Source organism: Trichosurus vulpecula, chromosome 5 (genome assembly GCF_011100635.1).
Source record: "Trichosurus vulpecula isolate mTriVul1 chromosome 5, mTriVul1.pri, whole genome shotgun sequence".
NCBI classification, from domain to species: Eukaryota; Metazoa; Chordata; class Mammalia; order Diprotodontia; family Phalangeridae; genus Trichosurus; species Trichosurus vulpecula.
Window position 1 is genome coordinate 105,498,507 of NC_050577.1, and position 60,948 is coordinate 105,559,454.

Genomic DNA, 60,948 nt, shown 5'->3' on the forward strand with positions numbered 1-60,948 from the left:
GATTCCTATTGCTACTAATACTTAACTACTAGTAGTACTTGATTAATACGAATTAAGTATCTTAAGAGTTGCCTTGATATCTGACACTGATGTGACAAGTAACCCCTTCTGAGTGACATTTATCCACCTCATGATGCTCTTAGTATCCCTCCACTTTATCTGTGTGACACTAATCTTTACTCTCTGGGTAACAAAGAACACCAGTGTTTCTCATACACCCCTAGGTTGTTCAGTCTAAAAGGGATCTCAGATCATCTACTCCAACCCTCTTGTCTTATAGATGAGGAACCTGTGGTGTAGAGATGTTACCTGGCTTAACAAGGATCTCACAGCCAATGAATGACAGAATTGAGACTCAAATCCTGCCCTTGTCATTCCAAGTCCAGTTATCTGTACAACTGTGTGACTCTCACCTTTCCTTCCCTTGTCTGAAATAAGGAAACCTACTCTTTAGGCGGAATTGGATCCTCCTCTCTTTGGGGCACAAACCATTCTCCTTCATGTGACTCTCACCCCTCCTTTCTCAGTGTGACACAGAATCCTGCATCCATTTGCATCTTAGCAAAAACCTGTTTGGTCTTTCATCCATTAATTTAAAGTGACAACCCAAGTTGCTGACTGACTCAAAGGCTGGTTTATAATACAACAACAGATCTTCTTGGAAGGAAACCATGAAGGTCTCCTGATGACAGCTCTTCAGCTTAGATACCCTTTGCTCTCTCCTCCCAGGGCAAGATCACAACCATTGGAGAAAAGAGATTACTACCAGAGAGGAGCAACAAGTATCTCCCTCTTCTGAACCCAGGTCAGAGAAACTCTGAATAGCAGGAAGGTAGCCAAGCAGAGATCCAGAATCAAGGCTTACAGTCCTTCTGCAAACATGACCAAAATGGCCCAAAGCATGTTTCTGATTGTGACAACCAGTGAGACAATTCTGGGCATTTGCTGTAATGGCTTTATCTGGTTAGTGAATTGCATCAGTTTGGCCAAGAGCAAGAAAATGTCTTTGTCTGAATTTGTCATTACCAGCCTGGCCATCTCCAGGATTTGTTTGCTTTGCATACTCATAGCTGATGTTTTCCTGCTCTTCTATACCGATTTCAATGAAACAAGCACAGTAATGCAAATAATTTCTATATTGTGGACTTTTGCTAACTTCTTAAGCATCTCCTTGGCCACCTGCCTCAGTATCTTCTACTGCCTGAAGATTGCCAATTTCTCCCACCGTGCCTTCCTTTGGCTCAAGTGGAGGGTTTCCCATGTGGTTAGATGGATTCTGATGGCCTCTGTGCTCTTCTCTTTCTTTGGTACATTCATATTGATTAAAGAATTTGATGTTACTCATAGTTACAGACAAATGACACCCACAGCAAATTGCACTGAAGACATTAGGGAAAAGAAGAGTGTTAATTTTGTCACGTATATCTTTACTGCCCTCTGGATGATCATGCCCTTTATTGCATCCTTGATTTCTTATGTTCTCAGCATCCTCTCCCTGAGAAGACACACCCAGCAGATGCAGAACAATGGCACTGGCTCCAGAGACCCAAGCACTGAGGCTCATGTGAGAGCAACCAAAATCATCCTCTCTTTCCTCTTCCTCTTCATTGTGTATTTGGTTGCCTTTTTTATCATTCTGTTAGGTGTTTTTATGCCAGACGCTAATTTGGCTTGGATAACTGGGGAGATGATTTTAGCTGCCCACCCTTCCATACACTCAATCCTCCTCATTGTGAGCAATAACAAGTTGAAACAGGCATTCCTGAGGATGTTCCAGATAAAGAAGTAGGGCATGAAGGTTAGAACTAGGTGACCCTGCCCCCCCCAAAAAAGAAAACAAACAGGCTTAAGCATCTGCTATGTGTTAACTGCTTTACAAATACTTCATTTGATCCCCATCTTATGGCTGAGGAAACTGTGGGCAGACAAATGTTAAGTTAACTTGCCCAAAATTATCTACCTGGTAAGAGTCTGAGGATGTCTTCTTAACTACAGGCCCAGAGCTCTATCCACTGTGCCAACAAAGTTGAACAACAGAGATGGGATTCAGAATCCTTCAATCTGCTTCAAAACTAGGTTCCTTTGTCTTCCCACCCTCTTCTGACTGTCCCCATCCTACAATTCTAGGTTCCATTTAACACCAATTAAGAAAGAGACTCATTTGTTCCACTGTACCAATATTATCAACAAGGGGCTCTGTCAATAGGGAAACCTACATTTGGCACTGTCTCTCTGCATTTGCTTTCAGGACACAAGTTCATATTTTCTGGAAAAAGTCATTAAAACTAGAAAACACTTTCTAGGAGGTTAAGCCAAGACATTGGAGAAAAGATAAGCAGTTGCCTGAGCTCTCCCCAATTCCTCTCAAAACCATTTTAAATCACACCTCAAAACAAATTCTAGAATGACAGAAACCACAAAATGATGGGATGAAACAATTTTCCAACCCAAAAAACTTAGATGAACTGCAGAAAAGGTCTGTCTCACTTAGAAAAAAGTTAATTGCAGCCCAGCGTATACATGTGCAGGCAAGCCAGTGGGAGGCCCCTAGATTCAGCATAGATCAGCAGCCCACACCACTCACCCACTTCAACAGGTCAGTGGCACAGCATTTCTGCTGGAAGACCTCCAGGCCCTAAGCATCAGGAGAACTGCCAGACCCAGAGGCCTCAGTGCAACAAGCCAGTGGCCAGGCCCAAGTACAAGAAACTTGGGACAGTGCCCACCAAAACCCAAGAGCAGAACTCAACTTTAAAAGTCATGAAATAGGCTGGAAATGACCTCCAAAAAAGTCCTGACCATAGAAAGCTACTAAAGGGACAGGAAAGATCAAAAAACAAACTCGGAAGAGGACAACAATGTCAAGCCACCTACATGCTAAGTTTCAAAGAAAAATATGAGTTAGTCTCAGGCCCAAAAAGACCTCCTGGAAGATCTTAAAAGGGAATTTAAAAATCAAATATGCGAGGTAAAAGAAAAATTCAGAAAAGAATGAGAGTTACGCAAGAGAACTATGAAAAAAGAGTCAACAGCCTGGTAAAAGCACAAAAAAAAAATTAAAAAAAAAAGATGCACAAAAATTGTCTGAAGAAAACAAGTACTTAAAAAATAGAAATGGCCAAATGGAAAAGGAAGTGCAAAAGCTAACTGAAGAAAATAATTCTTTAAAAAATTAGAACTGGGCAAGTGGAAGCTAAGAATTCTATGAGACATCAATAATCAGTCGAATATAATTTTAAAAATGAAATAAGAGAAAAAAATGAAAAAAAAGTCTCATTGGAAAAACAACTGACCTGAAAAAATTGATTCAGGAGAGATCATGTAAGAACTATTGGACTACCTGAAAGCTATAATAAAAAAAAAAAAACCAGCCTGGACAGCAACTTTCAAGAAATTATCAAGGAAAACTTCCCTGATATTCTAGAAACAGAGGGTTAAATAGTCATTGAAAGACTCTACCAATCACCTTCTAAAAGAGATTCCAAAATGAAAACTCCCAGGAACATTGTAGTCAAATTCCAGAACTCTGAGGTCAAGGAGAAGATACTGCAAGCACCCAGAAAGAAACAATTCATATATCAAGGAGCCACAGGCAGGATTCATCGGATTTAGCAGCTTCTAAATTAAAGAACTGGAGGGCTTGGAATACGATATTTCAGAAAGCAAAGGAGCTAGGATCAAGAATCACCTACCTAACAAACTGAGCATAATCTATCGAGGAGAAAAATGAACATTCAGTGACATAAGGGACTTTCAAATATTCCTCATGAAAAGTCCAGAGCTAAACAGAAAATTCTATTTTCACATACAAGACTTGGGAGAAGCATAAAAAGGCAAACAGGAAAGAAAAAAGCATAAGTTATTTAATAAAATTAAACTGTTTACATCCCTGTAATGAAAGATGATACTTGTAACTCTTAAGAATTGTATCTCAGTGGAGCCAAGGTGGTGGCTGGAAAGCAGTGAGCGCTCCGGCAAGTCCCTCCAAAAACCTATAAAAAATGGCTCTGAATCAATTCTAGAATGGCAGGACCCACAAAACAGCAGAGGGAAGCAGGGCTTCAGCCCAGGACAGCCTGGATGGTCTCTGGGTGAGGCCTATCCCACACGGAGCTGGGAGCTGGGAGCGGAGCAGAGCAGAGCCCAGCGTGAGCTGCTTGGACCAACCAGACCAGGAGCCGGACAGAGCAGGCCCTAGCGCCCTGAATCAGTGAGCTGTGGCAGTTACCAGACTTCTCAACCCACAAACACCAAAGACAGCAGAGAAGGTTAGTGGGAAAAGCTGCGGGAGTGGAAGGAGTTCACAGTTCGGCCACTGCCCCCAGGGCAGCGGAGGTGGGGCAGCTACAGCTGCTGTTCCTTCCGGCTCCAGGCCCACCTGGTGGGAGGAATTAAGTGGCGGATCAGAGCAGGAGTGCACAGCCTGCTGAAGATCTAAGCCCAGTCTGGACTGGGGGTTCTTGGGGAAGGAGCAGTGCTGGTGTGATAGAGCTGGTACCTCCTCCCCAAACGTGGAACATAGAACTCGTTAGTCTACAAGCAGTCATACCCCACTGAAAAACTCAAGGGTCAAGTTAGTTGGTTGGGAATATGGCCAGGCAGCAAAAACACACCCAGATTCAGTCTCAGACTTTGGATTCTTTTTTGGTGACAAAGAAGACCAAAACATACAGCGTAAAGAAGTCAACAAAGTCAAAGAGCCTACATCAAAAGCCTCCAAGAAAAACATGAATTGGTCCCAGGCCATGGAAGAGCTCAAAAAGGATTTGGAAAAGCAAGTTAGAGAAGTAGAGGAAAAATTGGGAAGAGAAATGAGAAGGATGCGAGAAAACCATGAAAAACAAGTCAATGACTTGCTAAAGGAGAACCAAAAAAATACTGAAAAATACACTGAAGAAAACAACACCTTAAAAAACAGACTAACTCAAATGGCAAAAGAGCTCCAAAAAGCCAATGAGGAGAAGAATGCCTCGAAAGGCAGAATTAGCCAAATGGAAAAGGAGATCCAACAGACCACTGAAGAAAATACTACCTTAAAAATTAGATTGGAGCAAGTGGAAGCTAGTGACTTTATGAGAAATCAAGATATTATAAAACAGAAACAAAGGAATGAAAAAATGGAAGACGATGTGAAATATCTCACTGGAAAAACCACTGACCTGGAAAATAGATCCAGGAGAGATCATTTAAAAATTATTGGACTACCTTAAAGCCATGATCAAAAAAAAGGCCTAGATATCATCTTTCAAGAAATTATCAAGGAGAACTACCCTGATATTCTAGAGCCACAGGGCAAAATAGAAATTGAAAGAATCCACCAATCGCCTCCTCAAATAGATTCCAAAAAGAAATCTCCTAGGAATATTGTCACCAAATTCCAGAGCTCCCAGATCAAGGAGAAAATACTGCAAGCAGCCAGAAAGAAACAATTTGAGTACTGTGGAAACCCAATCAGAATAACCCAAGATCTGGCAGCTTCTGATATTCCAGAGGTCAATGGAGCTAGGATTAAAACCTAGAATCACTGACCCAGCAAAACTGAGTATCATGCTCCAAGGTAAAATATGGACTTTCAATAAAATAGAGGACTTTCAAGCTTTCTCAGTGAAAAGACCAGAGCTGAATAGAAAATTTGACTTTCAAACACTAGAATCAAGAGAAGCATGAAAAGGTAAACAAGAAACAGAAATCATAAGGTACTTACTAAAGTTGAACTGTTTTGTTTACATTCTTACATAGAAAGATGATGTGTATGATTTATGAGACCTCGATATCATAGTAGCTGAAAGGAATATGCATATATATATATATATGTTTTATATGTGTATATATATAAGTGAATGTGCATGTATGTATATAGGTATGTGTATATATCTATAAAGAGAGAGAGAGAGAGAGGACACAGGGTGAGTTGAAGATGAAGGGAAGATATCTAAAAGAAATAATATCAAATTAAGGGATGAGAGAGGAATATATTGAGAGAGGGAGATAGGGAGAGATAGAATGGAGTGGATTATCTCGCATAAAGGTGGCAAGAGGAAGTAGTTCTGTGGGAAGAGGGGAGAGGGCAGGTGAGTGGGGAATGAGTGAATCTTGCTCTCATCAAATGTGGCCTGAGGAGGGAATACCATATATACTCAATTGGGTATCTTACCCCACAGGAAAGAAGAGGGAAGAAGATAAAAAAAAGGGGGCGATGATGGAGGGGAGGGCAGATGGGGGTGGAAGTAATCAAAAACAAACACTTTGCAAAGGGGACAGGGTCAAGGGAGAAAATTCAATAAAGGGTGAGGGGTTGGGAAGGAGCAAAATATAGTTATTCTTTCACAACATGAGTATTGTGGAAGGGTTATACATAATGATACACATGTGGCCTATGTTGAATTGCTTGACTTCTTAGGGAGGGTGGGTGGGAAGGGAAGAGGGGAGAGAATTTGGAACTCAAAGTTTTAAAAACAAATGTTCAAAAACAAAAAAAAATAGTTTTGCATGCAACTAGAAAATAAGATACACAGGCAATGGGGCACAGAAATTTATCTTGCCCTACAAGAAAGGAAGGGAAAAGGGGATGGGAGGGGAGTGGGGTGACAGAGGGGAGGGCTGAATGGGGAACAGGGCAACCAGAATATACATCATCTTGGAGTGGGGGGGAAGGTAGAAATGGGGAGAAATTTTGTAATTCAAACTCTTGTGAAAATCAATGCTGAAAACTAAATATGTCAAATAAATAAATTTTTAAAAAAAGAATTATATTTCTATAACAGAAGTTAGAAGGAGTATTCATAGAGACAGGGTGAAGGTATAAGTTGGCTTTGATGAGATGAGATAAAAAAATTAAGGGGTGAGGAGAACTGAATGGGAAGAAGAGGGAAGGGAGAGATAGAATGGAGTAAATTCTATCACATGAAGTGGTACAAAAGACCTATTACAATGCAGAGGGAGAAGTGGGGCACGGTGAGCGTGTTTTGAATCTTACTCTCATCAGATTTGGCTCAAAAACGGAATAACATACACACTCAGTTGGGAAGTAGGAGGGGAGGGTGACAAAATGGGAGACTGATAGGAGGGAAGGCAGACTGAGGGAGGTGAAGCTCAGAAGGCAAAACACTGGTGAGGAGGGACAAGGTGAAAAGAAAGAGAGAGAAAAGTATAAAGAGGAAAAAAATAGGATGGAGGGAAATACACAATAAGTAATCATAACTGTGAATGTGAATGGGAAGAACTCACCCATAAAACAGAAGTAGAATAAAAACCAGAATCCTACAATATGTTGTTTACAAGAAACACATTTAAAGCAGAGTTATACATACAGAATCAAGGTAAAAGCCTGGAGCAAAATATATTATGCTTCAGCTGAAGCTAAAAAAAAACAGGAGTAGCAATCATGATTTCAAACAAGGGAAAAGCAAAAAGAGATCTAACTTAAAGAGACAAAGAAGGAAACTACATCTTGCTAAAAGGTACTATAGACAATGAAGTGATATCAATACTAAATATGTATGCATTAAATGGTATAGCATCCAGATTTCTAAAGGAGTAGTTAAATGAGTTACAGGAACAAATGGATAGTAAAACTATACTAGTGGGAGACCCTCGACTTTCCACTCTCAGAACTAGATAAATCAAACCACAAAATAAGCAAGAAAGAAATTAAGGAGGTAAACAGAATTTTAGAAAATTTAGATAAGATAGAGCTCTGGAGAAAACTGAATGGGGACAGAAAGGTACTTTTTCTCAGCAGTACAAGGCCCCTACACAAAAACTGACCACACACTAGGGCATAAAAACCCCACAATCAAATGCAGAAGGGCAGAAATATTAAATGCATCCTTTTCATTGCTTTTAATTATTTTTGTCAGTTTGATGGCTGTGAGACAGTGACTCAAAGTTGCTTTATTTTGAACCATTCAAATCACATAATTTTATATCTGTAAAGGATGGCCATCATTTAGTCCAAAATACTCACTTTACAAAAGAGGAAACTGATATCCAGAAAGACGAAGTTTTGTTTTTGCATTCTAGATCACATAGCTAATTTGGGGTAGGGCCAGAACTAGAACTTAAGTTTCATTACTCACTCTTCTCACTTGGTATAGTAAGAATAGTATGGGTCACAGACTCAGGACACCTAGGTTCAGCTCTAAGTCTGTTTCCTCAATCAAAGTGGAATAATAATACTCATACCATATCAACTTTACAGCTCTATTTTGAAAGTGCTTCTTACATCTTAAAGTACCAAATAAACATGAGGATTCAGTATCACTGCTAAAGAACAATTAAATGAATAGATTATTGCTGTAAATTACTTGAGACAAAAACTAAGACTTAATTGCAACTCCGAGACATATTTTTAAAACTCCAAGAATTGAAAAAGCTCTTCTAAGGACACTTCTAGGAGTCACAAATATTGGCAATGCGGTAATCCTTCTACCAATACAGACAGCAATGCCCTTTGCTCTTCACCAAATAATCTTTGAAAGTTGCTGTTGCTGAAAAACCTCAAACTCCCCAATACGCCCCTATGAATGCAGTTAAGCTAGAAGAGAATAGATTTAAGTACGTAAACAGGCCGTATTCAAAGTCTTTCAGACTTGGTAGAATTCGGACAAAGGTATATGTTGTATGTTGACACACAGCCTTCAAGAATCCTGGGTCACCTTCACATCACAATGAAGCATAAAGTAGAGCTGATGTTGAGGTCCAAAAAGTTTTCTCAAAAATGTGTGAAACAATAAAAATTCTACTGTTTCTTCCCGATTTCAGATTCTTTTCCTCTTCAAAATTCCCAAAAGCTAAAATATCCTGACTCTAAATGGTACAGAAGCCAGTACAAGGAAGAATTACAGAAACTGAACACATCATGAAATTTAGGGAACCTATACACAGTTCCTTTGAAAAGACTTTGCTTATTCATCACTTTTCCCTTTAGATCCATCTATACTGCTGTGGGTGGGCCTCTGCAGTCAGTTACAGCTGATAGGTTCTCTCCTCTAGATCTGTCAAGTTGCTCCAGGTACAGAAGAATTCTCTGAAGATTTCATTTTCCTTATATCTTTCTGCCACCATGGAGGGAGGGGAAGAGGGCTCCGGTGGCTCATCTCCAGCCACCGCCACCCCCAGCTGTTGCTGCTCCAGGAAGGGGGAATCAAATGCATCCTTTTCAGATGATGATGCAAAAAAATTGCATGCAATAAATAAAGGGCCATGGAAAGATAGATAAAAAATTAACTGAAACAAGAGGTCCAGAATATCAAGGGAATTAATCAAAAGAAATGCTAGGGAAGGTAGCCTAGCCATACCAGATATTAAACTGTACTATAAAGCAGCAGTCATCAAAACTACTTGGTACTGGCTAAGAAACAGAGCAGTAGATCAGAGGAATAGGTTATGTACACAAGACACTGTAGTCAATGACTATAGTAATCTACTCTTTGATAAACCCAAAGAATCTAGCTTCTGGGCTAAAAATTCACTATCCCACAAAAACTGCTGGGAAAATTGGAAAGTGGTATGGCAGAAACTGGACATAGACCAATATCTTTCACTATATACCAAAATAAAGTCAAGATGAGTTCATGATTTGGGAATAAAGGTTGATACTATAAGCAATTTGGGAGAGCAAGGAATAGTTTAAGTGTCAGATTTATGGGAAAGGGAAGAATTCGTGACACAACAAGAGATAGAGAACATTACAAAATGTAAAATGGATAATTTTGATTATATTAAATTGAAAAGTTTTTGTATAAAAAAAAAGCCAAACAAAGATTAGGAGGGAAGCAGAACATTGGGAGAAAATCTTAACAACCAGTGTCTCTGATAAAGGCCTCATATCTAAAATATATAGGGAAATGAGCCAAATTTCTTGGAATACAAGTCATTCCCCAGTTGAAAAATGGTCAAAGGATATGAACAGGCAGTTTTCAGAGGAAGAAATTAAAGATATCTATAGGCATATGAAAAAATACTCTAAATCACTATTGATTAGAGAAATTCAAATCAAAACAACTCTTAGGTACCACATCTCTCCTGTCAGATTGGTTAACATGACAAAACAGGAAAATGATAAATACGGGAGAGGATGTGGGAAAATTGGAACAATGTTACATTGTTGGTAGAGTTGTGAACTGACCCAGCCACTCTGGAGAGCAATTTGGAACTATGCCCAAAGGGCTATAAAAATGTGCATACCCTTTGACCCAGCAATACCACTTCTACGGCTGCATCCCAAAGAGATCACAGAAGTGGGAAACGGACCCGTATGCACAAAAATATTTATAGCAGCTTTTTTTGTGGTAGCAAAGAATTGGAAATCAAGGGGATACCCATCAATTGGGGAATGTCTAGACAAGTTGTGGTATATGAGTGTAATGGAATACTATTGTGCTATAAGAAATGGGGAAGATACGGACTTCATAATAACCCGGAAAGACCTACATGATATGATGTTGAGTGAACAGAGCAGAACCAGGAGAACATTGTACACAACCACAGATATATTGATTCTGTGATGACTAACTTTTATAGACTTGGCTCTTCGCAGCAATACAAGGTTCAAAGACAACTCCAAAGGACTCATGATGGAAAGAGCTATCTACATCCAGAGAAAGAACTGAATGCAGATTGAGGCAAACTATTTGCTCTCTTTTGTTTTTTGGTTTTGTTTCTTCTTTCTCATGATTCATTCCATTGGTCATAATTCTTCTTTGCAACCTGACTATTGTGTAAATAAGTTTAATGCGAAGGTATATGTAGAACATATATCAGATTCCATCCCGGAGTCTTGGGAGGGAAGGAAGAAGGTGAGGGAGGAGAAGAAAATCTGGAACTCAAAAACATGCGAAACTGAGTGTAGTAAGCTAAAAATAAAAAACCTTAATTAAAAAAAATTAATTGAAAACTAAATGATCTAATCCTAAAGAATGAATCGGTCAAAGAAGAAATCATAGAATCAATGGATAATTTCATCAGAGAATGGCAACAATGAGACAACATAGCAAAATTTATGGGATGCAGTCAAAGCAGTACTTAGAGGAAAATCCTGAAAAATCAAAAGAGAGATTAATGAAATTAAAAGTGGGAAGACCATTGGATTAATGAAACTAAGAGCTGGTTTTACGGGAAAAGAACTTTAAAATAGATAAGGCATTGCTTAATTTGATTTTTAAAAAAAAAAAGAAAACCAAATAACAAGTATCAAAAATTAAAAGGGTGAATTCTCCACCAATGAAGAGGAAATTAAAGCAATAATTAGGAGCTATTTTTGCCCAATTAAAAATCTGACAAGCTTAGTGAAATGGATAAATATTTACAAAAATACAAGTTGCCCAGATTAACAGAAGAAGAAACAGAATACTTAAATATCCACATTTTAGAAAAAGAAATAGAAAAAGCGATCAATGAACTCCTTAAGGAAAAAATTCCCAGGACCAGATAGATTCACAAGTGAATTCTACCAAACAGTTAAAGAACAATTAATTCCAACACTATATAAACTATTTGGGAAAACAGGCAAAGAGGGAGTTCTATCAAATTCCTCTTATGGCACAAATATGGTGCAGATACCTAAATCAGAAAGTCAAACAGAGGAGAAAAAAACTATAACCTAATTTCCCTAATGAATATTGATATAAAAATTTTAAGTAAAATACTAGCAAGGAGATTATATCAATATATCACCAGGATCATACACTATGACCAGGTGGGATTTATACCAGGAATGCAGGGCTAGTTCAATATTAGGAAAACTATCAAAATAATTGACCATATCAATGACAAAACCAACAGAAATCATATGATTAGCAAGAGATGCAGTAAAAAGCCTTTGACAAAATACAACTCCCATTTCTAATAAAAACACAACAGAGGAACAGATAGAGCTTTCCTTAAAATGATACACAGCTACACTGTGCAATGACTAACTTTGATAGACTTGGCTCTTCTCAGCAACGCAAGGTTCTAAGACAACTCCAAAAGGCTCATGATAAAAAATGCTATCCACATCCGGAGAAAGAATTACAGAGTGTGAATGCAGATTGAAGCATGCTATTTGCTCTCTCTCTCTCTTTTGTTTTGTTTCTTCTTTCTCATGGTTCATTCCATTGGTTATAATTCTTCTTTGCAACATGGTTAATGTGAAAATATGTTTAATGTGAACGTATATGTAGAGTCCATATCAGATTGCATGCTGTCTTGGGGAAGGGGGCAGGGAGGGAGGGGGAGAAATTTTGGAACTCAAAAGCTTGTGCAACTGAATGTTGTAAACTAAAAATGGATAAAATTTTAAAATAAATAAATAAACGGGACAGCTAGGTGGCTCAGTGAGTAGAGCACCGGCCCTGGAGTCAGGAGGACCTGAGTTAAAATCCAGCCTCAGACACTTGACACACTTACTAGCTGTGTGACCTTGGGCAAGTCACTTAACCCCAATTGCCCTGCCTTCCCCCCTCCAAAAAATAAAATTCAAATAAATAAATAAATGAAAGCATTAGCAAGGACTATCTGTAATGGGGAAAAGCTAAAACCTTTCCCAGCAGGAGCAGGAGTGAAGCAAGGATGCCCATTATTGCCACTATTATTCAATATCATACTAGCAATAAGATAAGACAAAGAAATTAAAGGAATTAGAAGATGCGACGAGGAAACAAAACTATCACTCTTTGCAGACGATATACTTAGAGAATCAACTAAAAAACTACCTGAAAAAATTAACAGCTTTAGCACAGCTGGAAGATATAAAATAAATGCACATAATTAATCAGCATTTCTACATATTACCAACTAAGTCCAAGCAGCAAAAGATAGAAATACAAATTCCATTTAAAATGAAATGAAGACAATATAAAATATTTGGGAGTCTACCTGCCAAGACAAACCCAGGAAGTATATAAACACAAATACAAAACACTTTTCACACACATAAAGTCAGATTTAAACAACTGGAAAAATATTCATTGCTCATGGGTAGGCCCAGCCAATAAAATAAAGATGAGAATTCTACCTAAATTAATTTACGTATTCAGTGCCATACCAACTACCAAAAAATATTTTATACAACTAGAAAAAAATCATAACAAAAAAATCATCTGGGAGAACAAAAGGTCAAGAATATAAAGGGAACCAATAAAAAAATGTAAAGGAAGATGCCCTAGACATACCAGATCTCGAACTGTATTATAAAACAATAATTATCAAAACTATTGGGTACTGGCTAAGAAATAGAGCAACAGATCAGTGGAATACATTAGGTACACAAGAATCAGTAGGAAATGACAACAGTAATCTAGAGTTTGGTAAACACAAAGATCCGCACTTTGGGAACAAGAACTCACTATCTGAAAAAAAACTGCTGGGAAAACTGGAAAACAATTTGGCAGAAACTAAGGATAGACCAACATCTTACACCATACACCAAGATAATATCAAAATGGGTACATATTTTAAACATAAAGGGTGATACCATAAGCAAATTAGGAGAGCAAGGAATAGTTTACCTGTCAGATCTATGAAGAAGGGAAGAATTTATGACCAAACAAGAGATAGTATTACAAGATGTAAAAAGGCCAATTTTTGATTATTTTAAATCAAAAGAGTTAGCACAAACAAAACCAATGCAACCAAGATTATAAGAAAAGCAGAAAGCTGAGAAACAATTTTTACAGCAAGATAAAGGCCTCATTTTTCAGATATACAGAATTGAGTCAAATTTATAAGAATTCAAATCATCCCCCAATTGATAAATGGCCAAAGGAAATAAAGAGGCAGTTTTCAGATAAAGAAATCAAAGCTAACTAAAATCATATGAAAAAATGCTCTCAATCACTAGTGATTTGAGAAATGCAAATTAAAACAACTCTGAGGTACCACCTCACACATGCCAGATTGGCTAACATGACAGAAAAGGAAAATAATGTTGGAGGGGATGTGGAAAAATTGGGACACCAATACACTGTTGGTGGAGTTGTGAACTGATACAATCATTCTGGAGAGCAATTTAGAACTATGCACAAAGGGCTATAAAACTGAATACTCTTTAATCCAGAGAAAGAGATTTTTAAAAAAAGGTTGAGGTGGGAAGAACCTATTTGTACAAAAATATTTAGAGCAGTTCTTTTTATATGGCAAAGAACTGGAAATTGAGGGGATGCCAAACAATTGCGGAATGGCTGAACCAGTTGTGGTATATGATTGTAACTGAATATTACTGTGCTATAAGAAATGATGAGAAAGATGGTTTCAAAAAAACCTGGATAGACTTACACAAACTGATGCAAAGTGAGAAGAACCTGGGGAATCTTGTACACAATAGTAGCAATACTGTACAATGATCAACTGTGAATGATTTAGCCATTCCCAGCAATACAACAATACAAAGCAATTCCAAAGGACCCATGATGAAAAATGCTATCAACCTCCAGAGAAAGAACTGATGGAGTCTGAATACAGATCGAAGCATACTCTTTTTTTACTTTCTGTATTTTTTCATGGTTTTTTTTTTCCTTTGGGCCTGTGTCTTCTTTCACAATCTCACTAATACACTAATAGTTTTTGCATGACTGAAAATGTATAACCTATATCAAATTGCTTACTGTCTCAGGGAGGGAGAGGTGAAGGAGGGAGAGAGAAAATTGGGAACTGAAAAAAAATATTTAGATGAATGTTAAAAATTTTTCTTTACATGTAACTGAGGAAAATAAAATATTTTTTCATTTATTTTTTTAAGCTTAAACTTAAATAGTAAAATTTATATACACAATAAGAAAACATATTAGAAAATTAAATACTGAAACTTAAATACAAAATAAGAAAAGAGGGGGAAAAAAGCATTGTCACGTGCACAGCAGAATGTAAGAGAAAATTCAAAATATACAGTAATAAATTTCTATTTCCAGAAAGCCTATATAACAAATACTACTCATTTTGTTCTGAGCTATCCTTGATTTGCTTCCTTGTAAGTTTTCTTTTGTCTCTGTTACACACTTTTTACTTTGTTCTTTTTTTCTCCCTTTTTCCCCCTCCCCCAAGAAGGCTACAATTAAGCATAGACATATTTTATATACATATATATGCACACACATATACATATATGCACATATATACATACATATAAACACAAAGGTATATATACATACATATACATAGATATACTTATAATCATACTCATATATAGTCATATACATTCATATGCATCTATATAGGACTGTACTATACATATTTGTCTTCTTTTTTTGAGGTTAGATAACCTCCTCCTTCATAAGTCTGAGTCTTAACATATTTTTCTAAGTCCACCAACTCATCATCTCCTCTATCAGAGCAATATTCCAACTTTATACTGTCTAGTCATTTTAGATAGTCCAGAACAATATTGATGAATATGCCTGACACCTATTGTAGTTTCCCTATTTTTTCCTTTGATTAAATCTACTTTGGCCTTAACTTTCTATGAGATCATGATTACCACCCCTGCTCTTTTTTCCCTAACAACTTCTACTCCTGATCTTTATTTTATGTATTGTGTATATTTCTTATTTCCTATCCCTCCTGACTCCTCTACTTTGCTTTACCTGCTACCTTGCCCTCCTATTACTTAACTTACCCCAGCTTCAAGGATCCCTCCTTCGTTCTCCCATTCCCACTAATCTAAACACCCTTCTACTACCCCCATTATCCTAGTCCCTCACCTTCCCCTCTAAAAATATCTCCCTTATCCTCTCCCCCCACTCTCTACAACCTTAGCCTTTTATTTCTTGCTGAATTAAGACTTTTATACCCTTCTAGATACATATGTATTGTTCCCTCTTAAACCCATTTCCAATGAAAGTAGGGCTCCAGAACTATCAGCCCTCCTCCCTCACCTAATTACTCTGTGTCAGTTCTTCCTCTTGCACTTCATATAACTTTTTTACCTGTTCCTAAATGGTTTTACTTTTTAAAATTATATCATACTCAGGACTACCCCAATCTTTTTTATGAACTACCTAATTACTAATAACAATCTTAGACATACATTTTACATTCTCTCATATAAAAGGTAGTCTGTCCTTAATGAGTGCCTTGTAATTAGTCTTTGATAAGTAGCTTACATTTTTCTTGGCTCTTGTATGTCAAATCTTCTGTTAAGTTCGGGTTTATTTTTAACAAAATCCTGAAAGTCTGACAATTCATTAAATATCTTTTTTTTTTAATTCAAGATTATGCTTAACTTTGCTAGGTATGATATTTTTGGCCAGAACTCCAGTTATTTTGCTCTTCAATATATGGTGTTCCAAGCCCTGCAGTCTTTTAGCATCACTGCTGCTAGTCCTCGTATGATTCTAATTGTGGTACCGCCATTTTTGAACTGTTTTTCTTCTTGTTGCTGGTAATATTTTATCCTTGAGCTGACGGTCTCAGAATTTGACTATGATATTCCTGTAGGCTTTCCTCGTAAGATTTCTTTCAGTTGGTGTTAAGTGGATTTTTCCTATTTCTACTTTCCCCTCTTGTTCTAATACATCAAGAAAATTTTCTTTATTTCTAGCATTATTGTATAGTCTTTTTTGATCATAGCTTTCAGATAATCCAATTATTTTTATGTCTTTCTCTTCTTGATCTGTTCTCCAGATCAGTGGCTTTTCTTATAAGATGTTCATTCTTTACATTTGTTTTATCATTTCTTGATCTCATAACTTAACTGGCTTTCCCTTGACCAATTCTGATTTTCAAGGAGTCATTTGCTTCCTTAAGATTTTGGATCTCCTTTTCTAAATGGTTGACTTTCTTTACATAATCTTCTTAAATTTTTGAGTTGTTCTTACATTTTTTAAAATTTTTACTCAGTATCCCTCATTTGATTTTTAAACTTTTTTTATTTAAAAATTATTTATTTAATATTTTATTTTTCCCCAATTACATATAAAAATAATTTTAAACATTCATTTCTTAAAACTTTGAGTTCCAAATTCTCTCCTTCCTTCCCTCCTTATTGGTAAGACGAGCAGTTTGACATAGGTTATACATGTGCAGTTATGCAAAACATATTTCCATATTACTCATGTTGTGAAAGAAAACACAGATTAAAAAAACAGGAAAAATAAAGGAAATAAATAAGTATACTTTGATCTGCATTCAGATTTCATCACTTCTTTGGAGATGGATAACGTTTTTCACCATAAGTCTTTAGAAATTATCTTGGATCATCTGCAGCTGATCATCATACAATATTGCTGTTCTTTTTAATTTATTTATTTAACATATTTAGTTTTCAGCACTGATTTTCAGAAGAGTTTGAATTACAAATTTTCTCCCCATTTCTACCCTCCCCCCCACTCCAAGATGGCGTATATTCTGGTTGCCCTGCTCCCGAGTCAGTGCTCCCCTCTGTCACCCCACTCCCCTCCCATCCCCTTTTCCCTTCCTTTCTTGTAGGGAAAGATAAATTTCTACGCCCCATTGTCTGTGTATCTTATTTTCTAGTTGCAGGCAAAAACATTTTTGTTTGTTTTTGAACATCTGTTTTTAAAACTTTGAGTTCCAAATTCTCTCCCCTCTTCCCTTCCCACCCACCCTCCCTAAGAAGTCAAGCAGTTCAACATAGGCCACATGTGTATCATTATGTATAACCCTTCCACAATACTCATGTTGTAAAAGACTAACTATATTTTGCTCCTTCCCAACCCATCTCCCTTTATTGAATTTTCTCCCTTGACCCTGTCCCCTTTCGAAAGTGTTTGTTTTTGACTACCTCCACCCCCATCAGCCCTCCCCTCCATCATCCCACCCCATTTTTTTTTATCTTCTTCCCTCTTCTTTCCTGTGGGGTAAGATTCCCAATTGGGTATGTATGGTATTCCCTCCTTAGGCCAAATCTGATGAGAGCAATGTTCAATCATTGCCCCCTCATCCGCCCTCTCCCCTCCTCCCACAGAACTGCTTCCTCTTGCCACCTTTATGCGAGATAATCCACCCCATTCTATCTCTCCTTATCTCCCTTCTCTCAGTATGTTCCTCTCTCATCCCTTAATTTGATTTTATTTCTTTTAGTATCTTCCCTTCATCTTCAACTCACCCTGTGTCCTCCCTCCCTCTCTCTCTCTCTCTCTCTCTCTCTGTCTATATATATATATATATATATATATATATATATATATATATATATATATATATATATATATACACACACACACATATACACACACACAAAAATATATCCATACATACACATTTACCCATATATATACATAAACATATATGAATGCATATTCCCTTCAGCTACCCTAATACTGAGGTCTTATGAATCATACTTGTCATCTTTCCATGTAGGAATGTCAACAAAACAGTTCACCTTTAGTAAGTCCCTTGTAATTTCTTTTTCTTGTTCTTTTTCTTGATTACCTTTTCATGCTTCTCTTGATTCTTGTGTTTGAAAGTCAAATTTTCTATTCAGCTCTGGTCTTTTCACTGAGAAAGCTTGAAAGTCCTCTATTATATTGAAAGTCCATATTTTGCCTTGGTGCATGATATTCAGTTTTGCTGGGTAGGTGATTCTAGGTTTTAATCCTAGCTCCATTGACCTCCGGAATATCGTATTCCAAGCCCTTCGATCTCTTAATGTAGAGGCTGCCGGATCTTGGGTTATTCTGATTGGGTTTCCACAGTACTCAAATTGTTTCTTTCTGGCTGCTTGCAGTATTTTCTCCTTGATCTGGGAGCTCTGGAATTTGGCGACAATATTCCTAGGAGATTTCTTTTTGGGATCTATTTGAGGAGGCGATTGATAGATTCTTTCAATTTCTATTTTGCCCTGTGGCTCTAGAATATCAGGGCAGTTCTCCTTGATAATTTCTTGAAAGATGATATCTAGACTCTTTTTTTGATCATGGCTTTCAGGTAGTCCAATAATTTTTAAATTATCTCTCCTGGATCTATTTTCCAGGTCAGTGGTTTTTCCAAGGAGACATTTCACATTGTCTTCCATTTTTTCATTCCTTTGGTTCTGTTTTATAATATCCTGATTTCTCATAAAGTCACTAGCTTCCACTTGCTCCAATCTAATTTTTAAGGTAGTATTTTCTTCAGTGGTCTTTTGGACCTCCTTTTCCATTTGGCTAATTCTGCCTTTCAAGGCATTCTTCTCCTCATTGGCTTTTTGGAGCTCTTTTGCCATTTGAGTTAGTCTGTTTTTTAAGGTGGTGTTTTCTTCAGTGTGTTTTTCAGTATTTTTTTGGGTCTCCTTTAGCAAGTCATTGACTTGTTTTTCATGGTTTTCTCGCATCCTTCTCATTTCTCTTCCCAATTTTTCCTCTACTTCTCTAACTTGCTTTTCCAAATCCTTTTTGAGCTCTTCCATGGCCTGGGGCCAGTTCATGTTTTTCTTGGAGGCTTTTGGTGTAGGCTCTTGCACTTTATTGACTTCTTTAGGCTGTATGTTTTGGTCTTCTTCGTCAGCAAAGAGAGAATGCAAAGTCTGAGACTGAATCTCGGTGCATTTTCGCTGCCTGGCCATATTCCCAGCCAACTAACTTGACCTTTGAGTTTTTCAGTGGGGTATGACTTCTTGTAGACTAACGAGTTCTATGTTCCACGTTTGGGGAGGAGGTGCCAGCTCTGCCACACCAGCACTGCTCCTTCCCCAAGAACCCCCAACCCGGACTGGGCTTAGATCTTCAGCAGGCTGTGCACTCCTGCTCTGATCTGCCACTTAATTCCTCCCACCAGGTGGGCCTGGGTCCAGAAGCGGCAGCAGTTGTAGCTGCCCCACCTCCGCTGCCCCCGGGGCTGGAAGCCGAACCTCGAACTCCTTCCACTCCCGCAGCTTTTCCCACTAACCTTCTCAGCAGTCTTTGGTGTTTGTAGGTGAGAAATCTGGTAACTGCCGCAGCTCACTGATTCAGGGCGCTAGGGCATGCTCTGCCCGGTTGCTGGTCTCGGTCCACGCCGCTCAGGCTGGGCTCTGCTCCACTCCGTTCCCAGCTCCCAGCTCCCAGCTCCCAGCTCCGTGTGGGATAGACCTCACCCAGAGACCATCCAGGCTGTCCTGGGCTGGAGCCCTGCTTCCTTCTGCTGTTTTGTGGGTCCTGCCATTCTAGAATTGGTTCATAGCCATTATTATAGGTTTTTGGAGGGACTCAGTATGGAGCTCACACTAGTCCCTGCTTACCAGCCACCATCTTGGATCCGCCCCCCCCCCCCATTTTTAAACTTTTTTAAGTTCTACAGATTGGGCAGATGACCATTTGACATTGCTCTTTGGAGTAGGAGAGGCTTTCTTGCTTTGGTATCCTCCTCAGAAGATGAACCTGTCTTCTCTATTCCCATAGCAACTTTCTATGGTTCGATTTTCTCCTTTGCCTGCTCATTTAATTTGTAGCACCTTTTTTTGTAACTGCCTGTAATATTGGGGTATGGAGGATGGTGCCTCTGGCTTCTAATCTTCCTTCAATTCTCCCCTCTGGCCTAGAATCAAAACCAAGGACTCCACCCTCCTGTAAGTGCCCACAGAGCATGGCTTTCCTGCTCCACTGCTTCTGCATTCACCAGGCATGTGCTGGTTCTTTCTTGCCCAAGGCAACACCTCCACAGCACAGCTGGGTCTGCTGTTCCTTGTCAACAGAGGTTCCCTCAATCTTTCCTAGCTCAGATGCCCAACTCTCCTATGTGGGAGGTAAAAGATCCTGTGGCTGAGGCCAAGCCTGCCCCCCAGTGCAACTAACCATAGGGCTCACTGCTTGTTGTTTAAGCAGAACTAGCCTGGAGGTATTTAGTCTTCACAGGGAACAAATCTCATCTTGAGATCTTTCTTCTTCTCCAATTGTCTCAGGAGGACCAATGCTCTGCCACAATTCTTGTTTAACTGCTCTATGTTCACCCTGAGGCACTATTTTATGTCATTTGCGGGGAAACCTGGAGAACTTGGAATTTTCTGGCATACTCTGCCATCTTCCCAGAATCCTCTCCAAAATATAATTTATCTTTAAAAAAGAAAATCATTTCAATCAGTCTCCTCACTTGTATTTCAATTGCAAGGACAAATTTCATTTAACTCATGCCACTAAAGCATCTAATAGTACATAATATGGCTATTGACAAAGGAGGGGCTTAGTGAATATATGCAGCATGCTTAAACGATTAAATCCCCTTGGGGAAGAGGCTGGGGAACACGACTCTGGAAAAGCATGATGACATGTCATGAAAGAGCTACACTCCCCTACTGCAAGCATGAGCTGACCTATAACTGGTTCCAGTCTGCTACAGGTGTGGTGAAGACCATTAATTGGGTGTGGAGCCAGAACTGGCCAAAGCAGCAGTCTTTTCTTTTACTCTTTCCTGACTGGTCAACGTTTGGCCAAGATGAAAACTGTGGGTCCTCAGGGCTGGGAGGGACGTCAGGCCATCTCATGGCACGTGGCCCAAATGGTGGTTCTGTCTCTACTGTTTCTGTCTCTATTCTTGATTTTAACTGAAAGAATATTAATGAGGGCTACAGTGTTATGAGCTTCAAAAGGTAAGGAGAGTAAGCTACCTAAAGTCCAAGAGCAGCTATCAAATGCCAACATTTTCCAAAATCTAGATTGGGGGTGGGTGAGACAACATCCCTACTGATCTGTTTGACCCAGCATAGTTTAAATGCAGGCAAGTGGGAATCACAGCAAGTGAACTTGGTGAGGTGAACGCTACATAGAATTCTAACTTTGAACCCTCTCCCCAGGGAACAAAATGCTATAGTAAATATTCCTTTGTAAAAAAGCTTTTTTATGTTAGTTGGTTAAATGAAACTGGAAAAAGAACACACCAATGAGAGTTCAAGGCAATAGCATTAAAGACACCTCTCCTTAAGTCTCTCAGGAGTACCTCTAGAACTCTGAGGAAATGGCGATGTCCCACAGTGAGTCCAGATTATCACTACGTACACATTCCAATCTACAGAGTCATACTCTTACTTCGATGATCTGGAGACAATGAATCCTGCATGAATAAGAAAATCTATCCAATCCGCACATCCATGGTTTCCTGGTAGGAAGACTGAACTGGAAGTCTGAAAACCTGGGTTCTTAAACCGGCTCTAAATTAGCTGTATGTTACAGGAAAAGTCACTTAACGCTTCTCCTCAGTTTCTTAATGGAGTTCCCATATTTTAAAAGCATGACTGATAAAGTTTAGTACTGTGAGAGTCACTCAGAACCATCAATGATTTTGATAAAGGTTTCTTTTTGTGAAAGTATGTAAGCTTCTAGTGACATTAGGTTGACTCAGAACATCGGCCTTGAGCAGATAAAACCAGACTTAGCTTAACCTTAGTTCTCCATCGGCTGAGTGATGGATTTTTGTGCCATATGCATGTGTTTCATCGTGCTCATTTGTCCTGTTTTAAATTGTCTGTTTTTTTTAAGAAGCTATTGCTCCAAGGAAATGTGCAAAAGCTATAGCTCTTAAGGAGCACAATTCTATGATTGTTAGAGATATTGGCTGTTAGTGTGGAGAATTCAACCATTTCAAGCATCATTCAAGCCCACAATAAAACAGGATCAATCTTACTGTAGTGCAAAGGGATGTGCAGTTGCAAACGAAAAACATCACCTGTCAGCAACAGTGGCTATTGCTGTAAAATAGCTTGATTAATCTTCAGAAAGCAAGCAAAATTCTTCAGAGGGACCTGGTAGCTCGAGTTGTTATTCTTCCCTCTACTGAGGACAAGTTTCTTTATGGAAAAGTCTACTTTAAAAAAAAAGTTTAAGTGTCAGAGGCCAGATCTGAACACAGGAAGATGAGTCTTCCTGACTTCAGGCCCGGCACTAGGTAGGTGCCAGAATTATAGAAATTTCCAAATGGAAATAGAATACTACTACTTCTCACCTACAAACACCGAAGACAGCTGAGAAGGTTAGTGGGAAAAGCTGCGGGAGTGGAAGGAGTTCGCGGTTCGGCTTCCAGCCCCGGGCGCAGCGGAGGTGGGGCAGCTACGGCTGTTGTTACTTCCGGCTCCAGGCCCACCTGGTGGGAGGAATTAAGTGGCGGATCAGAGCAGGAGTGCACAGCCTGCTGAAGATCTAAGCCCAGTCCGGGTTGGGGGTTCTTGGGGAAGGAGTAGTACTGGTCTGACAGAGTTGGCACCTCCTCCCCAAACGTGGAACATAGAACTCGTTAGTCTACAAGCAGTCATACCCCACTGAAAAACTCAAGGGTCAAGTTAGTTGGTTGGGAATATGGCCAGGCAGCGAAAGCACACCCAGATTCAGTCTCAGACTTTGGATTCTTTCTTTGGTGACAAAGAAGACCAAAACATACAGCCTAAAGAAGACAACAAAGTCAAAGAGCCTACAACAAAAGCCTCCAAGAAAAACATGAACTGGTCCCAGGCCATGGAAGAGCTCAAAAAGGATTTGGAAAAGCAAGTTAGAGAAGTAGAGGAAAAATTGGGAAGAGAAATGAGAAGGATGCGAGAAAACCATGAAAAACAAGTCAATGACTCGCTAAAGGAGACCCAAAAAAATGCTGAAAAATACACTGAAGAAAACAACACCTTAAAAAACAGACTAACTCAAATGGCAAAAGAGCTCCAAAAAGCCAATGAGGAGAAGAATGCCTTGAAAGGCAGAATTAGCCAAATGGAAAAGGAGGTCCAAAAGACCACTGAAGAAAATACTACTTTAAAAATTAGATTGGAGCAAGTGGAAGCTAGTGACTTTATGAGAAATCAGGATATTATAAAACAGAACCAAAGGAATGAAAAAATGGAAGACAATGTGAAATGTCTCCTTGGAAAAACCACTGACCTGGAAAATAGATCCAGGAGAGATAATTTAAAAATTATTGGACTACCTGAAAGCCATGATCAAAAAAAGAGTCTAGATATCATCTTTCAAGAAATTATCAAGGAGAACTGCCCTGATATTCTAGAGCCACAGGGCAAAATAGAAATTGAAAGAATCCATCGATTGCCTCCTCAAATAGATCCCAAAAAGAAATCTCCTAGGAATGTTGTCGCCAAATTCCAGAGCTCCCAGATCAAGGAGAAAATACTGCAAACAGCCAGAAAGAAACAATTTGAGTATTGTGGAAACCCAATCAGGATAACCCAAGATCTGGCAGCTTTCACATTAAGAGATCGAAGGGCTTGGAATACGATATTCCGGAGGTCAATGGAGCTAGGATTAAAACCTAGAATCACCTACCCAGCAAAACTGAGTATCATGTTCCAAGGCAAAATATGGACTTTCAGTAAAATAGAGGACTTTCAAGCTTTCTCAGTGAAAAGACCAGAACCGAATAGAAAATTTGACTTTCAAACACAAGAATCAAGAAAAGCATGAAAAGGTAATCAAGAAACAGAAATTACAAGGGACTTACTAAAGTTGAACTGTTTTGTTTACATTCCTACATGGAAAGACGATGTATATGATTCATGAGACCTCAGTATTAAGGTAGCTGAAGGGAATATGTATACATATATATATATATGTTTAGGCATATATAGAAGTGAATGTGTATGTATGTATATATCTATGTGTATATGTATGTATGTGTGTGTATGTATGTATGTATATATATATATACACACATATATATGTGTGTGTGTGTGTATATATATATATATATATATATGTAAAAGAGAGAGAGCAGACATAGGGTGAGTTGAAGATGAAGGGAAGATATCTAAAAGAAATAAAATGAAATTAAGGGATGAGAGAGCAACATACTGAGAGAGGGAGATAGGGAGAGATAGAATGGAGTGGATTATCTCGCATAAAGGTGGCAAGAGGAAGAAGTTCTGTGGGAGGAGGGGAGAGGGCAGGTGAGGGGGGAATGAGTGAACCTTGCTCTCATCAGATTTGGCCTGAGGAGGGAATACCATACATACTCAGTTGGGTATCTTACCCCACAGGAAAGAAGAGGGAGGAAGATAAAAAAATAAAAATAAAAGGGGGGGGGATGATGGAGGGGAGGGCTGATGGGGGTGGAGGTAATCAAAACAAACACTTTGGAAAGGGGACAGGGTCAAGGGAGAAAATTCAATAAAGCGGAATGGGTTGGGAAGGAGCAAAATGTAGTTAGTCTTTCATAACATGAGTATTGTGGAAGGGTTATACAAAATGATACACGTGTGGCCTAGGTTGAATTGCTTGACTTCCTAGGGAGGGTGGGTGGGAAGGGAAGAGGGAAGAGAATTTGGAACTCAAAGTTTTAAAAACAGATGTTCAAAAACAACAAAAAAAAGTTTTTGCATGCAACTAAAAAATAAGATACACAGGCAATGGGGCGTAGAAATTTATCTTGCCCTACAAGAAAGGAAGGGAAAAGGGGATGATAGGGGAGGGGGGTGATAGAGGGGAGGGCTGACTGGGGAACAGGACAACCAGAATATATGCCATCTTGGAGTGGGGGGGAGGGTAGAAATGGGGAGAAAATTTGTAATTCAAACTGTTGTGAAAATCAATGCTGAAAACCAAATATGTTAAATAAATAAATTTAAATTTAAAAAAAAAAAAGAATAAAAGAACACGTCAAAATCTAGTGAACTTAACGTCAGATCACGTAAAACAAGTGACTATAGCCAAAGGAAGACATAACACATATTACAAGTTTTTTTAAAGATGTTAGAAGTTATGTTTGTATGTAATTATTTTGCTTCATTCCCAGCAATTCTCCCACCACTATACCCTGTACCAAACTTTGATTTCCACAAAATGACAATTCCCGGATGTCAGCTATGTACTGTGTCCACTTGTCCTGCAATAGCTCCTTACTGGCAAGGGGCTGTTGAGAAGTGTAGTTTTTCCCAGCAGGAAGGAGACTGAAGGAATAATGCAAGTAGATGATGCCTGGGACTGCAGAACCCTGAGAACTTAGGAGCCCAGAGACAAACATGGGGCCAAGAAATTCAGGTTTTATCAGTCAGGTAAGAGCTGGTCTTCTCCATCTGTAACCCTTCAGTTCTTCCTTCCAGCTGGAAAAACTAGACTTCCCTTTGCCTCCTGCCATTTGGGAACTAAGAAATAAAAGAGAAGCAGGGTGAACAGGATGGAGAGGATATTAGACTGTGTAGGGATAAACAGAGTTAGGGCAAGGACAGCTGTCTGAGGTAAGGCATTCGGAGCCTTTACCCTGGCATTATCCTCCACTCATTCCTCCTCAACCCATATATCCTGTCAGGTATCAAATCATCTCACTTCCATTCCCACATTTCTCACATTCTACCCCTTTTTTCTATCACACTGGGTCTACCTTGGCTGAAGCTCTTATCTAGAGGGTATGACTGTCTCTATGTATAGCTTAGGGAGGGAGGAATAGGTCATGAGAAGTAAGCTGAGGAACTGGAAATTAGGATGTTGGAGAGAACATCAATATTAATGTTGAAAGCCCCTAATATATAAAGGTGGGAGTTGGAGAAAAAAAGAAAGACTTTAAGCCAGGCACTGAACTCACTGAAAAAGGAGAATGTCCCAGAGGTCAACAGAGAAATTATTATCCTGATTGAGTGATAAATATGGACTGAATGAACCTCAAAGGAGAAGTCACCAAATAATGGCAAAGTCTAAAAGTGGCAATGGGGAACAAGTATTCCAACTCCCCAACCATGATCAGTGAGTCAGGGGAATATGTGAAGAAACAATCAGTACTGGAAAAGGGTGGCCAGGGAACCTGTGTCATGAAGAGAGAGCCATGTCTCAGTTAGCACAAGAGGATGGAAGGAGTGATAAAGGAAATGGTTTAAGATGAAAGCTCTTTTTATTCCCTAAGGAGCAGGCCTTGCAGGTGGGTATAATTGAGTAGGACTTTGGGATAGTCAACTTGAGGATGGGAACAATGGAATGGGCAATGGGGGGATAGAGAACCAGGTCTGTGCAATAACAGCTGGGGGCTGACAGTTATTACAGCTTTAAGATGCAGAAAAAATGCTGGAAAAATTGGTAATGACAGGTGAGAAACTGATGTAAAGTACTACTCCCTGTGGAAAAAAAGTGTGCTTATGTGCGGTCTGTGAGGAGCTATGAAAAATCTGTACTCTGTGCTTTTCCCCATGAGATGTGTTTGACTTTGTGAGAAATCTACTATGGAAAGAGATGGTTAAAACTGTTAGCTTAAGAGAAGCTGAAGAAATGTTTCCTGTCATCACTGGAACGATGCTGAAGAAGAGACACATCTTTTCCTAGGAAGCTGTTTTCAGCTCTACTTTATGACGCGGGTTTAAGACAAGTTTACTTAGTATTTTGAGAGCGCTGAAGGGAGTAATATTCGATTTCCATATGAGTGAAGGAAACAAATTCCAGTACTTTAAGGGTTTGAGATGACTTTAATGGCGACACTGGTCATTGTCAAAATATAGCGTGTGGGTGTGAGGGGGGTGTACATTCATATACGTGAATGTGTATGATGAATATAGATTGTTTGTAGCCACATATAAACATACGGATGTATGAATGCTTATTATTGCTCTCATTTGTTTAGTATGTTGTCTCAAAGTAAAAAATAGTAATTGTTAACGAGAAGCACAATGATTGAGGCTCAGGAGCCGCAAAAGTATGAGTACAGCTTCCCCAAAGGTTTCCCCAGAAAAGTTACCCTGAAGATAGTTGTAGCAGCACCCTCCCATCTGAGGACAACGAGGTGAAGGGACAGCCACCTGATATACAAATTAGATAGGGCTGTGATCTACTTGAAAGAGTGAACATGCCAACAAAATGACCAGGTAATTCAAGGGACAGCATTTAGGACTTTCACGACAGTCACTACTAGTAAGTTGCTGTCATCTTGAAGGGACTTCTGTCAGAACATGTCCTAGAGACTCGTTATTCTTGGATGTTTAAAATTTACACTGAGTTAGATGAAGATACAGATGATGTGTTCATTCATGAGAGGCCAGAGCCTCTAGATTTGTTGAGTCACTCACTGGTTTATGGGCAGAAGGGACTCAACTTCACTGCATCTGTTTAGACCTTTCAGACCGCCTTGTACATATAATACAGGCAGAAAGCTGAACTGACTGACACTGCAAATCCAGTAATATGTATGTTCTTTATACTTAAAAAATGTGAACCAGGTTTTAAATAAATAAGATACAAAATAAGTCATCCAAGGGTCACAGCACAAGAGAAAGAAGAAAATGCTTTTTGTTCATTATATATATGCAAAAAATGTAGTTTAATTCTTGTCAAAAGAAATTCCAAAGATTTTACATGATTTCAAAATGAGGATGTCCCAACACTGGCCTTGAATGAGTTGTCCATTTCACTCCTTCTCTTTTATGTAGTCACTCAGAAATATGATATTTTCTGCAAGGAATCCAAAGAGAAAATGGTTATTTTCAGAATTCTATTCTCTATCTACGATAGCTATCATTTACAAAGTACTTTAAAGTGTGCACTTTATGTACAGTCTGTCAATCAGGCCTCACAACCATCCTATGAGGCAAACACTATATCACCTCCATTTTACAAACTAGAAAATGAGACACAGACATTAACTGACCTGTCCGAGATAACACCGCCAGTGACTGCCAGCAACAGGATTCAAACCCAGGTCTTCCTGAATCCAAGTATAGCACTCTATCCATTGTCATACCCCCTCTCATACATATACACTGCTCACTTGGAAGGAGTAAACAGGTCTCCCAAAAGAACTTGGGGAAAACTACTTTGATTGATCAATAACAGTCACTATGTTATTATTCCTCTTCAAAAATGTTTAAAATTGTTGAAGCTGCCTTGTTATCATTTAAAAAGTAGTTACAATCATGGAGAGTTAATGTGCCTTTTTAAAAGAACATCCAACATGTGAAGGGGAGATACAAATCTATACCTCAAGTTAAAAAGTAAAAGCAAACTACGGGAGCTAAAAGCCTCTTCAGTCCGGACTGATTAGGAAAAGGTACCATCATGAAGAACAGTAGGGATACCACCCCACCGTTAAGAGGAAGCAGCTTTTTTAGAGTCCCCTTAGACAAAGAAAGGTGCTAAAAAGTCAGGCTGGGGACTAATATTAGTCCTGAAAAATACTAAAAAAATAGACATCCCTCCTTTTGCAAAAGAGGCAGTAGGGGACCAAAGGCAGAGAATGTTGCAAACGCTGTCACATGCAGAGTTGATTTGCTGCCTTAATTGTTTTTCTCTGTCACAGGGAAAAGCTCAATGGTGGTACACTGGGAAACAACTGGTATAAAACCAAAAGTCATCAATATAACTTAAAAAAAAATAAAAAGCCATGGTAAGAACTCTTTACCTTAAAGAGAAGGGGGTATGGCCCAATTTTCAGTTCTCACTACCAGAAGTAGAAAATCACACTGCCTCCACGTGAAAATCCTCTAGAATAAGTAAGATCACAGTAGAAGCAGGGGAAGCAACTCTAGGGACTAGAGTTCTTGAAATCTCTGACCTGAAACTATGGAGTCAGTTTAAGACTCAAATAATCTGGACTTATGGTGGACTCCCAAGTTGGGTAAAAAATGGACAACACATTACCAGCAGCTGTAGGGGATGGTATGCCCTCAAAGTATTTGTTCTCATTACTTGTCCATATATAAATGAACAAAGTATAGATAATATAGAGAACTAGAAACTCTAATGCAAAGAGTCAAATTTTACCTCATCTATCACCAAGACCTCCTAGGAAAGGATTCGTGACTGCAAATTATCTTTGAAAAGGCCTATTCTATTCAAAAGAAATATTTTTTTGATAAGCATGATTATATAGAGGGAAAAGGGGAGCTGAAACCACTACAAATGCACAGCAAAATTATCAACAAACTTAGACTTTAAAAGACACAAAGAGAAATAGAAGCAATGACAAATAACTAAGAATTCAAGAGTACCTTGATACTATAGGACTTATGTCAGAAACATTAACATCCAAATATGATCTGAGACTGGCGATAAAACACTGAAAATGGCAAAAAGGCTTTTTTAAAACCCATCCTTGGTGGCAAAATAAGGACTAGGACAAATACTTGGGGTGGATGGGATGATGCTAATGGATAACTCTGAGAAGGCTAAACTACTCAATTTTTACTTTGCTTCTGTTTTCTCTTCCAAGGGTATTAACCTTTGAACTGGGAAAGATGGAACAAAAAATGGTTAATAAGGAATGGAAACAGAATATAAGTGATGAGACTATCAGGTAGCAATCTAGCTGCCCTCATTGAGTTCAAGTCACCAAAACCAGACAAATTAAGTGCTACAGTGCTAAAAGAACTGGCAAATATGACTACAAAGACCCTATAGGTGATCTTTAAATCTTTCAAAATAGGTAGGTGCTTTCCAAAGAAATAGAGAAGGGCAATTGTTTCCCCACTTTTTGAAGGTCTTCAAGCATCCTTTGCAGAGGCAGTGGGTACCATGGTGTGGAACATTTCATATCGTATCAGATTTTTTGAGATATACTGATCAGTTTTGCTGAATTAAAAAAAAAATCATTACATGGGATAGCTCTCTGGGAGTATGGAGGGGAGGGGGTAAGGATACAAGGGGAAATTTAGGCATCTTATACTAAATATTAACCTAATTCCCAGCTAACAAACTGCTTCTTGACCCTTGAGTGGAAAAATAAGGCATTAGAGAGTTAACAGGTACTCCAGATTTCCAAAACGTCAGTCACCAGATTTCTTAATTCTTCTGGTCACAATTTATGAAACCACCAAGGTTTGAAGGAAGTACAATTTACATTTGTAGAAAGAGTGACCACAGATAAAATAAATGGATTCTTTGACAGGAATGTCACTTAATGACATAACAGGAAGGGTAGGGTACTTGTTCTTGGACCCCACTTCCAAGATCACATCTTTCCCTAGCCTCAAAACACTACTGCTGACAGTTTTCTCCCCAGCCCAAGGACCCTATGCCTAGCAATAACTCATAAGTGGGCCCCAGTAGGGCAAACTATCTCTCCCTGTTACAAGAAATAGCTGACCTCTGTACAATTTCCCTTGTATGAACAGGACTATCTTCTACCAGCAGAACTATCATGTACTGATTCCCACAGTTACAGTATACAACCCAGAGGTCAAGCTATAGATATCAACTTCAGAAGCTATCTTGTTATAGACATAACAGACCAAAAACACACTCCTTAGGAAACCTCCCCTCACCCGCCCCATTTCCAGTAGTGAATGACACCTGTGACTAAAGTTGCCTGTTATTACCTAATTAGCGTATCTGCCAGATAATCCACTACTTTTCCTATGTAAGCTTTAGTATCATTCCTGTTAGGTTGCAAGTTCTTTAAGGAGATCCGCCCGCCATGTTGGCCTTACAATAACCCTTTGCTAACTTGACTTAAAGAATGCTTGAGTCCATGAATTCATTTCAGATGACCCTCTCCTGTACTTCAGTCCCTCAGGGGTCCCTGAAACCCCAAAGCTGCATCATCCCCTTTCTTGATTTATGTCCTATGGAAATTCATTACACCAAAAAAGCTTTTATAGATTTGATAAATGGTAGTGGAGTTAGTTATACCTATCTTACAGTTAAAAGTGACACTTCAAATAACCTTAGTTCATTTGTCTAAGCTACTAGTAGTGGGGAGGAAAACAAATCTGTAACAGTGAGTCATTTCTAAGGAATGTGAAATTCTAGTTCAAAGAAAAAGGCAAAAAAGGACTGAAACTTCTAGTTGGGGTGGCACACAGGCACTACTTTAAGATATGATCTATGACAAAAGCCCTTAATCAAAGTAGGTCCCAGCGTGATTACTATTTGCAGCCATCAACTGGAGTGGTAGGAGGAAGCAGAGACAGAAAAAATTTCAACTTTAACTCAGTTCTAAGCAGGCAGATAGCATCTAGAAGTCTCAACTGAACTATAAGAAAGAACTTGTGAATTGATCCACCTGAGTTTTCCCAGTATCTCTAGGAAGTGCCTTTTTTAAAAAAATTTAACTACTTCCCTTTATTCCCACCCTCACTCTACCCCTCTCCTGAAAAGTAACCAAAATCAGTGCTGAAAATACACCATAACAGAGAAACTATGCTACCAACTAGTAGTAATGATTCAATTCTATTTTGCTAGAGAGTCAAAGACTTTTCAGAGAGATAGACCTATACCTTAGCTAAAGAGTATCATAAAGTGAAAGACAATTGAGTTCTATGTTCAGCAATTACACACTTAGCGCTTGTCACATTTTAAGATAACACCTTAAAACTTTCCCCCTACCACCACAGAGATGAAATATTCTTACTCAACTTTACAGATGGAGAAACTGAGGCTAAGTCATTTGTTAAAGGTCTTATAGCCATTAAATGTCAGAGCCAGAACCTGAACTCAGGTCTCCAAACTCTAAGACTCTTTGTATTGTATCACATTGTAATTATCCTGAGCTCTTGGTAAATGTGCAAATTCCTCAGCAAACACACACTTGAAATTCTTCTGACCTGACTTTCAAATCACTTAGTATTTAACTGAGTGCCTCATGAAAATACCCCCAAATGCTCAATTCAAAATCCCACAGAACATGCTTTAGCCTTTACAATGCACAAAGAGGGAGGATGATAAAGAGTATCTTTCTCCCCCAAAGGATAAATGTTTTAAAGAAAAAAATTTCTCACCAGCTATGATTGTTGTGGCTTGTCGTCTCACATTGTTTTTATCCACGTATTCACCATAGTCTATTTTCCCTTCCACAAAAATTCGGGCCCTGTTGAAAACACAATGTAAACAAATAAGTGAAACAGCTGATGAATTCCAACATGTGCTTCACATTACAATCTGATTTGGAGAGGTAAAAACACACACACACATACACACAAACATGTGCATACACAAGTATGAAAAAGTCTACTAACATACATAACCACACGTATTACCTATCAAAACACTCATCTCCTCTGATGGTTCCTCACCCAGATCACACCCTCTAACCATAAGTGTCCCAGAGGGTTCTGTCCTGGGCCCTCTTCTCTCCTCCTTCTATACTACTTCACTTGGTGACTTCATCAGTTCCCATGGATTTAACTACCATCATATTTCTGTCCATTTCAGATCTACCTATCCCACCCTAATCTCACTGCAGACCTCCAACTACCTTTCAGACATCTTGAAATGGACGTCCAGTAACTACCTTAAACTCAACGTGTCCAACCGTTAACTCATTATCTTTCCCCCAAACCCTCCCTTCCCCTCTTCTGCAAGGCCCCTCCCCCCACTTAATTTCCCTATTGCTGTTGAGGGTAACACCATCCCCCCAAATCGCTCGCGCTCAAAAGCAAAGAGTTAGACTGGACTTCTTACACTACCTCTCACCTCCCACATCCGATCTGTTGCCGAGGCCTGTCCTTTTCACCTTTGCAAAAGCTGTCAAATATGCCCCCTTTTCTCCTCTGACACTGCCACTACTCTGGTCCAGCCCTTTATCACATGAACTACTGCAATAGCCTGTGGGTCTGTCTGCCTCAAGTCACTCTCCACTCCAATCCATCCTCCACTTATCTACTAAAATGATTTTCCTAAATGGAAGGTCTGATCATGTCTCCCCCAACCCCCATCCTCTGACCATACCCAATAAAATTCAGTGATTTCCTATTGTGAGGGATGGCTGACAGTGAAGTTCCCTCACTGGAACCTCCCTGCTGCACTCTTATGTCTTATCTGTCTCCTTCTGTGTGTGAGAGAGGGGCTACAATGCAGTTCCCACAGGCCCAAGTTTCATTCCTCCAGAAAGCCTTGAGTTAAATTTCCATTTTCCCCAATAAGTTTCTAGTTCTCCAGCATGGGTTGGGGAGCTCAGCATATACAGTTCCTGGTTGCTCCTACTTCCTAGTACACATATGCATCTAGTTACCACACATGGACATGTTTGCTTCTATTGGGTATTAGCTGCCGCATTTAGAATGTACACCCTGAGTACCCAGTCAATGGAGAAAGGGGTAAGAGAGTGGGAGGGGGCACGTGTTAGGACTATAAAAATCTGTTTCTTCCAGCCAGCATTGGCACTCCCTGGCTAACGCTGGTTGAGCAACAAGGGCTGTGACCTTTCTCATGAGAAAGAATAAGACCTTTTCTGATCTCTGATTCAGACTCCAGACTTTTAATTTGGTGATAGTCATCCCACACACTATCACCTCCAGGATCAAATACAAAAAATGCTCTCTTCAGCATTCAAAGACCTTCACAACCTAGCTCCTCCTACCTTTCCAGTCTTCTTCACCTTACTCCCTGCCAGATACTATTTGATCCAGTGACACTGGCCTCCATGCAATTCCACAAACAAGATACTCCATCTCTTGACTCTGGGTATTTTCTGTCTCCAAAGCTTGGCATGCTCTCCCTCCTCACTTCTACCTAGTGCCTTTCCTGGCTTTCTTCAAGTCTCAATGAAAATTATACAGAAAGCCTTTCCCAACTCTTAATTTTAGTGTCTTCCCTCTGATAATTTTCTTATTTGTCCTGTATACAGCTTGTTTGTATGTGGTTTTTTCCTTGTTCTCTCCCCCATTCATTAGTAAGCTCCTTGAGGGGAGGGACTGTATTTTGCCTTTCTGTATACCCAGCACTTAACACAGTGCCTAGCCAATAGCAGGAGCTTAATAAAACTTTATTGTTTGAATAGCTAAGGCTTATTGTCCTCTCTGAAATAAAGCTGCTGGCACTTAAAATGTACCCCAACCCATCAGTATTAAATAAGCTATTTTAAATCTTCTCTAGGTTTTTCACTGTAATATACCATAAACTAAACTAGATAACCTTAAAATTCCCTTTTGAATCCAAATTCTGTAATCAGGATTATAAGGAAGTTACCAAATGACTATTTCAATTTAGTTGTACCCAATTCCATAATAAGTCATGCTTACTACAATCCTCAAAGACAAAGTGATATAAGAACCCTAGGATGACACAGGTGGACAATGTACATAAATCTTTTTGCTAAAAATTCCTTACTCACATGTACATATGCAAATAAAATCCAACAAAAACAAACACAAAAGTTTGGCTAAAGTCAGAGACAACACACAACTATGAAGATGGCTATGAGACAACACAGCCTCTCCCCTACATCCCTAGAATACCTGAATCTGCATAAATTGCTAAATGTGAAAGTAATTCCATGTACATTAACATAACTATATCTGGATGTCCATTAGAATGTAACCTCCTTATAGGTAAGGACTGCCTTATTCGTTGTACTTTGAAGCCCAGAGCTTAGTATAGATCCTGCCCTTAGAGGGTGCTTAACTTGTTCACTGATTGTTTCAGTCAAGTGCAAATACATACTACTCTTGCTATGAATTTGAGTTTTCTCTTAAAAAGGAGTTTGCCTTAGTATAAAAAAAATTATCTGTTCTTGAGATGTGAAAAATATTTCCTTGGGATGTTAGCAAATAAACAAATATTTACTGAAACATAATTATGTTTCATTTTCTTTTTTTTTCTTTCCAGGTTCACGACATCCTTTGTACTATTACGGAAGTTTTTAATGCATTTTATGTTCTGGTTCCCAATTAAATCACAACCTTCACACTGGGAGAGACTAACTTGTTCAATTTTGTATCCTAATACAGAGAAGATCTTCAAGTATTTGTTGTGAAAGCCATTTTCCATCTGGTCAAGGGAAGTTTTCAAAAGAAATTCAAATCATCAGCAACCATATGAAAAATTCTCTAAATAATTAATTAGAGAAAGGAAAATTAAAACAACTCTAAGGTATCACTTTATGCTCGTTAAGTTGTCAAAGATGCTTGAAGTTTTTGAGGGTGACAGTGGGGTTAGACCTCTGATTTCACTGCTAAAGGGTAAGTACCAGTGTGGAAATTCTCTCCACAACTAAAGATTAGCAACTCATGCATAATTATAGTCTTGGAGAGTAACCCGGGGCCCTAAGAAGTTAAATGACTTGACCACATTCACACAGATGTGTCAGAGAAGGATCTGAATCCAGATCTTCTTGACTTGAAGCTAAGCCTAATAGTCACAATATCTTGCTACTGTCATTCAACAATGATAGAAACAGTCAATGTTGGAGAACTGTGGGAAAAGTCACGTTAATACATAACTATTTGAGCCGCAAATTGGTCCAACTATTCCAGAAAATAATTTGGAATTATATAAAAGTAAACTATCCATACCCTTTGATCCAGTGGTCCCACTATTAGGTTTATGTGCCAAGGAAGTCAATGACATCAAGAAGTACCCCCTGAGTACCAAGATATTCATAAAAGTACTATTTATAGTAACAAAAATCTGGAAATAAATTAAATGCCCTACAAATGAGAAATGGCTGAGCTCTGTGTGTATGTGTGTGTGTATGTACATACACATATTATTTTGAACAGAAATATGAAGAACTCAGAAAAACAGAGAAAGACAGTATATTAAGTGATGCAGAAAGAAGCAGAACCAAAATAATATATGCAATGACAAAAATTATAAATGGAGACAATAGTAAAAGACAAGAGATCTCAGGTCAAATAGGAAGCACGGTTTTGGTTCCAAGCTAACCATACTTTCTACTAAGAAAAGGCAATGTACAAGGTTGAAGAGAGGAAAGTTATATCACTGGGCAGTTTTGCTTAGCTTTTTTATAGGATTTATGCCTCAAAATAAGATACATCAACAAAAAATTATGGGATGACCTCAGCCCTGAAGACTATAAACTCTTTTTCTTCAACTACATGATTCCTACAATCTCCTTGAAGTAAGATGTTTTTGTCCTCCACTCTAGAAGGCATTTAATCCTTCCCATAGGTCCTCCTTTCTTTACTTACCCTTTTTTCACATACTGATAGGCCAGATCCCTCAGGCCTGGTCTGAAAACTGATATTCTGTGCCATGTGGTCCTTTGGCTGATGTCACCTAAATTACAAAGAGGGGTAGAAATATTAGCAGACACCACACAAAGTAGGATCAGTGCAATTATTCCTCACAGAACAAAAAGAAAAGGTTCTTTTTAGATCCTGATGCCTAAGATGATAGCACAGACTAGGTCCAAATTCCTGAATCTTACTGGCAACATAGTGCAAGTACAGTAAAATTATTTAACTATTAAATTTTCGAGATGTTCAGGTGAGTGGCATTGATGAAGTGCAAAAGACTATAAAAAGGCAAGCAACTAACCTAAGATAAATTAAAAACAACTTAAGTTTAAACAAAACAGTGTTTTTATCTTGATTCAATAATTCAAGCACTAATTTTTTTGTTTTATATGAGCCCTCCACCAATCTGGACAAAACTTCTCTCAGCAGACAATTGTCATGAACTGTTTTGGACAAAAGAAATGATTACCTGGTGGTAAATTGTAATGATAAGTTGCTCTGAACCTAAAAAACTGTTCTCAGTGGTATTTAAAATTTTTTGACTTCACACCACCATCAGTCAATTTTTGAGCACATAGCTGCTTATGTACATATTTATTCATAAATTATGTAATATACCTACTGTATTAATGTCATGTATATTATAAAATATGTCCAAAATAGCCATTTTAAAAGGTAAAGCTGAAATAATATTCTTAAAACTTCTTTTCCTTTTTAATACTACAAAAAAGTTTTTGATTTCACCAAAAAAAAAATCATTTCAGTGAAAGCAATGTGAACATACTATTATTTTTTATCTTGGTTTAGCACTTTGTGATTACGGTGATTCAAAAAACCTGTCAGGTTTATTTCTAGTTGCATTCAATGGCTATTATAGCAAAACTTGAAAAAATAAGGCGATCCAAGTATGTGCAACATTGGTCAAGCGTCGAAATTGGGCTACTTTAAAATTTTTTTTCCTTTTTTAATGAACAGAAACGTAATCTCTCCTTTCTATTGAAAAAAATAGGAAAACAAAATCCTTTTAACATATGCCTTCTTCATTTGCTTCCAAACTGTCTGGTGGGTTTGAAATGAGTGTGATGGGGCAGCCTTTGGTACAATGTTACAGATCTGAAAGAATTCTGCAAGCCTCAAACCCACTGCCACAGCCCGATTCTTGCTGCTGCTGCTGGTTTCCACTCTTGCTAATTATCTATGGCTGAGCCCCTCCTTGTTGAGAGGGGGAGGAGGGTTTTAACAGCTGGGTAGCAGGAAATCCATGTGCCTGGACATCATTCATACAGAGTGGCAGCAGGGCCTCAAGGGAGCCAAGCAGCAAATGACTGGCCACTGCCTTCATGGAGAGAAAGGAGGAAAGAGGATGAAGCTAGGCTAGATTAAGGATGGACTGCCTGACCACTGACCAGGGGAGAAACAAGTATAGTAGACCATCCTACGCAGCAGCCCATCATGTGCATAGGAAGAGGGAGAGAGCAGCAGAGGCAGGCAGCTTGCTAAATAACTGGGCTGCTCTCCTTGGTTCTCGTGCTTTCTTTGTGCATCCCAAAAGATCATACAACTTTGGAAATCAGTGCTTTAGAGGATGTATGTACAGTACATTGCCAGGAATAGAGTAGGTTAAAAAAGAAGTCACTGAGGTCACTGAGGCATCTTTTCAAAAAATGTACAGAGAACAAAAGGCCAGGAAGAAACACAGGCAAACAGAACAGCTTTAAAAAACATGTTGAACTTAAAGAAATGCAAGCGGTACACAAAAGAAATTTGCATTTTTATGTACAATCTTCTTTTTTTGTTATCCTATGTGTATGGAAAAGCCCATTTAGTCTTTATTCAAGTCAGAATAAAAAAATACACACAAGTTGTCTCTATAAGAAAAGTATTATACAATGTGTCTTAAGGAAGTCACTGTAAAAAAATGGTATAAAATTGGGAGTCACCTTTGAAAAGAACCAGGATCTTCAGTTTACTTACAAAAGATTACAATGTACAAATAAGAAAGAAGGGTGTCTTATAAATAAGATGTAAACTCCCATAAAAATCCTATCTATCATCAAATATCCATTAATAAATATATTTGCTTCACCCAAAAGTCTTTAAAACTTACCCTGCTGGGATGTCTCACTTTCCCCTGATCGCCACATCTCATTTGTGGCCAAAGAAAAGATTGTGACTGGATTTTTTCCTTCCGACTGTCTCAGGACAGGATCCTGACCCACTCTTCCAAGTAACTGGACACGATTAAGAGCTGAAATAAAAAATAAAGATAAATGTACAACTGAAAAACAAAAACTTGGGGGAAATACCCCAAAGCACAACAGCAAACTAAGTCTCACTATACTTTAACTGGGGGAACGGGAAGGGAACCATATGCCATACACAGTGCTAAGAGCTTTACAAATATTATCTCACTGGATCCTCACAAAAATCCTAAAAGGTAGGTGCTATTATGATCCCCATTTTATATTTGAAGTAACTGAAGAAGACAGAGGTTAAGATTTGTCTTGCCCAGGGTCACGAAGCTTGTCAAGTGTCTAAAGCCACATCTGAACTCAGGTCTTCCTGACTCCAGGTCTTGCCCTCTATCCACTTCACCACTCCAAAATGGAAGGTGAGGGAAAGTAAGTCAGACCAATGCTGAGACCAGTGGAGAGAAGTCTCTGACTTCAGAAGAACACTGATTATTGGTACCGGAATAAAGCCTCAGAGGCAGCTTTTATTACCTAGAAAGTGGACCTAGAAATGAAGGGATAAACTTAAAAAAAAAAACATATTTACACACAATTGCAGAACTGCAATAACATCACAGTGGCAAGGTCAAATTGCAGCCAAGGGGTTTGTTTCAATGACAAAAGGGAAAGAAGGTAGACTTTTGCTGATTACATAGGAAACAAAATATAATTTAAAAAAATATATAATTTCTAGGATACATCCTGGGTACATATTGAGCTCAGTGTCCCACACCTCCCACATCTATAAAATGCAGAATAAATTATGTTCACAATAATGGCCATGAGTTTGTAAAAAGTTAAACATACTTTGTTTAATAAGGCAAAAAGAAAAGTTAGTTATCTATAAAACCATGCTGGGTAACAGAGGAATTCCTAAAATTATTTTCTTTTCCCACTTGCCATGTTTCCTATAAAATAAGATTTCACAGGAGCCAGAAAGGATCAGAGAAATCATCCAGTCCAATCTCCTCCTTTTACAAATAAGGAAACATGGGGCAGCTAGGTGTTATAGTGAGCAGAGCAACAGCCCTGAGTTCAAATCAAACCTCAGACACTTGACACACTTACTAGCTGTGTGACCTTGGGCAAGTCACTTAACCCTAATTGCCATGCCTTTCCCTCTCCAAAAAAAAAAAAATACAAATAAGGAAACAGAACCAGAGTGAAGTTCTTGCCCACGATCACACAAGTAGTAAATGGCTAAGTTAGGATCTGTACCCAGGACCGCTGATTTCAAATCCAATCATCTCCTCTGGCACCACTCCATCACTAACTTAAGCTAGAAATGTGGAGACCATAAGCAAAAATTTCTGAAAATCTGCCCTACTTCTACAAAGCAACCTCTTATTCCTCTACCTAATGTTATAACTTAAGATTTCAGAACCCTCAAGCCAAGGAAGTAAAGGACATTTGAAATCTTGTTAATGTCACCATTAAGACAAGGTGGAATGAGACCAAAGGATGCCCATCAGCCTGCCCTCACCCAGCACAGGTTCTACAGGACTTCAGCTACAGGAAAGAAGCCTCGTGACTGACACAAGTACTAGGGAGAATTGTGACAAGGAGTTCATGCTGGAAAATAGAGGGAGAGGAGAAGGTAGATAGTCCACTGCTATCTGAAGTTCAGCTTAATTTGAACATGTTCACTTTCTCCCTGAAAATGCTGGAAGGCATGCACATGCCAAAAGCCTCCAATCACACATCCTCTTCAAAACCATATCCATTTGAAATGCACTGCAGTACATCACAGTGTCAGTCTCCTTCCCTGGAACTTTTTAAATGTTTAAAATGTTAAGCATTTTAAATGCTCATGAACTTCAGGGAGAGTGGCATGTAGATGGCCATCTTTTCATCTTGTTCCTCTTCTCCCCATCCCTAAAGATGCTAGTATTTCAAATGCTTCCTAGAAGCTATAGTCCAATGAGAAGCAACTGATTACAATATAGTCTATAGTTGATTATGATTTCCCTGTTGAGAATCCCTATGTGAGGTTAAGTTCAACATCAAGGAAAAGCCTAATTAGAGGCAAAGTAGGAAGGCAGATACTTGATAAGCACCTGGGCAAATGCCTGAACTACTATTCCAACACCACCACCTCTCAAGGACCTCCATCCCCGTCCTACTCCTCTTTGACTTGTGAAGAAGGAAAATGGAAGAGTAAATATCCTCTCTTCAAGGCACGTTCAGCTTTATGTACCCCTTTTCCTTTTCCTTCTCCTCTAAAGTTCAGACTTTTCACGGAGCTTGAACTCTAAAACTGATCACACTCAGTAGAGGAGTAGGAAGTTGCTTGGCAGAAAAAGAGCAGACTCTTAGAAATGTCTACTGAGGTGGCCCATCCTACCTTAGCTAGTGACAAAACAGTGGCAGAGCTGATCCCTGGATTGGAATCAAAGGTCCTGGGCTTAAGCTTGGCTCTGCCTCTTACTCTGTGTCATGTTCAGCAAGTCACTTCACCTTGCTGGACCTATTTCCTCATCTATAAAATGAAGGGTTTGGACCAGATGCTCTCTAAGGGCCATTCTGGCTAGAAATCTATTCCCCAGTGAATGGGATCATTGGTTCAGGCACAAAACCTAAGTCAATGAAAGAATTCCTATGTCATTTGTCACAGACAAATAAATTAACAGGTAAATTTAAGGTTACATATGTCTTCACACACATACATAAACACATGCTATGTGTTACATATGTTAAATACATATAACTTAATTTAAGCTTAATTTAATTTAACCCTTAATTTAAACTTACAACCTTAGCTATCAGCTACTTACATCGTTCCAGAGCTAAACTGGTACTTCCTTCAGAGTAATGTCTTGCAAATCGACCAAGTACCTAAACAGGAAGAAACAATAAGATAGCTTTAATTTCCAGAAAGGACAAACAAAACAAGTAGCAAAGAAAAGAGAATATTTGCTAACCAAGTGATTTTTTTAAATAAACAATAAGCTATTTTAAACTCAAAAAACAATTATCTATAAAATTTAAAGAAAATATTTGCTAGCTGAAAAAATTATTCAGTGGAATTTTCAAAATAAGTCTTCATTACACATTCAAAGGCACCCTCTTCATCACAAAAAGACAAAATCTTCTCTCTCTCCAAGGGCATAACAGAGACTATCTCCATCACAAGACCCTGTTAAACACTTAAAATGTCCCTAAGAATGAAAAAGAATAAGACAGACCTTGACTCTGTCCAGTTCCTTTCTGGATTCCCATGTGGTCAGAGTTCTTTTTAGGTCGCATGGCTAAGCTAACATTGGCACAACATGCAGGGTGGAAACATCACAGTAGCCTCATATACAAACTGTATTTCAGTTTCACCATTTGCCAGGAAAAATATATATATAGGCCCCCTAAAATAAACAATCCCAGGAGAGATGGACATCATTCATACCTGAATGTAAACTACTTTAATCAGATGCACAGCTGTGGCTGAGTGCTTAAAGACACACAAGAAACAGAATTCTGAAGGGGAAAGGGAGAGGGCAGGGCAAGGAACAGAAATTTCAGAAAGGGTAAGGAGAGAACCATTTAGTCAGCTAGAAGTTAGCGCAAGGAGACCAAGAGCCTGGACAACTGGTAGCACAATGAATTTGGTACTGGGCCTAGAGTCAGCAAGACAAGTTCAAATCCAACCTTAGACACTTTGTAGCTGTCTGAACCTTGGCAAGTCACTTAACCTGTTTGCCTCAGTTTCCTCAACTGTAAAATGAGGATAATAAAAGCACCTACTATGCAGGACTATTGTGAGGTTTAAATGAGATAATTGTAAAAAGTGCTTAGCACAGTGCCCAGTACATAACAGGCACTTAATGAATGTTTTTTCCTTCCCCTCCCCTCCCCCAGGGTAAGGCTAAAGGAAGCAGGTGGTAGGAAAGGGGACAGGCAACAAAGATAAACCAGCAATTTTGCTCCAGGCAGCTAGCACACCACCAGCAAAATCACTGCTGTAAACAGCTGAAGGCTAATCTATCTGGTCTAGTTAAGATGGCCACAAAATTTCTCCCAACTCAAGGCCATACCACAATCCACTTCATGCTCCACTGGCTCCAGAAGGGAAGAAGAGAAAATAGATACTGTTATGATTCTCCTCCTCCCTTTTCTCTCTATTACTATCATCTGTATGTACTTTGCACAGAATACAAGACACAGGAGCTGATGAAAAATTTAGATAAGACATCCCCTGTACTTAATGAGTTCAGGCTTTATGATAGTCTTGGGACTGCTCTACTTCCACGACACTAGAATATATCCCAATATATGCTTAAGGTACATTATATCAGCACAAATGACCAAATGCACAAATCCAAATTTTAAAAAAGAGCTATAGATAAGTGATATGGCGAGTATTCTACTGGGTCAAAAGTTAAAACACATGCACAATGCTTGGATCCTGATCTTTGATTTGCCAAAGTCTAATTTTCAAACCACTACAGTCCTCAAAAGTTCTCAGGTATTCTGCCAGCAGATTCAAAATCCAAGTCACCCTACCCTCTCAAGACAATAGAGTTCTTTTTTTAATTAAATTTCCACTTCAGAATGGACATTAAACAACATACAACTGGAATGACAGTGATCAATCAGGCAAAAGTCCAAGACTTTTTTGGGCCTTCAGCAAGTGTGAACATTTAAGAGAAATAATGTAAGGCAGAACTTTGCTGTGTTATAGATCCCTCTGGCAAGCTGGAGAAACCTATGGAATCTCCAGAATAATGTTTTTAAATAATTGAAAGAAATGCTAAATTTCAGTCAGAGGAAATAGTGAAAATAAAAATGTAATTTTTCTCCCTTAAAATCTATCTGCAAAGTGCAGTCTCTTTAAGCCATTTTCATATGCAATAGTTGATAAAAAGAGCAGAAAAAGTATTTGCTCTAAAAGATTTATATTGACTATCAAGTGAAGTTGCTTATTGCTACTGTTAGGGATGAATATTTTGCTGTCTAATATGAGTAGAAAATGAACATTGTTTTATATATATAAACTGCTAAAATAAGTATATGAAAATACTGCTTTCAGAAAGGATTTTGGACAGTTTTGGACAGAAGATCTATGGCTTGGATTCCAGGACTTAGAACTCTTTGTTAACAGTGTGGAGGGACGTCTTGTTTGTGTGGAAACAACTTAATATAAAGACTGAAAGATCTATTATTTATGAAAAGCCAGAAAAATGTGAGTGCAAAGAAAGTTTCAAAGGTATCAAAGACATAGACTGCTTTGCTGAAGACTTAAAGGTACCTCATCATATCTATACATACGTGATTTATGATTAAAGAGTTCAAAACTAAGATAATGAGAAATCATATAAACATATGACTGAAAAAGGCCTGTCAACTTGACTAGCAAAGTCGTAACTTTTTCAGTAAAAGGTGAGTCACTGAGAGTCAGGAGACTCTCATTTAAAACACCAGTACAATGAAGACAAGAGAGAGCAGAAGCAGGTGAGAGGAACTGAAGAAAGACTCGGGAGCCAAGCTGAGAGGTTCAGCTGCAGACTCAAACAGTCAGCAGAGAAGCTTCCACAGAACTCAGGACCAGCCAGAGAGTAATGACATCACTGTACAGGAGCTCCAGGCACAGCTTTTGCCCTTCAGCTCCATCTACAACTCAATAAAGGTAAAGTGTTTCCTATGGGCTTTGCTCTCTGGAGCTGGTTTAAGCTGGTTTAAGAAGGGAAGTTGAACTGTGGCTGTGTGGGCACAAAACAGGTTCTGGCTGGAGAGCACAGGTTCTGATTGCACAGCACTGCATCCTTGTCCTGACTGCGCCGGCCCTAGAGCAGGGCTTCTTAAACTGTAGGTCGTGACCCCATACGGGGTCTACTAGAAGTAGGTACTTTGATGATCTTTGCAGCTGTCTGCCTACTATTCACGTGCAAAGCTAGCCCTTGCCAAGGGTGAAGAAAAAGTCCGCCTAGTTGTTTTCCAGTCAAGGACATGCCCCAGCTGAACAGTGTGAGCATCAGAAGTGAAGCTCATTAGCAGAGAAGCAGTTCCACATAATACAAATGTTCCTGAATGGACCCATGACACCAACCCTGCAGCCTACTGCACAGCTTCACCAATTACTGGTTTCTTTCCAACACGTTTCTCTTCTAGGCTGCTCCCTGTGCCCACTCTTCATCACACCTAAACACACTGGTGGAAGAGTGTGACTTGATAGTTATTTCTTTAGCCTTGCCACTAAGCAAAAGGCTATGTTTCAGATCCACAAGTGTCTTTATTGAAGAAGGCTATACAGATAGAAAACATGCTGGATGCTCAAGAGCTAGAGTAGTGAGGAAGAGGAAGCCCCTAGGACTCTGAGAAGTTCGAGTATAACCATGTGGTAGTGGTCTGTCTTTGGTAACTTAGACCAGAGAGTCTGAGCATAGGTTGGGAGAGCCAGTCAAATTCAGAGAGAAATAGAGTTTATTTACACACCTAAGTGAAAGGTGAGAGACCCCCAAGTCATGCACAATGTAGATGATGACTATAGTACCCCAGCAGCACCCAATTTGTTTTGTCACATTCTGAGGGCATTGGTAGAGATCGAAGATTACTCCTTGTCACTACATCTCCATGGTCCCCCCACTGAGGGGTCCCTGGACCTCAGGTTAAAAACTCGTGGTCTAAGAAAGGTTTTTGCCCCACCAAAGTGATGGTTTAAAAGTACTCAAACTTTTAAAACATTTCAGATAGCAAATGATCCCATTTGGGATGGGAAGAAAGTTACCTGTAAAACAGGTCTTCGAAACATGGCTTATGTTTTCTTTTCTTCTTAGCCGGTTTAGAGTTTCTTCCTAAAGAATAAAAAACTGAGTTATATGTTGCTCTCTATGCCAACTAAAACAGTTTTAAAGTCTGGCTTCCAGAGGATACGTGTGTATTCAAGCTGACACCAAAAGTCCTCACAAATAGGGCAAAGGGTTGCTGATTTGCATTTTAAACTAAAATAAGTCTGAAGGCTTCAGAAATTATTTCATACTGTAAACCAGCACTTCTTAAACTGTGGGTCACGAGTCCATATGGGGGTCACAAAAAATCTGGCAACAGTGAAAGGTTTGTGAATGAGCAATAACCAAAAATTAATTAAAAATCAAAAGCGTAATGAATCGGAGGTGTTTCTGGCAGTGCTTGTCCACGCTGTACCTTGCAACTTCAGTGCAGCCTTGGTTCTGAACACAAAGTATGCACACTTTGCACTGCAAGTGCCCTCAGGCCACAAAACTCCAACAAATCCAGTAGAAATGCAAAGCAGAAGCCCTGCTGTAAACCTCACTATAACAATTATGGCTCTGATATATGGATAGTCTGTCCATACAGGATATTCCAGTCCCATCCTCACAGCTAGCAGACTAGAATAGCCTCAATGCCTTCACCACCATACCATCCACTCACTTCTAAACCCCTTTCAATTTGTTTTCTGGTTTCACTCTACTCAAACTGCTCTCAACCTGCAATCTCTTAACTGCTAACCCAATGGCCTTGCCTCAGTATTCATCCTCCTGGACTTCTCTGCAGCTTAGAGGACTTTGTGGAGCTGTGGAAAAAAGACAAAAGTGAAATGGCCTCTGCCCTCAAGGATCTTACATTCTAATGAAAGAAGGCAGAAAGTATTTTTAGGATATATACAAAATAATTCAAGGTAGTTTGGGAGCGGCATACATTTCCAGAGGGGGAGGAGAGATAAGGAGAGTTTCACTCTGAGACACTGCTCTCTTCTGGTCTTCCTCCTACTAGTCTGATCTTCTTTATTGGATCATCCACCTTCTTTCCCTAATTGTCAGTTCAATTAAGCAGAAGACTTCCGAATTGGAAGAGAAAGGAATGGGAGACAGACATGACTATCTTCAAATATTTAAAGGAATATCATATAGAAAAGGAACTGGACTCTTTGTTTATCCCCAGATGGCAGAACGAGAAGCAATGGTCAGAAGATGTAAAAGATAAGTTTGGGCTTGGGTAAAGAAAAACTATTAGAGTCATCCAGAAGTGGGATGGGCTGGGGATTAGGAATATAGTGGGTTCCTACTCAATGGAGGTCTTCAAGCGAATTTATGTGCCTGACACACATAACAGGTCCTAAATAAATGCTTAGTAAATTAAATTGCCACCTACATATCCAGCCATAATACCTCTTTTGAATGCCAGTACTTATATACCATTTATATATCTAGGCCTCCCTGTGGTATCTCAATGTATCTAAAACAAAACTGATGCTCTGCCTCCTTCTAAACAGGATCTTCCTTCAAACTCCCCAGTTTTAACCTGTTATCCTTGATTCTATTCTCTTTATCCAATACAACATTCAGTAAGTTGCCATGTCTAATCAATTTGTCCTCCACTTTGACCTTCCCCATCTCTCCACTCAATCACCCTGTGTAGTTCAAGCCTTCTCTCATGTTTTACTATCTTTTAATTGGTCTCCCTGCTTCTATTCCCCTTTTTCTCCAATCTCCCCCCAGGCAACTGCAAAAAAAAAAAATCTTTCTATGAATCTGACGGTTATCGCAGTGCTCAGAAACCTTCAGTGAATGGCTCAGGCCTCCAGAATTATATGCTCCTCAACTTCACCTCTTCCCTCCACAATGTGCCTCCAATTTCCCTTTCCAGCCTTACGTCTCACTACTCCCCTTCGACAATGCTGACGTTCCGGTCAAAGCGGCCTACCAGCCATCTCCCCAACCTGACATTCTAAGTTCCCAAGCCCTCCTACAGTGGAAGGCAGGCCTATCAAGCTTCGTTCTCAGAATCCTTCCTTCAGTTCGCAGCTCGGGTACCAGCTCCTCCAAGGCTGATGTAAATTCCTTGGGGGTGGGCACCATCTTCATTTCTTGTCTTTGTAACTGTAAGGCCTGATTCACCGGTACACTGGGTGTGCAATGATGTTTGTTACACCAAAAGTAAGGACTAGAGAGGTTGGGGGGAGGGGAGAGGGTAATTATTACATCTGTCAAATTCACATCCCCACCCCATCCACCATCGGAGATATCCACACCACCGGACAAAGGAGAAGACACAGAAGCAGGTCGCTGATTTTAGAGCAGGGTACTTCGGTGGTCATCTAGTCCAATACCCTCATCGTACTGCTGAGCAAAGTGGTGTGGGGAGGGCCCTGGCTATGGTGTCAGGGGCCCCAGATTCAAACCCAGGTTCTGCCACTTTTTGACGTGGGACCTTGAGCAAGTCACTTAACCACTCTCGGTGGCTGTGGTTTCAACTGCAAACCAAGGGCGGCGCGGGGCAAGACGGCTTCAAAGCCCTCACAGGCCTGAAACTACAGCAGTGCCGGGATTCGAACGTGCCCCAGTCACACTTCCGCTACGTCACGTGAACGGAAGAACTACGTCCCCTCCTGCTCCCCCTCCCCCTTCTTCATCATTATCCCCGCACGCGGTGGGATTGTCGCATATGTCCACTAGCACTCGCTCCCGAGACCACGCGCGGGCGTTTTGCCCACGGGTTGGGCCGCAGGGGAGAGAAGGGCGGCAGCGCGAGAAGCCGCCCCGGATCACCCCGCCCCGCTCTCCGCCCCGTTCCCTTCCTTCTTCTCTCCCCGCCTTTACCTAACGCGGAGGCCGGCGAGCGGCTCAGAGCCTGGTAGATGAGGACCCAGTAGATGTAACGTGCCGGAAGCGGAAGTAGTGCCGCCGCCGCCGCCCCGCGACCACAGAGGCGCCGGGGCCGGCGCCCCCCTGCGGCTAGGAGGGTCGGACGCAGCGCCTCTGCGCAGGCCCCGAGATCCTGGAAACAGGTTCTGCGGTGTGCTTGCTCGCTCTTCTCCCCCTCGTCCTTTCTTCCGGGTCCTCCAGACCAAACCGTGGCTCGTTTCCCAGGCTGTCGCCACTCTTCTTCCTGCGTCGTCCCAATTCCTTTCAATTCAATTAATATTTATTTACTTCTACTATGGGCCGGACTTTTCGTTTAACCGCTGGGGCTACAATTAAGAAAAAGTTCCTCCCCTCGGGGAGCTTACATTCTAATGGGGGAGGCCCCCAAGACTCCCTCCTCCTGTACCTGCTTGGCGCGTACCCAGTCTGTAAGCCTTCATTCGTCCATCAGCCCGTGTTCCCAGGAATGTCTGCTAAGGCTCAGCTCAAATACCCACCTTTCTTGCTTTCTGTGACTACACCTGTCTCTCCCTCCTCTTCACCCTTGTCATTCTCCTCTATACAGGTCATTCGACAGTTTGCAAGATTGCTATCTTGTGTTGTTTCCTTTCGTGGCCTTTAATTAATAATGATTTTGGAGAGAGAGAAAAATAGAAGAGCCAAAGCCTCCTAATGATGTCTCTCAATGTACTAAGAATATTTTAAAAAATAAAAAAACGCTTTGCAGGCAACAAATTTTATAAGGGGTCAAGTTAAATTCATTTCTAAGACAGTCATAAATAAGCCAAAACATTAATAACATGGTTAATACTTCCTCAAAACACGAAAGAGTCTTGTAAAATCCTTATCTGTAAAAGATGAGGAAAACAAGGTGCAGATAAGCTAATTTGTCTTGCTCGGAGTCCCACAGCTAGTTAGCTACGAAAAAATGCCAGATCCTTTGAGTCCTAATCTAGTCCATTCCCCCCGCCCCTGCCCCCCCCCCCCCCCCCCAGTAAACTAAGGGGAAGGGGGAAGGGTATTTGTAACCTCAGTAATTCTCACAGTATTTTGGATGCAATAGGTATTGAATATGTTTGTTGAACTGTGCTGTGTAGCAATGGTTTAACTCAATAAACATTTCATATACAAATAATTTACATTAGAGTTTGTTTTTTTAAATATCCAATTTCCTATAACTTTCTTATAAATAAACTGGGAATGATGGGGTGCTTGTGCTTAGACCCTCATTCGAACATCACATTTCCCTTTAGCCTCTGCCTGGGTGCCTGTGCCTGGGGCAGAATTCCAATTTAAGAACACATCTAGTTCTCAAGCATATTCTTTCCCAGGCAGCTGCTCTAGCTAAAGGGCAGTATGCCCCAAAATTATCTCTGCTTCTTCCTTAGTAAGCAGCTATGCCCAATTATAGTTTGATTCCCAGGTGTTGATAACTGACCATATACCGAGTCTAACATATATCCTAGACATAGTTCAAATGTATACGTTAATCTTGTCTAACAAGACACGTGATGGAATCCACCTGGATATTCCCAGTCAGCCGTGAACTTTTGGTGACTTAGTGACTTTCACAGGCAAAGCCACACTCCCAGGTAGCCCCGCTTTGGGTTATTTCCCTACGCAGTAGATACAAAAAGTGCATGTTCCTTTAAGAACTGACCAACCTCTAATCACCCCGTGACCACTCCCTAATCCCACCCCAACACACCTAATTGACAGGTTTCATCCCTAAATCATGTACATAAATTTTCCCTGTAGCCCTGTATGGTTGCAGGTTCCTTAAGAACTCTTGCCCGCTTTATTTACTTATAGCGTAATAAATCTTTGCCTCCTTGACTTAAAGAATGCTTGGGTCAGCAAATTCGCTCCAGGCAGCCTTGCCTTGGGAATTTTGGTTTGGGATATCTGCATCCCTGGGTTCATTTCTCCCTCTACAGGAACATTTAGGGTCTGGGGGCCACGGCAGCATAATTGTAAGCAAGAACCACACGTGAATATCATCAATGTCATGATCTTATGAGCAAACAAAGCAGGACACAACTCTGCAGGACCTTGTAAGGAACTTTTCCTGGAGGGTTATATAGTACCTTACTGTATTACAGGATTCATGGGTTTAGTATCATAGAATCTCAGAGTTGAAAGAAATCTCCGAATTTTGCTATTTTAACTTGAGCCTAATCAGAATTCCCTCTACTACAACATTCCTGTTAATCTCTGCTTACAAAAACTTTCAGTGAGGGATGGCCCACTACCTCCCAAGGCAGCCCCTTTCACTTTTGGACAGATCTAATTTTTTAAAAAATTATAACTTGTATTGACAAGTACAGATATTCAAATATGTAAATAAGAAAATAAAATCAATCAAATGATGCAAAATAAAGGCACTAAAAATGACTACACCTATCTGTAAATTGCTATTGTTTAATGAATTGTTAACCCAAACATAAAAGATGAAAATACGGACTTTAACACCATAGTAATGCACATTCATTTTTTGTTATTTTTTTAGCTTTTTCTGTGGATTTTTGTTACTGTTTTTATTTAGTTAGTGTCTATATTCCTTTCTGTTTTCATTGTTCCCTCACTATCTTGGATTTCGTTGAAATCTTCACATCCATCATTTATTATGACACAATGATATTCTATCACATTTATATTCCGTAATTTATTTAGCCATTCCATCATTGAACATCTAATTTATTTCTAGGGGTTTTTTTATAATTCTTTTAGACAATTTTCCCTAACATGGGGCCTTAAATCTGTGACTGCAACTTCTACCTGTTTGTGGGTCATAGTGCTGCCCTCTGGGACCAAGCAGAAAAAGTCTAATCACTTCTCTACTGTATAGCCCTTTAAACACCTGAAGATAAATACTACATCCCACCTAAAACTTCAATTTTATTGGCTAAACACCACCACTTATTTCTCCAGCTCATCCCTGCATGACAGAGTCTCCAGTCACTTCACAATTCTGGAAGCCTTCCTTTGGATCCATTTTAGGTCATTCATTTAACAAGCTAAAGTGTCTACCAACTGCAAGAGAGACAAAGACAAAATAAGATAGTCTCTGAAGGCTTGAAGGAGTTTAAATTCTAATGGGCGAAAACAACCCTTGCACAGAAAATTAATAAGAAGAAAAAGAATATATATATAATTAATTACTACTATATATCATTTTATATAATTACTACTGTATAGAGAGAGTATACTACATATAGTATTAATTTTCTGTGCAAGGGTTGTTTTCCCCCATTAGAATGTAAATGCTCTAATTTGGGGACTGTCTTATTTTTGTCTTTGTCTCCCCTTGCAGTTAATGTGTATATATATATGTATGTATGTATGTGTATATATGCATATATGTATGTGTACACACATATATACACACATATGTACATATACGTACAAAGTAGATGGAAATGGGAGAAAATGGAATAGACTATTTGTAGGAGATGCCATCTGAGTTAAGCTTTGAAGGTAGCTAGAGATTACAGGAGCTACAAGTAAGCTACAACTGCAAGTGAGGCAGGAGTGCATTCCAGGTATGGAGATGGCCTCTGAAAGACACAGAGACAAAAGAAGAAATATGGTGAATAATGAACAGCAAGCAGACTGTCTTGTTACATAGTGTGAGAAGAGAAACGGGATATAAGCCTAAAAAAGTAGGCTAGAGCCAGATTATGAAGGTCTTTTTTGCCCCTACAATGTCGTATGTATTTTCATATAAAGGTAAGAGAGCAAAAACGACACGGTCAGACCTGTACGTTAGGGATATCAAGTTGTTACCTCTGGAGGGCAGATTGTGGAGGGGAAGAGACTGGATGTGGGTAGACCAATTAGGAGGTTAAGGCAATGAGTGTAGGACAGGGATGTTAAGGATCTGAGCCACAGAGGTGTATAAGTGGAGACAAAGGGAAAGATGTAAGATATATTGTGAAGGGAGAGTCAACAAAACAAGGCAACCGATTGGACAATAGGGAGAGGAAGACTTGAGGATGACTCCAAGGCTGGTGAATATAGGTGACTGGAAGGATAGTGGGACCCTCTACAGACATAGAGAGGTTTGAAAGAAGTGAGGTTTGAGGAAAATGATAATGAATTGTATTTTGAAGATGTTGAGTATGAAATGCCTCTGGGACATCAAATTGGAGACATCTAGTAGAGAGTTAGTGATGTGAAGAAAGACTGGGACTAGATATGTAAATCTAGGAATTATGAATAGAGGTGACAGCCAGATTAGTCTGAGGAGTGAGTGGGAGATGAGAAAGTGGAGATAGTGAGGGAAGGTATAAGATGATAGCATAAGGGTATTAGTAAATTCAAGTTAAGGTCTTTTAAGGATGATAAAGTTCTGGTCATGTTTATGAGCAGAATGGAAGGAGCCATTAAATAAGGAGATACTAAAAATTTGGGAGGAAGAGGAAGCTCTATCCAAAACACTCCTGATTTAGTCTGACCAGGGCAGTTCAGTAAATCAATATTTCATTCTTTCCAGTCACTCTACCTCTTGTAACACAGCCTAAGATTGCATTAACTTGTTTACCTACCTTCCTTTCGATCCATCCTAGGTCATTCGTTTAACAAGCTCAAGTGTCTACCAACCACAAGAAAGACAAAGACAAAAATTAGATCATCTCTGGCATGAAGAAATTTACATTCTAATAGGCAAAAACACCCAGCACGACCTGTTGTTGCACACTGAACTTATATTCCATTAAAATTCCTCAAATCTTCTTCATACAAACTGTCTACCCTAACCCCACCTCCACTCTCAATCCTGGACTTATGCATTTGATTTTTTGAACTCAAATATCAGATTTTACATGTATCCACTAACAAATGTCATTGTATTTGTTCCATCATTCTAGTCTGACAAGATCTCCCAGGATCCTAACTCTGCCTGCCATCCAACATGTTAGTCATCACTCTTAGCTTTGTATAACCTCCAAATTTGATGCCTATACCATTTATGCTTCATCCAAGACACCAGTAAATATGTTGAACAGGTAAAGCGCCAAAGCCTGAGGCTTGGAGCAGAGCCCTGGAGATCACCTTCCACATAGGCACCACTCAATCAATGGCATTCATTCCATTTAACCCACATTTTCCCTCTGCCACTGTTTAATATTTTTGTCAATGAACAGAATCATGATACTGTTTGGAATGATATCAAATTGGCCAGGATCTCTAGCAATTTGGAAGATGAGATTCATCTTCCCAAGATAGGACAAGTAGAAAGTTAGAGCACGAAGACAACATGAATAAGTTCAATGTCCCTGGGTGCAGAAGGAACTTTTAGATATTATCACAGAATCATCAGGAGAATGCAAACAATGAACCACAGTTATGCAAACAAAGATAACATCTCGGTTTTCAAAAAAAAGGAAAATTATGAATCCTGTAAAATTTTTACTACTTAGTGTGGTTTCAATCCTTAAAAAAAAAAATCTAGAACGTCTTATTAAATAGATGCTTTGTACACATTTACAAAAGAATGCAGCGATAAGATCTTTATCCAGAGTCTGTCTACTCTGGACCCTTCTACTTTATGGGTTTCTGCATTGCTGTTTCAATATTTCACCACAAGATGGCCCCCTTATTTGGAAGGTAAAACCTTAAAGCCAAATCTCCAATTACATATTAGAAAAAATAATTCTTTATTTATAAATTGAATTGCATAATTATAGAATATTAGACATGGAAGGAAGCATAGAGATAGTCTAGTCCAACTTCCTTCATTTTTCAGATGTGGAAACTCATTAATAACTCCATGCCCACATAGGCATTCATTCTTTCAGAAACATTTATTGAGAACTCACTAGAGGCAATATATTGTGCTAGGTGCCATGAGAAAAAGAAAGAAGACAGTACTCGATCTCATGAAGTTTACAGTCTAGTAGGGGAGGCAGAGGACAGCTAGGTGGAACAGTGGACAGAGTACTAGGCCTGAAGTCAGAAAGACTCCTCTTCCTGAGTTCAAAACTGGCCTCAGATACTTACTAGCTATGTGACCCTGGCCAAGCCACTTCACTTTGTTTGCCTCAGTTTCTTTATCTGTAAAATAAGCTGGAGAATGAAATGGCAAACCACTCCAGTATCTTTGCCAAGAGAACCCCATGACTAAACAACAGAGGAGATAAGTGTTTCCTAAATAACCATATTAAAAAACTAAATGTGAACAAATGATAAGACATACAGAGGAAGTATTGTATGGTTTATATACGAACTATGATAAAAGATCCTAAGTGGCATGAGATATAAAAGAATATAAAATCTATACACAATAATGCCTCACACATAGCCTTGTAGAAATGGGGCAGAAACTCAGACTGGCATCTTTTGCAGAATAAACTAGGCTATGTATGCATTAACATGTTACAGATTCACTCTTCAAGTAAATAGACACACCCCCAAGGCATAGCAAGGCATGGTCACAGTAGACAAGAGATAGTATAGAAACACCACAATTATATGCCCTCCTATTTCCACCCCTGACTGCCATCCAAGTGGGTCATTGAATGAAATAAGCATGTAGAAGGACCCATGTAAGTAAAGGCATCCCTGGGTATTCTCCCTAATCATCTTCACCCTAAAAGTTTACTTTCAGTTTGTCTCCCCACTGATAAACTAGTTCCACGTGGAGCACATCCTTAGAAGATGAGAGGTGGAGTCCAGACCAGTAGAGGCAAACCAAGAAGTGAAAGTGCAACACTAAACCACAAATGCTCTCTCTTCCTGGCCTCCAAGTGAGTTACTTAGTGGTATTCTCTTAAATATCAGATGTCTTCCTAAATAGACTTTTAGGTTCTTGTTTTAAGCTCATTGAATATTTCTATCAATACAGCCTCCTCCCAAGCCAAGATGTCTCTCTAAACTTACTTTTATAGGCTATCAATAAGTATCCTTTAGTTATTTCTCCACAGGCTTCAGATTGGGCTAGGAGCTGGAACTGAGCCTCTGCTGTGCTTCTGGGGTCAAAGCCACACAGCTGCTGCTTACTTCTGACCCTGCTCCTTCATTTATACACAACCTATGGTCCATGAGCACTCCTTGCCCTGGCACATTACCCTTAGGATCGTGTCCCCTCGTCAGTCTGCCAAGATCTCTTACAGGGCTGCTGGTTAATGCCTATCCCCTATCCCTGAATCCTGAACAAGGAAGGGACCTTGCTTCATGAAGATGTTTCTGCCTAGATCCTGTCCCCAGTGTCCAAAGACCTGTCTCTCTATACCTACTAGTCTAGAAAAATGACGCACTGTGATTTTTTTCTTACATTAGTCAATCAGGACTCAGTCTAGTGAGTTTTCTAGATCTCTTTGGAAGAGTTGTAGGGAGCAGCTCAGCTGTACTTCTTCCTGCTACTCTGCCATCTTGGTTCTACCTACCATGCTTAGTGCTTAAGGGTTGGTACCTCTAGCACTGAAATCACCACTTATGTGGCCTGGTGGCATATATTTATTAAAGGATATTCTTTGTAACCAGGGTTAGAAACCAAATACCAGTATCCAGGTTGGGAATATGGTATGGGTGTTCCTCAGTTTGGGATGATAGTTCCTTTTTGTATAGGAAAAGTCCTATCTGTGATATGTGAGAGAAATCATATTCAGTGATTCCAAGATGGTCATTGGCAGGGTCAAGAGGTTGTCTATAATATCTCAATTTCCAGACCTACTTTTGGGGATCTTTTACTATAATAAATTATTGAGAGGAACAAGAGTATAAAATGATAATATTTTCCAATTTGCTCAAGGTTAGTTAACAGGAGGCATGTGGAAGGTCTTATCTATGAAAGCCATTTTGGCCCACATGGACACTTGTCTAGGAGGTTATTATTGGGAAAATCAGGTTTAGGAATAAAAGCAAAAGGAAGTAAGAAATAATGAACATTTTCAGGGCACTAGACAAATGATATAGACATGACTCCTCCCAGGTAGGTCTGGCTCTTAAATTGCCTGGGCCTGTGCCAGTTATTTCAAGAAGGATCCCAAAGACCTTATGGGGGTGTTTACATTATTTTTCCCTTGTTGTACCACATATGAAATGTCAGCTTAGATTCCACAGGACAGTGAAATTTTCCCAAGAATTCTAATTCTTGTCAAGGAAAAAAAAAAATCCTCAACTCACCAGTATAGCTATCTATGTATGCATACATTCATTTATCAAGTAATATTGATTCATAAATATTCCTCCGATTAAGAAATTATATTACTGGGGTGTGGAGCCAAGATGGCCACTAGAAAGCAGGGACTTGCTTAAGCTCTCCCCCAAATCCCTCCAAACACTTGTTAAAAAATGTCTCTGAACAAATTCAAGAGCTGTGGAAACCATGAAATAGCAGACAGAAGCAGGTCTCCAGCCCAGGACAGCCTGTATGGTCACTGGGAAGGGTCTATCACATGATGCTGGGAGTGGAGCTCAGCCCAGTGTGGGCCATGCTAGGACAGACCAGACCAGGAGTCAGCCCATAACAGGCCTTAGGGCCATGAATCATTGAGCTGTGTCAGTTACCAGACTTCTCAACTCACAAACGCCAAAGACTATGGAGCAGGTTAGTGGGTAAACTGCTAGATCGGACCAGAAAGCGGTTCAGCCCCAGCCCTAGGTGTGGCAGAGGTGGTGCGCAGTGGTGGTAGCAGGAAGCTCCTGCGGCTGCTTCCCGAGTGCCTGGCTCACACAGTGGGAGGAATCAAGCGGCAGACCAGAGTGGGAGTACAGGGCTTGCTTTACCTTGCTTGGATCTGGGTCACAATCCTGTTTGGCTGTTCTTGGGGAGGAGGAGTGCTGCTGTGGCAGAGCTTGTGGTGACAGTGAAGTAGAAGTAGCTCCAAAAATAACAGTGCAGCCCCTAAAGCTTGGGACAAAGCACTCTCTACTCTACAAGCAGTCATACCCTGACAAAAACCTCAAAAGTCAAGTAATTGGCTGGGAACATGGCCAGGCAGTGAAAAAGAACACAGATTCAGACTCAGACTCTAGAGTCTTTTTGGGGGGACAAAGAAGATCAAAACATACAGCCAGAAGAAGCCAACAAAGTCAAAGAGCCTACATCAAAAGCCTCTAAGAAAAATATGAATTGGTCTCAGGCCATGGAAGAGTTCAAAAAGGATTTGGAAAAGCAAGTAAGAGAAGTAGAGGAAAAATTGGGAAGAGAAATGAGAGTGATGCAAGAAAGCCATGAAAAACAAGTCAATGACTTGCTAAAGGAGACCCAAAAAAATACTGAAGAAAATAACACCTTAAAAAATAGACTAACTCAAATGGCAAAAGAGCTCCAAAAAGCCAATGAGGAGAAGAATGCCTTGAAAGGCACAATTAGCCAAATGGAAAAGGAGGTCCAAAAGACCACTGAAGAAAATACCACCTTAAAAATTAGATTGGAGCAAGTGGAAGCTAGTGACTTTACGAGAAATCAAGATATTATAAAACAAAACCAAAGGAATGAAAACATGGAAGACAATGTGAAATATCTCATTGGAAAAACCACTGACCTAGAGAATAGATCCAGGAGAGATAATTTAAAAATTATTGGACTACCTGAAATACATGACCAAAAAAAAAGCCTAGACATCATCTTTCAAGAAATTATCAAGAAAAATTGCCCTGATATTCTAGAACAAGAGAGTAAATTAGAAATTGAAAGAATCCACCAATCACCTCTTGTAAAAGATCCCCAGAAGAAAACTCCTAGGAATATTGTCGCCAAATTCCAGAGTTCACAGTTCAAGGAGAAAATATTGCAAGCAGCCAGAAAGAAACAATTTGAGTATTGTGGAAACACAATCAGGATAACACAGGATCTAGCAGCTTCCACATTAAGGGGCTGAAGGGCTTGGAATACAATATTCCGGAGGTCAAAGGAGCTAGGATTAAAACCAAGAATCACCTACCCAGCAAAGCTGAGTTTAATGCTCCAAGGCAAAATATGGTATTTCAATAAAATAGAGGACTTTCAAGCTTTCTCAATGAAAAGACCAGAGCTGAATAGAAAATTTGACTTTCAAATACAAGAATCAAGAGAAGCATGAAAAAGTAAACAAGAAAGAGAAATCATAAGGGACTTACTAAAGTTGAACTATTTTGTTTACATTCCTACATGGAAAGATGATGTGTGTAATTCATGAGACCTTTCTCAGTATTAGCGTAGTTGAAGGGAATATACATATATATAGATAGAGGGCACAGGGTAAGTTGAATATGAAGGGATGATATCTAAAAAAAATAAGGGATAAGAGAGGAATATATTGAGAGAGGGAGAAAGGGAGAGATAGAATGGGATAAATTATCTCACATAAAAGTGACAAGAAAAAACAATTCTGTTAGAAGGGAAGAGGAGGCAGGTGAGGGAGAATGAGTGAATCTTGCTTTCATCAGATTCCACTTGAGGAGGGAATAACATACACACTCAATTGGATATCTTACCCCACAGGAAAGTAGGGGAAGGGGATAAAAAGTGGGGATGATAGAAGGGAGGGCAGATGGGGGAGGAAGTAATCTAAAGCAAACACTTTTGAAAAGGGACAGGGTCAAGGGAAAAAATTGAATAAAGGGGGACAGGATAGGAGGGAGGGAAATATAGTTAGTCTTTCGCAACATGACCATATATGGGAGTATTTTGCATAATGATACATGTGTGGCCTATGTTGAATTGCTTGCCTTCTTAGGGAGAATGAGTGGGAAGGGAAGAGGGGAGACAATTTGGAACTCAAAGTTTTAAAATCAGATGTTCAAAAGAAAAAGTTGTTTTTGCATGCAACTAAGAAATAAGATATATAGTGAATGGGGCATAGAAATCTATTCTGCCCTACAAGAAAGTAAGGGGAAAGGGGATGGGGAGGAGTGGGGTGACAGAAGAGAGGGCTGACTGTGGAATGGGGCAATCAGAATACATGCCATCTTGGAGTGGGGGAGAGAGTAGAAATGGGGAGAAAGTTTGTAACTCAAAATCTTGTGGAAATCAATGTCAAAAACTAAAATATTAAATAAATAATAAAATATTTTTTTTTAAAAAAGAAATGATATTACTTGCAGTTACAAAGTTTTAAGAAGCAAATACATCCTTTTACACCTAATAACAAAGGGTCATAGAAATCAGAAGCCAGACACTATGAAATGAATCACAGCAGTAAAAGTTTAACAGACTCTACAGCTGCTTACTTATGACAGTTCTGTCTGCAAAGATAAGGAATTCTACCAAAAGGCAATATAATTGCAGCCAGTACTTCATCCACTCCCCAAAGCCATCATGCCTGCTTCACCTTAAAGACACCCAACTAAATGTCACCTTTGCATGCCAGAAAGGTGGTGCAATTACTTGGGACACACTTATCCTTCCAACAGCTCCACTGGGCTTCCTAATTACTCTGCTAACACGGTTTATATTTCACTTCCTTCTTTTCAATTACTACTATTCTCCAATCAATTACTGATGCATTCGCAGAAGTATCATTGAAGCTCGTAGCCTCTGTATCAACCAGGTGCTGTTTTAGCCTTTTGTCTACTGAACTCATTCGAGGCTGCCCTGATAGTAATCACAAATTAATTTGTTTTTACCTATTGGTGTTTCTTGGCACCTACTCTACTGTAAAGTGTATGAAACTTGATGGCAAGTAGTACTCCTAATTCAGTTCTTGCCCTAAACTAACAGCATACACTGCACATAAGAGCTTTTAATTTGTACAATGATAGTGTTTAACCATCTAAGCCTGGCTTCACATCAAAACAGCAGGAGTCAAACTTCCTTTGCTTGTCCTTCCTTCTAGACCTTTCTAAGTGAAATTCAAAGGGAAGAATGTGAAAACTTCTCAGCCATCACTGCCACACTTCTGCCTGACCTACTCTTACAAATAGTAGCACTTAGTGGATACTTCTACTTCTCCATCCGCTTGAGCCCTTGCAATCGGGCTTCAAACCTCTCCCTCAAATTTAAACTCATCTTTCCAAAAGGACTAATGATCCTCTTATTGCGATAGCCAGTGGCATCTTTTTAAGTCCTCATCCTTGACAAAGAATGTTGAACTTGAAGTTTGGAAGACCTGAATTTGAATCCCACTTTAGATACCCACCTACATGACCCTGGGCAAGGCATTTAACCTCTCACATACTCATTTTGCCCTTCTGTAAAAAGGGAGTAATAGTACCAATCTCCCAGGATTTTTGTGATTCTCAAATGTGAAATCTATTATCATTATTATTTTTCTTTCTTTCTTTTTCCTTCTTTCTTTCTTTTCCTTCCTTCGTTTCTTCCTTCCTTTCTTTCTTTTCTTCCTTCCTTCATTCCTTTCTTTCTTTCTTCCTTCCTCTTCCTTCCTCCCTCCCTCCCTTCCTTTCTCTTTCTTTCTTTCTTTTTTTCTTTCTTTCTCAGCAGCAGTAGCATCACTATTTTTAGCACCTCTAAAGCTTGTTTGATGACCCCCTATGG

General features: G+C 39.5%; 2 protein-coding genes across 2 annotated transcripts; one reads left to right on the forward strand and one right to left on the reverse strand.

Moving 5' to 3' along the window:
• Positions 1-880: 880 nt before the first annotated feature.
• LOC118851026 (taste receptor type 2 member 3-like) lies at positions 881-1,789 on the forward strand. Its single transcript, XM_036760617.1, has one exon. The coding sequence runs from the start codon at positions 881-883 to the stop codon at positions 1,787-1,789; it is 909 nt and encodes a 302-aa protein (XP_036616512.1).
• A 26,303-nt stretch (positions 1,790-28,092) lies between these two features.
• SSBP1 (single stranded DNA binding protein 1) lies at positions 28,093-48,551 on the reverse strand. The gene is made up of 7 exons (XM_036760318.1): positions 48,486-48,551; positions 45,653-45,719; positions 41,712-41,772; positions 38,814-38,954; positions 36,659-36,746; positions 32,507-32,595; positions 28,093-28,244 (listed from the first exon to the last, which is right to left on the reverse strand). Exons 2-7 carry the CDS (start codon positions 45,674-45,676, stop codon positions 28,201-28,203), a joined length of 447 nt encoding a protein of 148 aa, XP_036616213.1. The 5' UTR covers positions 45,677-45,719; positions 48,486-48,551; the 3' UTR covers positions 28,093-28,200.
• Between the last annotated feature and the right edge of the window lie 12,397 nt (positions 48,552-60,948).

Excerpts from the sequence above, each read along its gene's own strand:
- SSBP1 (XM_036760318.1), bottom strand. The coding sequence starts at position 45,676 with ATGTTTCGAAGACCTGTTTTACAG. Across the intron at positions 41,773-45,652 it reads TTCGAAGACCTGTTTTACAG|GTACTTGGTCGATTTGCAAG; the intron begins GTAACTTTCTTC and ends CTTCCTGTTTAG. Across the intron at positions 36,747-38,813 it reads AAGTGAGACATCCCAGCAGG|GTGACATCAGCCAAAGGACC; the intron begins GTAAGTTTTAAA and ends TTTGTAATTTAG.
- LOC118851026 (XM_036760617.1), top strand. The coding sequence starts at position 881 with ATGACCAAAATGGCCCAAAGCATGTTTCTGATTGTGACAACCAGTGAG.